Genomic DNA, 72,089 nt, shown 5'->3' on the forward strand with positions numbered 1-72,089 from the left:
CGTCACGTGTTGGCATATTTACTACATTTGCCTACAAACTCGTTTTAGCGGCGGCGCTAAAGCGACATGCGTACCAGGTCATCCGCTTGGGTTGAGGATCATAAACACATGTCGCCGATTCAAAAAGTCGTACGGGGATGATATGTGTTCGTTCAATATGTCATTTATGTAGACGATGTAGAAGAATGGCGAACATATTGTGTCCTGTCGGTGCTCTGTCCAAAAGGTTTCTCAACAAACCCTCTTGAGAGTTCGCGACTTGTGCAGTTTTATAGTCAATCAACGAAGTGTCAAAGTGTGATATCTTTACTAAAGTTTAGTGAAAACGTTTAAACTATTTGTGATTATTTTAAACCATGTTTAAATAATTTCACAATCACAAGGTCACTGTCGACCTATTAGATAATTCGAAATAAATTATAATTTAAATAAATACTATTTCCTACCTAAGCGCTGAGCGTTATGTTAGTGATCATGTAATGCTATATAAATGACGTCAACATGTACGAACTGCAATTACATTTAAGCAGACTTTGTTCATTATATAAATTCACAGTACATAAGGATATAATACATTTTGTTTTGTTTATTTCAGTATTATATGCCACTCGTTAAAATAATGTACAGACATATCAAACGTATAGGTAAAGATCGCGTCTTTATAATCAAGTATCAAGGATATCTATCGATATTTTGCCTTACATCTAAAAGCAGACCACGTGGAAAACATAGCGGTACGTATTATTTTGAATTGTTTGACTTTGTACTCACATTTTGTATGAAAAAAACATCAAATTCGTTAATGTATTAACTATTTGTATGCCACATTAATACCATTTATTTACTCTATTAAACGGTTTTTAACGATAAATCTATTTCAATCGTTACCTCATAACGCCGAGACCAATTTGCATGTTACCGTTTAGTTCTAATATTATGTACATTCTATTGACGATAGTTCTACTGCAAATGACTCAACTCGATTATTAAGACTAGAGACTTTACTATATGCTGACTGTATTATATAAGATCGCAATCTCAACTTGTACGGGATTTAAATGCTATATGTTACGCAAAATTCATGTATGCTGAGGAAACTTATATGAAGTTACAAACGAATATGCTTTCCTTTTTTTTAGATTTTACAAAATTAATATTATTTTTGCAAGAATATCATGTCGGTGTTTAAATATCTGTTCACTACGCACACTTTATAGTGAAAGCATGAACCCTCAACAATATATACACATCCTATTTACATCATCTGCATTAACCACGCGTTCATATGGCTACTTCGTGTTATCATGAGTGAAGATTCATCGTAAGCAGGGACAGGTGAGAAGACGTTAATTATTCCAGAAGGTCCAGGTTGTTCAGTGTTGCACAACTTGTGTGACTTTGCTGTTTTCCTGTTTCGTTCATCTTCATGTTCCTGTGTGCGCTGAACCATGACATCCTCCGTTATAGCCACTGACCACTGAACTGAGGTACTTTTTCGCTTGTTTGTTGGTTGTTTATTGGATGTAATGTTTTCTTCTTTGTTGGAGAAAAACTGAGAGACTTCCGTTTCTGAGGGTTGGATGTTTAGAGGCCTCGTTTCTTGTTGTAGGGTATAAAATGGTTTGAATATTGGTTAATCTATAGCATTTTGATCATACGGGTGTGTGTGCGCTGGCAGAACAAACAGTATGACTTGGTCAAATCAATCAACCCCAGATTAATTTGAGACTTATGACCATCATAAAAAATCTGGGGCCCGTCTTATCAAACATCGTACGACATTCTTACCTCACGATGCAATTTTCGAAGCGCCATATATACGTAGCCGTCACATCCATAATTACTTTTGTTGAACAATTCCATTCATTTCCAAAGAAGCTGTCAAATATACATTATATTTGAAACATACAGATCACAATCACGTTTATATTAAAATTACAAAATGCAATCGTAAATAAACAATGTCGTTCGATCTTTGATAAGACGGACCCCAGAACATGATAGTCCATACAACGTTCAGGTAAGTATTTAAGCAGGTGTTGCTCAAGGTACCTTTTGAACACAGCACTATTACCCTACCCGGACGCAGTGACTGTACCATCAACTCCATGACCACTACCATCTAATGATTGCGACTTTATTCGTAACTCTGGAAAAATAAAAAATGTCGGCACACTATTTCCCATGGCATTGCCACACCCAATGACTGTCACCAGGGTTCTTGAAGATAATGTTATTGCTTGTGGCTGAGATTCACAGCTTGCAACTACTGAAGGCGTTGTATGGGAAGTTGACAAACTTTTTCGTCAACATTTTATATTCGTTCCGTTCTGGTTTATTCTTTAGATCGTACTTGTCAAGGATATTGCCAAGTTCTGTGTAATTTGTTAATACTATTGCCGTGTTGGTGGCTTTAGTGCGTTGAATCTCAAGCCCACGAGGCTTCACCAATTTCAGCTCGGACCAGCGTTGCTTGAACAGCCTCATTGTCCCGTTTTCCGAGGAAAAGTGCTTACTCTGTAGCCATGTCAACGACTTCGAATCGACTGTATCAATAGCCACAGCTTGCCATTAATTCTAGATGGTCTGTTAAAAACGCCTGTTTCTCCTAAGAGAATGTAGGTGGTGGGCTAGAATGTGTTGTCTAAAAATTCACTCTCCCATTCAACCTGTGTCGTAGAGAGGCCTCTAGGATGCCATACTTTCTATCAGTGGTCTTGATAGGGGCATTGTCAGCAACACCATGCCATATGCAGAGTTTATAGAAGAAGGTGAATAGCACCTTTACATCTTTTGTGGAACCTACAAATAGTCATAAATAAATGAACATAAGTAATAAACATGGTATGCAATCACCAACATAAACACTTGCCAGTTACACTTTAATTTAACCTAATCCAAAAAAATCTGGACTTCGAATCTTACTTATCGCGTACACCTATTTCTTCGTCAAACTTAATCTATTTATACGATGTTTCATCACACGACAGTCACGTGACTTATAAATGAAATCAGTGAGCTTTTGCAGACGAAACCGATGCATTTTCCCACGGTCTTAGTTGCATAGAAAATTGCGTGTAAAGTGTTCAAAAGTTTTGCATTGAGCGAAACGCATTAAAAATATAAGCAAACCAATACACCATATCTTACCTTCGAACCAGCTTTTTTGTCACATGACAAACAACAGCGATAGCGATTTGTATGTAGCGTACAATCTGTTAATGTATGACGTCAACGGATGTCGCTTAAGTATCAAACAGAGGCATAACAAAAGTGCGCCATTTCGGGTCGCTCGACGATACATTATGTTGAATGAAGCTTTGTTTTACTGACCACAATAACTTAACTAATATGAATCAACAAATGGGTCTTTCGTGTTTACTTATTTTTATCTATTGTTTTTCCATTTAAGAAACGCTTAAATTTTATATCCGAAATATTCCGGAGCGGAGTTTTAAATCAATCTCCCTCGCCTTATAAAATATGTGTAATGAAAATTATAAACCTATATTGGTATTACTTACTGAATATATATGTTGCAGCATATTTAATATATGAGTAAGTAAAAATTAAATGTTCAACATGTATATATACAAACATACATATATAAATATAAATGTATAAATATAACCGATTTATACAAGCATATTAAGTCAGGTATGTATTTCTAAGACCATTTTATCATGCATGTTTTGGAGGTGCTATGTTTTAATTTTACCTCATTTACATGTAATGTAATCAAATGTGTTTGGTCGAAATTGAACATTAACGTTGGAGCGTCTGTTGTTTTGTTTGATTGTTTTACTGACCGCAATTCTTAAATGTAATGACATGCTTAACTTGACCTGTTTAAGGCATCCACTGTCTAACAATATTCATATAAAATATGCACACTATAGCAGATTTTAATAATATATAAACTGTTATTTTAATAAGTAAAATATTTATTACACATTTTGAGTTTGAATACATTTGTTATCTAATCCCGTGTTAAATGGTTGATAATTTACTTTGCCTGGATATGTCTTTCATAAAAATGTCAATCGATAAAGAACAACGAGGTATATTAGATTCTCTCGAATTAGTGTAACTGAAGTTTAATTTTATTATATTTTACAATTCCGTTCGTGAAGTGTTGCTTTCGGACGATGAGGGGAAGCCCAGTCAAAATAAGTATTAATCAATTCATATTGATGATGTCATTGATGCTTGAAAAGTAGTATTTGCAATTGCAATTTGCAATTGACAGAAGATTGTTGTGAAGAAAACACTTGCTTACATGAATACATATCTTACCGGAATGTATAAATTAATGAGTAGAAACAGAAATCTGTGATAACTGGTTTATGATGTTTTATTTGTAATCATTGGCCAACAGGGTTGTTTGATAAATGTGATTCACCTTGTGTTCATAGGTTTCGTTAAAAGGATATTGCAATTTGGAGTGTGAGCAACAAACGTGTAGCTTGAACTTTGCATATAACTATAATATGCACATATGGTGAACACAATAATCTGAAGAATAATATAAGTGTATAATATATGCAGGCATTAAGAAAACATTGATCTGCAACGTATACGTATTTATATATATATATATATAATTCAATATTACCTAAGTGTACATTTTTTGTATCAAATATGTGGTTCATGACATACCAAATTGTACACGAATTTCATTTTTGGTGCCCTAATTTTGTGTAGGAAACCGATATTGTTTCTGCCTTCCGAAAGGTAACACTGAAAAGGATAAAAGAATTTTGTTAAAACTAGATTGTTTTCTCATTTATTAATGCACTCTTATCAAGTCATCAATTACACAAAGTAGAATTGTACAAAAATTAGTAGTTTAACGTTTTCATAAAGTACCAACTCTTTTCACCACACGCATGCACACACATACTCAAACACACACATAAACATGCCCGCATATTCATACAAGAAAAAAGCCATATGAAAGTAAATAAACACAATATAAAACATAAAAAACATAGAAGAAAATGTTTGCATTTCTATTATGATAAATAAACTTCCTTTCTCACATATGTTTATAAACACACACAATTACACGCACACACACATCACGCACACTGTTACACACTCAACATATATTGTATTACATGTTTATAAGTATGTTTTATGGATAAATACAAGCAAATTCGTTGAATTGATATCCCCACCAATATGCTTCTTGACACTCATACCAAGTTTCAGTGAAATCCGCTAAAGCACTTCAAAGATATGGCTTCGGACACAAAAAAGGCATATGTTCATGATACAAAGGGTCATAACTATGTTATTAACAGACGTTGTACAATGCCATTTGGCGCACATCATCCTCTTATCCATATATATACTCTTACCAAGTTTCAATGAAATCCGCCAAAGCTTTTCTAAGATATGGCTCCGGACACAAAAGTGAGCATTTTTTCAAGATACAAAGGGCCATAACTCTGGGATTAACAGATGGGGTACAATGCCCTTTGGTATAATAGTAATTTCTTTCATTCTGTGTTACTGTACTTTACAACTACAAATACAGTTGATAAGAACAAACAAAAAGGCGAACACATACGACTAAGTTTTAGTAATTGTATGGGCATTATATGAACAATTGTACATGAATATTAAGTCTAACTTGAAAAATATTGATTGATGCGGATCCATTTTTGTTTCTGTGTTTCAATTTTGTTTTTAATTAGGGCAGTTTCTTTTTCTGTATGCATCCGTGACTTCAAATAATATAAGAATATGTTAAATTGTGGAATACATTACTTTATTCTCATATTGAATATGAATACTTTCATCAAAATGATATTACAATTGATAACTTCAATGCAAATTTAAATTCTGTATTTCCAAGGAAAGTAGTTGTTCTATTTATATCAATGTCAATTTTCATTTGTTTAAGTAACGTTTGTAGTTCTGTCCAAAGAATGTGGCTATACGAACATTCCCAAAACAACGTTTTCTTGACAAACATCACACAGACTGCTGTTTGTTAGTGTACATTTCGTAAGAAACTTATTTGGTGGAATGAGTCTGGATAAGAATATGAATTGAAAGTTACGAAAGTAAGTATCAATTGTTGACTTAAATGGAAGTGTATATATTGTTCTACAGTTTAGGTTTTCTTTTAAATTAAGCATGAATTCCATTTGTTCTATACTGTCATCGATTTTACTTAGTGATTGTAAAGGCATATTGTAGAGAGTGTTGTTTAGCTGTTTAGATTTTTATATTATATCAACAAAGGTTTTCTCTGATATAGTTTATGTATTGATTATTTGCGTATACACTATTGATAAATATTTATTTGGTATAGCAGAAAATAGTGAGTGGAAGTTTAAAAATTCATGAGAGTCAATGTTGTATAAATATTTTAACTCATCAAATGTATAATAAGTATATTTTCGATAGTTGCATAACTGACCGATTGTTTTTATACCATTGTTATACCAGTTTGTCAAAAGGATAGAATTGTTATTTATCTTTATGCATTTATTATTCCATATAACATGTTTACATATTGGAGAACTTTTTGAAACATTATATTGGTTCTTAATTCTTTGCCAGGATGTTAGTACATATTTTAAAAACACATTTTTTTTTCTTTTATTTTGTATTATAGAATCATCTAGATGGCTTTCACATATTAGACAGTTACCGTATTTGTTTTTTTTTTCTAATAGAGTTTTCCATTAACCTTTACTATTTTTATCCAGATATCGTTTTACCCAGCTCGCTTTAATGGCATGTAGAAAACAAAAAATATCCGTAAGTTGAATGCAACCATTTTCGTAATTTTGTGTTGGACGTTTACTTTTAATGATGTCTGGTTTATTGTCCCATATGAATTGAAATATTGTACATTTTAATCCTTCTGTAACTGTTTTAGATGGGTTAGGGAGATCAGAAAATGGGTAAATTAATTTTGGTAGCGCAAATATTTTCATTAATGTGACCTTCCCCATAAGAGTGAGTTTCCTATGTTGCCATTGCTTTAAACAGCATTCATCTTGTTGAAATTTCTGGCACTAAATTGTTGTCCATGTTTAATTTTATGTTGATTATAAAATTTTATATCTAACGTTTTTGCCCCATCAGTTGTCCAAATAAATGTGATTTCTGTGCTGCATTTGATGTTTGAGTTTGTAAGTGACCCGATTCTCGTGATTGCAGATTTTGATGCGTTGAGGTTTAAGCCTGATCGTTGTCTGAAATGTTTAAAAATTTGAAGTAATGTTTCAAATGAATTAGGCGAATCATCATTTTAAAAAGTTGCATTTATTGTTAGCCGTTTCTAATAATGAACACCCACACTCATTACCAATTAACTTTCCTTCACATTGACATTTATGTTCGTCACTGAGTTTAGTTATTAGCACATGAAAGAAATCAGAATTGTCGACTCGTTCATTTGTTTTTTATAAAGTGATTCATGATATGCTGCTTCTGCTTCTAGAATTTATCTTTTTTTCAATTTTTTTTCATTAACAATTAATTTATTAAACGTTTTTTCTCAGCCTTCCTTTTTTAAGTTGGCAAAATATCTAGAATGTTTTTCAATTACTTGTAGTTTTATTGCTTTCGATCATAAAATATATCCATTAACTGTTTTTTTCATAAAGTTGTTCTAATTCATCTTTGTTAGTTTTTATCAGTCAAGTCAGAGGAGTTATTTTTCATTAAAATTCTTCTATATGTTTGATTTATGAAATAAATATTTCTTCGTTGTTTTTGTTGTTTTATTTTTTGATGAACAATAGCTTATTGTTTCATTGCGAATATGACTTTTTATAAGCTCCCACATTGCATTTGGGTTGCAATTTTCGTTTAAGGATGTTATGTCATCTTTACATTATTTAATTCTGTTTTGATATTTAGTGTCTGACAGGATTAAATTGTTAATTCATTTTAAATAGGAAGAACCTTTTCCTGATAATAAGTTGTCTACACCCAATTGTACAAGAGAATGATCTGTTTTATACGCCGGTTTACTTTAGATTGTGATATTGTGTTACATAGGTTTTAAGGTATCAAGAAAACCATCAAGTCTACAAAAAATACGCGATTTACAATTAGAGTGCCAAGTGAACTCGTTTTTTATGGATGCTTTATTCTCCAGATGCCACATACATCATAAGTGTCAATCAAATCGTTTAAATATTTCCTGCATAATAAATTTGTTCTTAAATTGCCATTCTTTTTTCTAGTTCTGCATCTAAGGCAGTATTGAAATCCCTGCCTATGATACCGTTTTGTGTTCGCTGTTCGCAAACAGGAATTCGTTTATTGTTTTTTAATGTATATATCATCTTTTTTTGGCCCGTAATTATTTATCAGGTTGATTGTTATGTTTTGATTTTTGATTTCTGCAGTGATTAATCGTTCGATTATGATTTCATTGAAATTTGATAGTTCTGTATCACTATTTGGGTATAGAAATATTCATACACCTTTGCTGTTGGCTTTGCTGCCACTATAGACAAATCGACTAGGCCAGTCATGCTTACATAGCTAAATATGTTTTTTTGTTAAAGATTTCTCTTGTAACATAAAACAGAGTATTTTAGACCTCGAAGTCATTCGAATACTTTGTTATTTGTCTCTGTATTTCCTAAATCTCTACCATTTAATGTAAATATTGCCGTTTCAATTTGCTCCTCAAAAAGCCCAATTTAGTAAATAGTTTCATTTGATTTTGTTTGTGAGTGTTACTTGCTGCAATGCTACGCATACTCTAAACAAGGTAGGTAATGTAATATATATGTTTGTATAGTGTTATGTAAGTTGTATTTGAAAAACAATTCATGATTTTATTGTATATGTTGTTTGCAATTTGTAGGTTTTTTTTGGCTAGGGCAAAACTATTGACGAAATTTAGACAAAAATATAGCAGGTAATGCATCAACAGGAATATTCTATGTTTGAATACAATTTTTTCCTTCAATCTGTTTTATATTAAAGTATACCAAAATTGAAAACTCATTAAAGAAGAAGGATGAGTATCGATTTAATACACATTTTTTAATGTATTTAATATTTGCCCTGGTTAAGGTGTTTCGTTTCGTTTATCAGTACATGATGTAATAAAATATTTAGAACACTAGTGCTATCAACTTTCTGTATCAAGAATATTAAAAATCGGCAATACACAGAGTTTATATTTGTGGAAAAACAAAAGTGTGTCCATTGTAGTATGTTAAAGATCTTTGATTTTGATAAAGTTATAAAAATATATCTCAATTTGATAAGTGTTTGATATACACTTAAACAATCAATATTAATATTATCATTGGAGATTTTGATATGGTATGATTTGAAATAAAAAATAATACAAAGGTGAAAACAAAAGTATACAACAGGCATGCACTTATTTCGCATATTTCGCATATGAATACCTTTTCTATACGCTTTATTTTATGAAATGCCTAAAATACATGTACCTGTTTTGCAAGTGAAACAAATGCATACAAAAGGCATGCACTTATTTCCCATATAAAATACCAAAGAGTAATTATTAATACATATCTTGATATTTCTGTTTATATATTAATATATTTGTATAGATATAGTTTGTTTTAATGATGCCTATAAAAGTAGATAACAGCACTAAAAATCAGTTTATATATATTCGCACATACATAGTATGTATTATTATTGTTGTACATTAAAGTATACATGGTTTATTTTTATTTTTATTTGTACTGTTGTTTGAATTAGTAAATATTTACATATTTATATTGTCGTCAATGCAAACGATAAATCAAAGTTATTTGTTTTGGGTATAAAGTATCCCAATTAACACATACTATAAACATCTATTAAACAACAACTGTAAAAGGACGTATATGCACATAAACATGTTTCGGGTTATCCTTATGACACTCATAAAGTATCAAAATTAACACATAATATAATCATGTATTTAACTATAAATGTTCAGGATTTCCTTATGGACTCATACATACAACAAGTATAATTACTTTTAAAATACTATTTTAATATAATTTTAATTATATTATACAAAAATAATTGTAAGCAAAAGTAAACACACATCTATACATGTTTCATATAACTTGCCTAAATATATGCATATTTTATTAATATACACATGTATATACCTATCACTCTTAAAAGACGTAAATGCACATACACATGTTTGACGTTTTCCTCATGGACTCATACAGTCTCTAAATTAACACATACAATAAACAAGTATTTAACTATACAATTACGTATATGGTCATAAAACACTTTTCGGGTTTTCCTTATGGACTCATACATACAACAAGCGTTACTACTATAATACTATTATAATATAATATATTTATATTACACACAAATAATTGTTAACCAATGTATGCATACCTCTATACATGTTTCATTTAATTTATCTTAATATGTGCATATTTCATTAAAGGAATAGCCATTTTGATTCCCGAATATATACACTTATACAAGGACGCGCATATATATCTACATAAACACATATACATATATTCACACATACATATATATACATACATGTACACATATACATACATATATATATACACGTCAATACTTACTCATTCACATATACATATTTGCACATTATTGACATGCATGCACCTACATACACATCCAATCTTAAACATATTATGCAATATTTCGCACATGAAAACATGAAAAAAAATTATGCTATGTGTTTCAGTCATTAGTGTTTAAAAGCTGACATTTGTAATATATTGTGAACACGCAGCATATGTTCGCACGAATTACTTTGGTGTGTATTCGTATGGTAAATAAAATACCCGTATTGTCAATGAATTACACGTGCAGCGTTTTACATGTGCTAAAAAGCCAAATAGTTATCGCAAATACTCATTGAACACATTGAACCCACAAACAAACCATTTACAAATTAACTGCGGTTCGACAATATTAAGTACGTGATGAAACATTAATAAATTCTTTAAAATATGAAGCATTATTCCTGATATTGTTTATGAATTAAAAAAAAAGGAAGAAGCAAATTACCGTGTATTTCATAGTACACCCATTCCAGACATCGCTAACTAGATTGCGACACGCTTGTTGGGCCAAGAACTCCATGTTTCTTGATTCTATTGCCAAATCGAGGCATGATTTCTTATTCCAAAAAGGTATGACCATTGACAGAGTGGCGTATGCGGCATATTCCTGATTCTGGTAGCATTCGTTGAGAATTTCTTTAGCCACAGCAGACCACTCGCTTAATGAATAAGTGTATAAAAATACGAATGCATTACGTATAATTGATATACAATGTTTTACTTATTGCTACTCTTAACCATGAAAACAAAATTTTAATCTCTATTAATATAGAGTTGTTATTGCGCTCTTTGTTTTGAAAATGCTATCGTATAAAAATGTTCATTTAAACTTAGGTTTATGCAACACACATTCAGTTTAATATTATTTACAAGCGAAATAAGACAAATCGCATCCGTATACACTCGGAACGTAGAGTATGTATTGCTACATCATAAAGCTGTACACCTTTAATTCGTAAAACGCTACCTTGATGATGTTATCTAGTACTCAAAATTTAGATACTGCACATTTTGTCACTATAAATGAACAAAAACCAGCTTATGATTCCAACGCCGATGCATACTATCATCAGCCGTCGGACTAGACCTACAAATGTTGCCAGTGGAAATTCGTTGCCACAACGCTGCCCGACGGTTGACGATATGTTTCCATATGTTTGGATCGTTTTCATTCGTTAACATAACAGTACATGAAAAGCAAAAACTGCGTTCCAACTAGCAACAGAAGCGATTTATATTGTATTTATACATAAGTACGTATATAAAGACGGTAGACCAATAACGGATTTATGCCTTCAAATACATTTGCAAATGTATCGTGTTACAATCAACATACATATATTTAAATAAATTTAATAGTACAGCTGACATTGCTTAAAAGCATGTTACCTGTAATATTAAATAACATTTGATTTCGTAATATGTTCAGTACGACTCGTGTCGGAAAACTTCATCACGGCTGCGCCTTGGTATTTTCAGAGCGCATTTTCATCTATAACTTTAGCGATATAAATTGTTGTCCATAAAAACCTGAAAGAAACTAGATAGTATATTTTGTCTGAGAAATGACGTCACACTAGATACGTCATAAATTGCGTCATCAAGTAAATGAAACTGATAAATACGGAGAGCTGGTTCGGTAATATGTTTTAAAGAAGAAAAAAGGATGATATATAATATAACGATAACATTGACGATGCGTCCCAATAAATTTGAAAGGTCAAATATTAGAACACGTTAACATGTTAATCGGCGCGTAGGAAAACATACTTACGGTTATATCACGGTCACGTGATGTACTGCCGGAAATAAACTCGCTTATGCGACCCTGCTTTATTTGGTCAATGTTTGCAAATATATATATATATATATATATATATATATATATATATATATATATATATATATATATACGAAGCGAAGCGAAAAATATATATTTCCTCATTTAGTGAATACTCATTAAGTCCAATAGATGAAACAACATGAATGTCTTATTAAGATAAAGTTGAGCGTCCTCCCATTATTTTGACTGTCGGTAAAAAGTTGTTCTTTTAGTTTTGCGCTTAGAGTAGAACCCTCTCTGAATATTGCTAGCGAGATCATTTGTTTACAATATTAAACGTATTTGTAACCACACAAAATAGGAATGACGAGCACAATCAGATGTGCGACCAGATATAATAATGTCAACATTGTCTCAAGTTACAATACATACTGAACATTCCGACTGTTGAAATCGGTGCTGGATTGAATGTGTGTGTTGTTTCCCACGTAAATTTAAAGCCGCCCGAGTTGATATATCTAAAACAAAATCGGGTATCTTAACTGACCAGAATTGATCAGTATTCGTAAGATACATTATGCACGCTTCGGGTCAAGTGACTGCCAATTTCACGTGATTTCTACTGCATCGGATTTCAAAAGAAAGAAGAACTACTAAATAACACAAGCAATTTTCGAACGATTTAGGTCTACTAATAGCCCTAGCAAAGGGATTATAAAACATGTTTTTGTCTTAATGGAACGAAGGATCATTGTGTTATGAATATAATGTCGTAAAAAGTCAGAATGCAAGCTGATTGCATAAACACGATTTCCCAGATCAGAGCGAACGCAATAATTTGTTGATTGAAAACAAAAGGATTTTTTATCAAGCTTAATGAAAGTTTATTGACATTTGTCGAGTAATATGCATATATATTGACAAAAAATCAAGCTGCAAAAACATTACGCGGCTATGTCCTGTCTGTTTGCTTGTCACATTGTAAACGAGTAATGGCATGATTATTCATCATTTATGCAAATGGCGTTGTAAACAATGATGCAATGGTCACCTGGTTTTACATGTGACCCGCGTGTGTTGGAATTTAGATTTTTCTGTGCATTTACAAAAATTCAAAAGCCCGATCTTTGTACTTTGGGTATTTCTTGACCGATTTCGACCAAATTGTTTTCCCATCTGTTATAAATACAAACACATTTTGACTCATGATCACTTTTTTGCGACACAAAACCGAAATGGGCAAATATACCAACATCATGTCAGGCGGCTTTAAAAGATCATATATGTTTCCTCTGCATTATTTTTTCATTTGTCATACATAAAAGATATGTTGTAAACGTTTAGATCTGCTCTTTTAATGTTGTTTCATATACATGTGTGGAGAACCGTTTAACTGTGGAGAAACTAAGAAGAAATCCTACCTCATATTTTTCTTCATTTCAGAAATTAGAACTCTATCGTCGGTTTGCTGTTTCACCTCCTTGCAGAATTCATGTGCAATTAGGGCCATGCAGAGTGGATGCTGAACATAAGTGAAACAGAAATCATAAAATAAAAGTAACATAACAACCAAAATATCCATAAGCATTTCATTCGATAGAAAGTATCGATGTCCGGTGAATATATAACCATCTTGAAGCACTTTATTTTACAGACGGTTGATAGTGATATTAACGCACGCAGTATAAAATAATCACACATTGGAGAGTTTTTACCGATAAATGCTTATCGTTAGCTTCCTTTGTATAATGATATGGACTTGCAAATGTTGATATTTTGCTCAATAGTAGGAATATCAATTCGTTTCGAATATGCAATCGGTTTATAAACCTCACTTGAAAATCCGCTAAATAGTGTTGCTTATAACGATAGTTGCACAAAGATAATTACCGAATTTTAGGTTCCATAAACAAGAAGTATCGTTGAAAACGATGAATGCTCACCTTATCTTCATAATAAAGTAAACAGGTATTAATAATAATAAATGACAATGATAGTATACACTCTCTCTTCTTTAAAATGGAACTCCAACCCAAATAACACTATGGTCACTACAGTACACTGACTGAATATTAGTCATGACTTTATCCTGTCTGTTGTAAAATACCATATCCAAAACACTACCTGTCTTTAACGTTGGACTTTGAATCAGGTTTCGAAATGTAGAAAACTTCTGACCATTTAGGACTACCTTGTTGATGTCTCCCAGCATAAATATCCTATCATTATCCGGAATGACCCCAATAACCTCAAACCCCATCAAAAGGTAGAGGACCATGCAAGGTACCTACATTCCAAATATATATGAGATCGGTCAATTATGAAAGGCGCTATGAGAAACTGTAATCAAAGTTTGACCTTGAGAAAATCTATTATTAGCCTCGGTGACCTTGACACCAGTTACCTCAAACCTCATCAAAATGTAGAGGTCTATGCAAGGTACCTACATGCCAAATATGTAAGAGATCGGTAAAATATTGAAGGCGGTATGAGAGACTGTAACAAAAGTGTGACGGAAGAAAGGAAGTAAGGAAGGACACTAGCCTCGGTGACCTTGACCTTGACACCATTGATCTCAAACCTCATCAAACGGTAGAGGTCCATGCAAGGTACTTACATGTCAAATATGAAAAAGAGCGGTAAACTATTGAAGGCGCTATGAGAAACTGTAACAAAAAAGTGACGGAAGGAAGGAAGGACACACTGACAACTAAATGCTCTACACATAATTTTTGGGAAGCATTATAAGACACGTGTCATTAGAACACAGATGTCGCCATATTCAACATTTTTATGTACATACATGTCCAAAAAATAAAGCCAACTGCCAAAGTACCCTAGTGTCGATGCCAATAAAGCTTCACCACTATGGCGTCAAAGTTTTTTGAGTGTTTTGAGTTTTACTTCCAGTTTCGTAAGATCACATGATTAACAGCAAGTTTAAGCACATGTAGAAATAGTATTTTATGTTTCATATATTACTTCATATGCGAAACAATAAAACACATGTTTTTATTTTCCTCAACAAGACAATAAATCCTGTTTAATTTGTTCAAAGAATTATAAAAGTTATAATCAAATTATTTACTTGACCATATGAGCAGTTAAAAAAAAGAACACACATTATTTATAACTAACACAAAAAACCACAAGCATTGCTTAATCAAGACTTGGTTTTAAAACAAAACATGCTTTGCACGTAAACAAATAACTTCCAATGAATCACTTATATCACACGTATGAATTACAGCTCAATAATCAAACATGTGTATATGGCTCATGACCATTTGTTAAATTGGAATATACATTCGTAAGTTACATTTGTGATTTGTTTTCTTTAAAGTCTGGAGAAACAATGAGTTACGTTATAATAGGATAAACTCATTTCATGTCATATCTGTCTGTCAACCCGAATATTTCGATTTATAATAATATGAGTGTTCTCAATACAGGCAGAATAAATATTGATGGAACTTTGTATATTTATAAAGGGTAATATGAGCTTTTCCGTCACCTCTGTTTCAAATGGAGTTTCAATATATGGTTACCGCATACCAATAATACCATATCTTACGAGAATCTAGCTACACACAATATATATTATTTCGCCTATCAGTCTAATCCTATAGTTTTCTCTATAAACTATACAGCGTTGAAGAGCATGCTTTACGATTCACAGCATTGTTAAAGAATTTGTTTTGATTTTCATCCTACGTTCAAAACAAATTCCAGATATATATCGGAAAACATTCGATAGAAAAACAACGAATCCCATGGGGGAAAACTCCTATTTGAAAAGCTATTTGGAAGACAATAAAAATAATTAAGAAATTGAGATATTATATAAAAACCCTCAATAAGTCATAAAGAAGCATGGAATCATAAACTTTATCTAAACTATGAATCTCTTAAAGAAAAGGGTAATTAAGTTTGCGAAATGTCTGGTTAACAAAGTTTTTCCGGTGGTCGTTGATGGCTGGATTGTGCATTTCATTTTATATTTGCTGACAATACACAAACATAGTTATATATGAATTAAAAGTTCAAATATTCTCAGCTTGTTCTGACCTTCTTGAACTAAATTAACGAAAAAAGCTTACTTGAAGATATAAAATCTTCTTATTCGAATAATCCGTGCACATGCTTAATGCATTAAATATATAACATAAACTTTTATATTTATCATTAAAGTACTTTCAATGTAAAATGAACTTCTCGTGTACAATATTATTGCCGGCGAGCCTTACAGATAATGGGCAATATGAAGGCCATTCACATTTTTAATTTTATTGGGCATTGTACTTTAATTGCAATACTTTATTTGTTTCAATGCTGACCAAGTCGTGAAGTAATTCGATTGTGTTCAATAAAACATTGAATTAAAGAATTAAAGACTGATTTCTTTCCTCAACGTGAAAATTTATGGTATGCACTTTTTGCTAACACAATTACGTGAAATTGTTTGAAAAAGATTGTCTGTATATATTCATTTTCCCGCTTACATGCGTTGTAATGATGATTATCGTGCCCTCGACCCCCTCCCCCTAAAAAATCAAAACAAAACAACAACAACAAAAACACACAAATTAAATACAAGGAAAATATCAATTAAAAAAACAAGAACAACATTAAAATAAAAAAGCAACAAATGTTTAAACAATCAAAAATAGCGAATACTGTGAAACCATTATCAGTCGACAAACATTAATTTTCGTATATTTCGTCAGTAAACAGATTAACGAATTTAAGTTCCAAACGAACAATTACGACCAATGTTTAAACAACATTAAGACTAAATATACTACGTAATTCATGCATACTTGCTGCGTCTGTTTCGCAATCAAAATAAACAGTTGAAGGGGAGTTCATTATACTGTATACTGTACTGACACGCTACATTTCCTGCTCATCGTTCATGCTAATTTATTACCATGTTGTGTTGGCATTCGCACATACATTCATATTAAACTCTACCGAAAAGATACCTATATACATAACACTTGTGTTGTGTGCATTTATATCCGATGATCAAATATAATTACAACTTTAATTTAAAATAATAGTTATGACCATTTATGACGATACATGTGTGTATAAATTTCATAAACGTTCACTATATGAACATTCGGCGGTGCAATAATATGTTCAACACTTGGTTACATTGTCGGAATACGAAGTAATATATACTTCACACTGTAAGTATTAATGTATTAAACAAATGTTCTTGCTTAAAGTACTTGCTTTAATTGAATTGTTTGCATACATTTTTACACTCTACGTTTGAACATTTTCAATGCGTTTTTTTAACAAAGATCTATCAGTAATATTGTTTATTAATGGATTTATGGTTGTATTGCCCCTGTGTTCAGCACCAACCCATTATCTCGTTATAACCAGATACTGCACCGAAAAATACTAAATAACTACAAGGCGTGCTAAATAACAGATGGCAGATAACTGGTCATTAAACACAATGAATGTTACTTCCATGTCTTCAGGTGGTAGTTGTATTGTGTTGTCATTTCTAGGACTTATTTCGCTCAAAAACTTATTGAAAGTATTTTTTCCAAACAGATGGTCAGAAACTAAATACTGTTTCGATATTTGTAAGTTTAATCATAATGATAAAGTAAATGCAGGTCATTCGCCCCACGGACAATCGTTCCAACAGCAATGCTGACACAGGCTGACATTTGTTCGTACGTTGTTTCGACCACCCGAAAATTCCTTCCGACATTATTTTGACAATCCGAACAATGGTTCCGACATTATTTTGAAAGCCCGTACATTTTTTCCTACGTTATTTTGACAGCGGAGATTCGTTTCGTTGTATTATATTGACTGCTCGATTTTGGTTCCTACAATAATGCTATCCGTGTAATTATTATCACATTTTATCCAAATGAAAATGAAACCCTGGGCAAATGTTAAACCTGTATTTTAAATGTGTCATTATTAAAATAATGTGTTATTTTTCATTTTATATGTTATTTTTATACAGTTAAAAGAATTTTTCCCAAGCTTGAGCATGATAACGTTACCAATTATTCGAGTTATTCGACTTATACTGAGATTGGTAATTTGCGGAATTGCCATTGTAATGTAGACTTCGACGTGTGTTTATTGGCGTACTAGTTACCCTCAAAACATAGCACAGGCTGACCGTGTTTGTTCGTTTGTTTTTGTAAGTAAATTTTAAGGCGTGGTCTATTACTTTGTAGACATGTACGTACTGTTTAAACAGTTTTGGTATTGCCTTCAATTGTATGAAACAATCACCGTGTGTAAACATAATGTTGGAACGATTTTCCAAGGCGTAAACATAATGTTGAAACGAATATCCGATGATCAAAATAATTTTGAACGATTGTCTGAGATATCAACATAATGAATGAAACAGTGTAGTACACGTATATACGATTGTCAGCCTCGTCAAAATTAGCGTTGAAGCGATTGTCCATGGAAACGAAGGTCTGGATACCTCATAAAGTGCTTAACACCTATACATTTTTAATTTGTGAACGGAACAACATAATACAAACATGCCTTTTCGTTTACAAAGCGGGTTAAAATAATGTTTCCAAAAAACAAACACAAGAGATTTGGGATATAAAATATACAAATACCTTTGAGAATTAAAGTTAAATAATACTATGTATGGTATTATACGGCTAATGTGTATCTATGTGTTGTGCAATTATCTGTAATTAGTATTTAGACTACCTTTACTTTGATGTTGATGGGTAACTCGTATTTCTGTTGTATTTCTAAGATGAAATAAAAATATACATGTACACTTCACTAAACACATGACGGTATGCATATATTTGACGTTTTTGTAACCAGTGTAAGTGCTCACGAAAATCCCGAATGTAAACAATAATAATCAACGGGTATAATAATCAAATATATTCTCCGCCAAAGATGGTTACACGTTCAGCCTCGTTTTGAAATGCGACGTGTCCGCGTCAAGTGATATTTTAAAATAGGAACAGTGGTAGTATTATGAAACTGGTCTATCGGCAGCTGTATCACAAAGTTTAATAGAACATATTAATATGTTGTAATCGGATCCCGACTTGGAATACATTTTGCATTTAGCTTAATGCGTCGGGATTGAGAAACTGATGAAGTACGAATGTCTACGTTTAATGTCAGGAATATAGATATAATATATTTTTCGAATATCAAAAATTGTGTTCTCAAGAAATAAAAACGCATTTGTCTTTATCTTTATCTTTGTCAACGGTTTCCTACGTATAGAGATAAATGCGATGGATGTTTTTATGTGCCGATAATGTGAACTTGAAAACACAAAAAAATCTAAATTTTGCTTTTATATATACTATCAAATAAACCTTATGTTTACCTTCGTTTTAGTCAATAGTTTTTTCGCCATGTCGTGTTTCCGCAACAGTAAAGTCCATAAACACATGTACTCCCAGAACGGACACATGCGAAACACGTATGGATAATCATCGTCAGTATCTAGCTGTTGTATAGGGCACTTCCACCAACTATTAACTGCATAGCCTTAAAGTAAATTACAAAATCAATCTAAAATTGTAATTAATATTATTTAGAACAATCTTTATTTATTCTTAAACTAGTGATTATCGTTTGAAATCAGTATCGTTTGCGTTCGTTTTTAAAATGCATGAAAACTACATTTGTTTCAACCGTTTGTTTTCAACACGAGGTCAGTGCTAAACTTGACACCAAATAGTGGTTATAGAACATATTTCTGTGGGGGTTAATGATATGATGACGTAAAGTGTATTATGCAAATACACTTACACGAGATTTTACGTACAACGAATAAGTACCGATCAATAAAGACAAGTAATAATGGTTTGGTTTCAATAAATAACGTCATAGAAAAAATATAGGTTACTATTGTTTCCAGCGCGCATGGGCTTGGTTAGAACAAGTATTTTTAGAGACCACTAAACAATTTTAGACACCAAATATTAAACCTCTGACATCGACGTATCAGACAATTAGTGTTATAAATGGATATGCTATATAAATCACGTACCATTTTTGGATGGTAAGTTTTTTTAACAAACATTGTTCAAGACCTCTATTTTCTGTTCCCTACCAAATAGCAAATGTTTTGACTTACGTTTTCAGATATTGTTTAAGTTATTTACTATTCAGACATTTTAATATAAATCCTGTGATCTCTGACATTTTACTTTAAAGCAAACAAATTATCTTCAGAAACAATAGTAGGAACGCAAGTGTTATTGTTCTTATCCACCTTTATCTATAAACATAAAATGATCATAACATGCATCACCGCATTGGAATCTTCAGTGCCTTTGAATGCGTTTTAACACATTTTACAAAAGCGAATAATGTTTAAATCGTTTTGCATGTAAAACTTTATAGTGTAATTAATGTTCCTTTTAAAGCTCTTATTTTAAAGTCCATATTAATTCGTGAAAACAAAATCATAGCTTAAACAATTTAAATTTTGTTTTAACATTAGTAAGATATACCGGGCAAACCAACTAACATTCTTCTGGAAAATACCAATAAGTATGAGCTTATGAGATTAATGACATACCCGTAGCGAGAGGGGGCTCTGTTGGGTGCGTTTGCACCAAACATTCATAGACGAGTACAAAAATTGTGTTCTATAAGTTGCACCCAACTGTATTCGACGCAAAAACGGTACTTATCTTTTCCCGGAATCTAGTGAGTATTCGTTTTTAAGCGTTAAAATAATGTTGAATCCAATAGGCTACCGACAGGTTACCATATAGTTAATTTCTCAATGAAGTCATTATCAATATAGTGCGTGATTTTCATTTAGAATTTTTAACCGTAGAATTGTTGAAATCAACGGAAGTTTTGACCGCAAAATGTTAGAAGATGATAGATCCCGTTTCTGAAAAAGATCGAAGGTAGGTTAGCTGAAAAAGTTAACTAAGAATTAATGTTGTTTTAATTCATAGATTTAAAGTTCAGTGACGATTTTCATTTCAGTTTTTTTAAGTGTTTTCTAGTTTAATGAAATGTACCATGTTCAATAGTATTTGTTTCATTTAATTAGAAAACATTATACCGTATATCCACTGAGTCAACTTTAAACTGTCTCACAGCTATGACAACTATAACTGTTAATAAAAGTTATCTGATTGTGGATGCTAACATGTTCATGAGTTACTCCCACTTGATATACATTTGCCATATAAATAAAGTATGCAGACACCCAGATCAATCTTTTTTTTTCATATATATATTTTCACCACCATATACATCTGAGTTGGGTAAGTATTTAACTTGTTTATTCTTTGTTTGTTAAATATTAAAGTTTACGTTTAGAAATGATAAGATATTTTCTCAAAGATCATGACAAGAAATAATCATAAGACATACAGTAGACTGTATTCATCACAGAAATTACCTGCAATTCAAATAAAGCAAAAATATTGTGTGTGATAATTTCAAACCATTATCTGAAACCTTAATTGAATTTAATATTCGAAGAAAGGACTGCTTATTAATTTTTTCAAGACTTGAGTAGTTTTCGAATGGTAGTAGTAAGCGGACAGTTTTCTTTACTTTCATTAACTTTTGAATTAACTAGTTTGAAACAATTAAACAAATGAAGCTTGTTTTCTGCTAATGAATTGCTTTGTCTGTCTTAAAGATCATATTTGATGCTTATTCTAAACGTTTTGTTTGGTATATTTTTATAGGTATTGTAAAACTACAGAACTACATCAGTACAGAATATTGAATGACACACAGTCTTGGAAACGTTAGGGCTACATCTGAAATAGTGCATTAACTATGATTGCATAGTAAGATGTATTATTATTTAAAGCGTAACTATGATGATTCATTGTCAGTTATTATAGAGACGGTCAACAATAAATGTATCAAACATAGTTATATCAAACTATTATACTTATTAATGAGAATATAAGCCGTCTCTGAATTTATTTTGCGAATTATTTATGAATTATGCACAATAAATCTTATAATAACATATAAGCTTAAAATACATTTTCACTCATTTATAAGTTGACTGTTAAATATGCACCTATGGTGCATATATAATTATCGATGACTGCTATTCCCTACTTGTTTTGTCCTGGTTTGTATTTGTGTAATGAGTTCAGTAAATAAAATAAAATGAAATTATTATTATTACGTTTGTAATATTTATAATACTTGACATGAAGTTTGCATTTACTAATACAGTTACAAGTAAAATAGTTATTTTATATAAAAATGCAAAAATATTATTCACGGACACACCTTTCAAATGATTTTTGTTAACGTGTGTTAAGGTCATGTAGTGTAACAAAATGACATTGTTTTGGACCGGTATTAGGTAAAAATGAGCAGCATTTCCAAAATCGATTTTATCATACATACTAAGATATTGACTATGTCGGTTTATAAGTATTTGAGATCGAATTTGATATGACCAGCAATAGAATACTCGAGTCTGAGTAACTCGTCGGCAGACACAACGGCTCCCGAAGCGCATGCCACAGCAAGTACTGCGTGCGAATTCCCATTTAATTCAGAGCCATAGCGAGAAGCGCGTCCATCCGCTCCCATTGCCCATGTGGTATGTGTTTACCCGCATAATTATAGTCACTGAAATTGCTTTTGTATACCACATAAAACACTGATTTTTTTTTAGTTTACCAATGCTTAATGACATCTATTCTGCTCCGCATACAGAACTTTCCACAATGTTATAATTAAGTCAAACTTGACACTAGGAAATGTGGCCTACTCTTAGACAGTCGTGATAATGTTTGATGTTAATTAACTGTGACGGATCTTGAGCATAATGGGCGAATAAGTCAATCTTTTTTCTTCAACGTCCTGGTAAATATTGTTTAGGACTTTACGACCAAAGGGCTAGTATTTTGTGGTTTTATGGTCTCCATGAAACCTTAATTGCTATATTTTTCTGAAAAAAAAATAACTTATTGGTTAAAAATAGTTTTAAAACAGTAACATTTATACAATTTTGATTTCTGTTTAGAATTGATGAAGATAAGAAAAGACCCAGTTTTGTTAATCTGTGTTTGTTGTACAATACACTATTAGCACGTTTAGAGCATTGCTTGGCTTCTGGTAATATAATTGTAGCACACAAACAATTGTTTTGAAAAAAATGCAAATATTTATTTTAATTTGCTTGATTTATGAATGGTGGAGGTTTGGAATGGTAAAATACACCAATTTTAGTAAGATTCTAAGATTCCAAAAAATAATGATATATCATACCGTTCATATTGTTGATTTTGCATTCTATGAAGTTGCTGTTGCATATGTAAACCAAGTGTGTGCACGCATACTAATTTCGGGTTAAACACCGAAAACAATAATGTATTTCCGTGATTGATCGAACAAGGTGATTATTAAAAACGGTAGGGGGAATACATGTATGTTATACCATATTCACGTCGATCAGTCACTGCGTATGGTCAATGAAAGTGAAATTTCATATAAAAACACCCTAAAACTTCAGTCTCAAATAATCACACTCGTACGAAGTAAATCTAAAAATGGTACACGTAAAAACAGCAACCAATATGAACACATTAACGTAGTGTTATTATTTTTCAATATTTTCTACAAAACATATTCATATTATAATATTCGTCTTCTAATTACTTTCTGCTTTCTGTCATTCAACTATGATTAACTAGATCTTATCAGAGTCAATTGGTGAAGATACGTTAATACATTCATCCATAAATTTGAACGATGAGAATTTGCACACTTTTATACACTATGAAAGCCGGCTTCTTCTTATCTACTGGTACCAAATTTTCTCAGTTCATTAGCATAACTTTTAACATGCGTTATATTACTCCGAAATTTTCTTTTATACCTTATGATAAACTATGACATTTCTGCAGTGAAATAACAGCAGTAAAAATAAACAAATTGTTCTTTTCACCGATGAAAAGAACACATTTTCGGAACTCCTTTTTCTATGTTTAGATTATCATAAATAATTGTATGTATATTTTCAATGATCACGAGTGAATTAAAATCGACATTCCATCGAATCCAACACATTTTGTTTTTATTTTATGCTTTTTCATCGTTTATTTACATTGTAACAAAGTTTAACTGGAGATTTTCGGTGGTATAATGACATCATTTCGTCAGCCTAATGACGTCATTTTGTGTTTCGAAATGTATTGAGGCACGCCACGGGAGAAACTCCGAGAAAGGGTTATTTTTCAGCGAAAGGGAAACAGCTGTTAATCATTTTCTTGAAAAAAGGGCATACAAAAAGAAATTGTGTTCATGTCAGTGTAAGACCGTTTGTTATTTCACTCGTTATCATAGAACACACAATATTTTCTATGATCACTGGTGAAATAACAAACGATCTTACACTGACACGAACACATATCCTCTATATCTTCTTTTGCTAAATTACACTCTATGTATATTTGACAATCTGCCTAGTGCCCAGCCCATATCTACCTCTCTTCGTTGGTAACTGCCGATGACCAGACGATAATTGATAGTCAAGCATGTTCAGTCTTTCATCCAAGACACTCATTGAATGTAACTTTTCTACACCTCACGAACAGACCCTATTTAACTAACGAAGCTACGTCCCGCAACAGCTTCTAGTCTTATTGCAACTTCCTTAAGTCTTAAACTTACCACCTGCTTATTTTTCTTACTACGTAACAAACAACTGCTGATGGATGTAAACTAACCGTTTTATGCCGAATACCTACATTATTCCTTTACAATTTCGCGTATTATCAATACAGTAGTGTTGCAAGCTGAGTATTTAATTGAATTTTAGCAGAACGTCCAACCGATAGAAGATAGAAAAAACACACCGCAATAGCCTCCAGCGTTTTTCAAATTTTTCTCAAAGTGTTGTTTGAAGTTCTTATTTTAAGCAGTTGTTTAAAATTAGTAGGTTTGTTTGTATTGTAAAGCTTAAATGTGTAACCTAGTCAATACAAAAATATTGTCTTAACTAAACGATTCTAAACGTTTAGGAAATGTTTGCTTAGAGTCGTCATTTTGCGTGTTTTAATGCGATGTGGCAAATAATACTATTGAAGTATTCTCCATTTGTGTGTGCAATCGACGTGATACATTAATTGATAATTCAGACTATTACTAATGTTACACGATATGAATCACATTATTATAACTTGCCCGGCAAGAAGTTTAATTCAGACTCAAAAAAAAGCGCATAGCTAAACGTGTTTGTTTGTTTTTGTGTTTTAATTGGTCGATTACAATGAGGTGTGCCGTATTGGTAGCTTTGAAAGATTCCTCTTTTAAACACGTCCTTGTGGCATTTTATACAAATAAACATACACAATACTTATTTTACGCTAAAGTTTTACCTAATTTCCTTCCTACAAGTGGGCGCCCTGCCATTTTCTCAATAACCTGGATAACTGTTTTCAAGTCCTGCAAACATATTTAATTGAATCATAACATCATTTTTTACTTAACTCTGGACATTTTTCATGAAGTTTACGATAGCTTAACACAATTTAATACATTTACATACATTTTAAATTGTACGATTCACATAGTCCTTGAGGTTAGATTATGATTTCAGAAATGGTACACGACGGCATTGAAATGAGTGTAAACTAATTAATGGGTAACTACAAAACATTACGTGTCGTGATAACATTCAATAAATCCGTAAACATGCAACCAAAAGACATAATATATAAAGTAATGAAAAAGTTAGTATCTAAAATACTAATGCCGCTTTTCAAAGTACACTTGAATGATGAATGAAGAAGTTTGCTATTAAGAAGTCGCATCTGGTGTGCATACCGTTATTTATATTTACAACTTAATATATCCTTACTGAACCAATATTATAATTCCATTTCAGAGTACACGTTACTTGAAAAGAAGTCGATTTGGAATTTACTTATTCCCAGAAGTAATTTTATATTTGTATACAAAGGTAAGGAACACAGACAATTTTATATAGCTATGTATGATGTGTATCGTAAATATCCTAACCGAGCGACATTGTAGAAAACAAGCTCTATATATTTGACTAAGCACAAACAACTTTTAGTGTACGTCATTCGAAATATTCATGAACATCTTTTCACAATATGTTAAAATGGCCCTATTTCACCACGAAAACAAGCCAACGATTCGCTAATATTTATCACATTTATTGAATCGGGAAGACTCGTGATAGTCTACGATTCAGTTACAACACTGGTACGATTGAGTTACGACGAATCGTGGGGTTCGGTTGAACTCTTGCGAATAGGGTCGCGACTTCACTACGATGTGTAAGAATCTGCTGCGACTGTACTACGAACGATGCAGATCGGTCACGACTAAGCTAGTACCTCACCGAACGCACCCATGAATAAGGCGCCAATATCTATCATATATACCGAAAATCGTCACGGTTTCGTTACGTTACTAAATCGCGAGAATCTAAGCGGTCTCGCAACTCACTCGGGGTGAACCCGTGAGAGTCTTGACAAAGTCGTAGCTTATATATAGACAAATAATGTGATCACCCATTTCCCGATCGAGTCTAGAATTACCTACGATTCCATTACGACGCACAAGAACGCACTACGACGCTGTTGCGAGTCAATTAAATTAAGTCTTAGAGGTCCTGGCAAAATTTTCAACACGTTTAAATTCTGGCCACAATTTTTCGTGAGCTCACGAGTTGCAGGAATCAGTTACGACCGACCACGGCTAGCTACAAATAATTTTGGACCTTCGCCGATTGAGAAACGAATGTTCTCGACCTCAAAATATTGGAAATCGGGACAAATCGTGGGGAATCGGGTCGTTTTGGAATTCCCATATTACGTGTCGACTGATAATGTGTGTGTGTGTGTAAGTGGATCGAATCAAACTTCAATGGATAGTTATAGAGAATTTTTTATTTATGCTTTCATTAGGAGGTATACCAATATAATAAGACAGTACTGTGGTGTTCTGGAAAGTACCTGTGAGCGCTATGGACAGATACAATACACAAATGCAAACTTCAATCGTACGATACAAGTCAGTAGAACACCATAGTGATTTCATATTCAATATCAATACTAAATCGGATCAGTAATTATACATCGATTCGTTCTATAATAAAACGCATCCCCATAAACGAACCAGTACCATCACCAAGAACGTCATCAATGTTTTTAAAAGAATGTTTAAGATAAATTATGTTTTAGTTGGCCAGTAGATAAATTTACACAAAAAACTTAGAATGTTTTTAATATTAGCCACTCGAGCATGGTCGTGGGCACTGATGCATTATAATTTGGCGCATTTGTTGTCTTAATCGTACGATGTTAAATCAGTGTTTACGGGAACATTTATCCCTAAAGATCATCTATATTGTTTTCGAATATACGGTCGACTTTCTGGTAGGATGAATACTAGTATATACATGAAATATGACATTTTGACCGTATAGATTTTCAATTAATGCGATAGTTTTATATTTACAACAAGGAACCATATCCCTTTTTATCAACTATAGTTGCTTTTTGGTATTGATGGTCAACAATGGGAAAACACTTAAACAGTACTAAACATCAAATAAGTGCACTAAGACAGTACTTAACTACAAGTAAGTTCAACATGGCTGAAGGTATTATTATATATCATACTTCTTTAACGTTATCATCATTTACCAACCCTACATGTATATTTATATAATTATTTACAAAGAATAAAAATAACATACAGCCATAATGTTTATACAAGTGTAGTCTTGGCTCAACAATTATATATTTTCCTATTAAACACTCTTCAAGTTTTAAGTATATAAAAAAAAATTCCCTAACATATGTAGTGTGTACTAAATACATTTTTACATAAGAAATTAGGTACAGATTAATGTAATTATTATTTCAATTATGAAATTATGCCTGACAGTATGTGGTAACTATGTACTCACATCCTCAAGAAACACGAATACATATGTATTTATTGTTTATATAAATTGACCTTTGTTCGGAATGATGTATGTGTTTGTAGTTACATGTATGTAAATGACGACGAGCTTTACCTGTTTAAGTCTGATTGAACTATTATGTTTATTCAGACACATGAGAACGATCTTAAAAGACGTTTAATATTGAAATGTACATTGACCACAGTCGTATGAAGAAGAGTTTTACAAGATAATTTGAATATAAGTAGTTCAACAAGGTTTCGACAAGAGTCATACTTAAGGTTTTAGAGTAGAAATAAGTTTTTTTTCGTAAGATGTGAACATATGACCTAGTTTTTGGATCCGAATGACCCAGTTTCATAAGCATTATGTTTCAATCTTGACGTATCCACACATGTGGCTTCTAAAGTGGCAACAAGTTTCACGACATTTTTTACCTGGTGATCTAGTTTTCCCGACATAGACAATAAACATTATGTTTCGTTATGATTGGACGATGAATACAACGTCGCACACCTCACACCGTAAACTTGATACCAGATTCCGCACCACAAAGAATGCTCGACAAAGGCTGATCACCATTGCTATTAACGAGCACTTTAATTTCCGATGAGCCAGGTTTATTTTATGGCGATTGCATCAAATGTCCGAGGCTTATATAAACGCTCTCGAATCAGTTTTCTAGGTTAAATTAGTTATTAACGTCTTTGGGTGAGATTCCCTTGCGGGAATCAAAACCCTGATCCTCGGCTGAATGGCGGTCAAAACCACTGCGTTACGGGGTAGGGGAGCTAAATAAGTCAACAATTTATTCCGGTCAATAACCTTTAATGAACAAACTGATCGTGTTCGAGATCTTGCTTTGTGTTTATTTAATTTTTTGACAAATGTATGATTTTGGTCAAAGTCACAGTTACTACAACTTTGTTCATTACATCTTGCGTTGGGAAGAGGGTATCACACAGATTTTTGGTATTAAGCGAACTAACATGAAAAGATTGGGCTAACAATAAGTGCCATTCGGATCAATGAACCTTAGCGTACATATATATGGTAGTCGGATAATTATTTAGGTAAGAAAATAAGTGGTTAAAGCAATGAACATTGTTTGCAGTGTCAAGTTAAAATACATTTTTGTCAGGGCTTAAGCTATTACATGTATTTAATACATAATTTCCTCTCGCCGCAGAGAAATGTTGTTTTTTGTCATTATGTTGGTCTGTTTTATTTTAAAACATTTGGGGTAAATCTGTTTGTATTTGTTTTATTAATTATTTTCTAAATTTAAAGTTCGTTGCGCACTTACAAGGGGTTTAGCCCCCAAACTTCCCATTATTTGATATGTCGATTGTAGTCAGGTTGAGTTGCCTTTGTTTGGGGTCACCCTATTAAAACCGCGCATTTTTGGAATGGTTAAGCGTTCAACGCAAGAACATAGGTTCGAGACAACTTCGTAATATTTTGAGGATCAATCGCAATGTATGCACTGAATGTAAACTGTGTATTTAACGCTTTTAAAGGTACATGTAAAAGTATTTATCAATTAATGTTTAGTTTCTTTTGGTGAGGCATAGCATTTGAGAAGAGTGTCGCGTAAACTTCAGATCGCAAACCATGAAGCCAGCCCTATGTAATTCGCGCATGCTTTGAACCGGAATTGCATTGGTTATCACATAGGCGAATATTTACATGCGTTATCGGCTTCGGAAGTAGCGGTTTCACCATTTAAAATGACGAATATTTATGTTTGATTGTTTGAGAGCAATTTACTCATATATTTTAAATAGGTTGCTGTACTGTTACAAGTAGAACCAGACCTTTAAATTTGACACCTGTCCAGAAAGCTTTGGTCACTGATGAGTGCACCTTTGTTAAGTTTTTAGAATGCTTAAAAATAAATAATCATTAGTTAAAACAATTATTTTACATATACATTAAATATTAAACCTTTAACAGTGGCATGTTTTTTTCTATTATATGAGTGGTTGCATTATTTGTAGAAAACTAATATCTGAAGTCATATATTTGACCACCAACAATTATCAGTAAAAACAACCAACCAAACAACATTTGTGCTTACCTTTTTTCCAATAGAAGCTCTTAACTGAAATGAAGACAAATTCAACGGTTTATATTGAATGTGATTACAATGAACAATACGTTTGCAACCATATTGCACTAAAACTAAACCAAAAAAACATGTGTCCATGGCAAAAAGCCATGTGACATGAATATATGAAAACATATAGGTAACGTTAAAAATATTTTATATTATCACTCACTCAAAAATAAACAAAATACCTTTTCATGCAAACTTTTCAGCAATCCTTCTGTATCTACCTTGAAAAACCAAATACATCCGAACTAACAAAACATGTCTTTAAATAATGATACAAATATATATATATATGTATGTATATATATTGAATATCATTAATAAAAAAACTTATATCAATGGAAAACAATTGTAAATACAAAGTGATTGTTTAAGAAACAGTCTCTATACAAACACTACGTACTTTTGTACATAGATCACAATACGTCCAAACATCTATATACGTATCTATGTTCTTCCGTTGAAATAATGTTTCAAGAACGTTATTATCGTTGCACACAATACAATAATACATGGCATAGTGTACTGGAACTATCTGTAATATAACAAATACGATTTAGTTTAGTTTATTTCATATAAAACAAAACATTATAATTCAAATTTTAAAGGTCATATTATGGAAGTTATGGAACTTTGTCAGGGACCCTTCATAATGACCCTAGATACTTTAACATATTTAATATAACATTGATGCAAGCACTATAACCAAAACATAATACAGACGATGACGCCAACAAATAGTAAAGTACCCACTAGCTCATGAGTTTAACGTTTATCTTTTGATACTATTAAATTATTAAACCTGTTAGGCAGGATATTATACATATCACGTTTGAATGGCGTTAACGTCTAAATAAGCTGAAATGTTCTCATATTGTCAGCTTTGAACCGTACATTTGGAGCAATGGATACAGACCATAAACGCAAACAAATCAACACATACGATTACTATTGAAGACAATTTCATTTATTATTGTCTGAAAAACGAAAAAGTTGCAGTCCAGACCTGTTGCATTAAGACTATTTTTGACGTTAAACTCTTAAGTGGAACTGATACATTAGAGCTTAAGAAAGGTAGTTATTATAAGAGAAACGTTTGTGTTATCTTATTTCTTTAAAATGATAACAGTGGTAATAATTACATTTAGGGCATGCTTTATTATAACCAAATGTGACCTTTTTATTTTTGCACAAGTGGAATTTTTATTAAAGCGACGCACTGTATTAAAAAGGTGAATATATATTCAAAGTGTTTTAGGTCACCCTGGTAAATGATTGAGATACAAACCGGTCATATCACACGGGTTTACTCACGCGTTAATATGCATTAAAAAATGCGGCTTCATGTTTAATCTTCCCGTAATCGGGCTTAATAAGCAATCACTTGTACGCATGGGTAGTTAAATTTATTGCTTTATGGAATAATTAATTCACAAGGCTAAAACAAAAATAATTTGTTTTTCAAGCACGTTTCAAAACAATATGGATGGGTGGTTTATCTTTTATTTGTACTTATTAAAAATGCATACATTAATATTAATAATTATAAAACAATCGACGTATTTATAATTCCATGTGGGAACATTCTTGTTAATATATGTACTGAAAATTTAGTATGTTTTGATGTGTCACATAATAAATAACATCGAAATTGTATAATATATATATATATATATATATATATATGTATATAATTTTAGTGTTCATTGTGATAATGTGACTCTAGAGCTTTACAAAAGTGGCATCATCTAACAACGACCTTAAAGTATGCTACGCAACTGGACAGTATACACATATGCATATTGAAACTGTTCTAACTGTTCTCTTAATACTAACAGAAAATGCTTATGTACCTATGAAATTGAGATCGTGCCATCAACTCATTTGATGTCTTACTTTATATCCAAATAAGCATCTTTCCAGCTCAATATATTTATCGTTTAAGCATTTTAAAGCAATTGTTTATAAACTGACCGAACGAGAGACGCAAAGTTAAACTGAGGGATACAATTTAAAATATACAAACTTATTTGCAATTTGTCGCTTAAAAATATGAGTTGCTAGCTGTTACAAACGTATGCGATGTTATGCCTATTGTATGCCGATTGTTATATTAAATGGAACACAATCCATGAATAATGTGTTCGTATGTGTTCCACGAGAAAGAATTCACTTATTGTGCAGAACATTTCAATTAGTATATATCTTATTGTTGACAGACGGGAAAATGCTTCGATTTGAACAATTTAAGTGGGTACCAACGATAATCCACCATGACGCGTCAATTCAAATATTTCTTATTCATACACTTATTTAAATTGTCAGATCAAGGATGTCAGCAAAGAGATTATTTAAAAATAGTATTTTAAGACATCTAGACATGGTATGTTCACCTTTTCCAATGATACCATAGTGATTATTATTTTGTTCTATATATGTGTTTTCGATTTCAATATGTAAACACCCTGTCAATATAAAGAAGTTAAAGAATGCAACCTTTATTTAAAAGCTAGATTCACTCAATTTAATCACGAGCTTGTCCGAAGATCTAACCATTTATTTATTTGTGAGTGGGAACTCGATTTTGACTGCGCTGACTTCATTTCCGTGAAAAAAAGACCTTAAATTGTGACTACCAATTTGCGTATTTTGCAAACCATGTTTTTTCGCCATAAACAATAGTTTGATTTTCAAGCAGAACCTACAGCCAGATTTTTAAGAGCGGGGACTTAAGATTTAACCGTTTTCTTTTGATTCTTTATGGTTTAAATTAACCACAGCTTATGTCACAATGAATGCTGTTTGGCAGAGTTGGCCATTTTTAATTTTCGGATGGAATTCCTGCTTTTTGTCAAGGAAGTTTATCTCTGTTTTTCTTTTTTTTCAACCAATATAAAAGTTTGGCTGTGTGGATATAATTTACTGTAAAACAAATGTATTGAACCAATCACGGTGTATGTATGAGTCGTTTTGGCTATCAAAATGAAAACTTAAAACGATATTTTTTGTCTGTTTTACCTGAAAGTTGTCAAATATAACAAACTTCTTATTTGATCTTTGGTTGTTGAACTTTCCTGTTATTACAGTAATTACATTTTGTTGAGAATATTTTGTCACACATTGTGCATGCATTCTTCTTTCCGTTACATTTTCACCTTATGTAATGTAAGATGATTGTTGGACAGTTGATCATTTCGCAGCAGATACACTGAACTGAATAGTGTTGTCTAATACAATTTCTTTTGCAAATTTCCAAGCAATCCCTCGATGGCATGTACGAAATTTCATTGTCATTCGTAGTGACAACACAATGAAAGTGTCCGCAATGTGATTAATTCTATTTGATGATGTTTATGAGTATACATTTTAAACATAACGTTTCTATTCCTGTCAGAATTTATGTTGTGGATGTCCATTTTAATGGTTGTGCTCATGATTAACTAGAAAATATATTACCTGTTTTCTTAAGCTGCATCATATTGGTCATGTGTATCAGCCAAAATACAGATTAAGCAAAATAGCAAAGTCCGAACACCAAAACAAGTGCTCATTATTATCAGGTATCATATAACTGACTCCCTGCATTGTTTACCTCAGAGTAACGATCACGCTCAAAGATATCGAATATTTCGTAAAGTAAAGCTAAGCCATACAAAAATCATTGTTCCTTTTGGCAACGTGCAAAATTTCAACGTAAGATGTTGTCTGGTAATATTGATTTAACGAAATGCAAAATACTCGTTTTTTTGTGTGTCACAAATAATTCCATTTATTTTTTCCGTGAACTATCCGAACATTTACGGGCGAACGCGAGATTGGATTCGGTGAGAGTCGGAAGCATGACTTAGCTCTCATGAATATTCATTATTCAAGTCGAAAAAAATTCTGGGTAACTGGAATATAGCGAATGCGAATATGGTAGATTTCTGGGATAGCTTGTATGTATAGCTTGTATAAATTATGCAAATGAACGCAATCCGAATGAATCCGATCCTGACTCGATATCATCCACAAAACGAAAGTAGATGACATCGCGTAACGATATTTAGATACTTAACAGTTCCCGAATATGTGTATTTGACGTCTGTACACTAATATTACTTGTTTTTAGGGTCAACCTATTGTAAATAGACATCGTATAGTACTGTTTGTTGTTGAAAATTTTTATATAGCATAATACAGTACGTATTTAGTATTGTTGAGCGTGATAGTGGCTTTAAATGTGTTAAGCATCCTGTACTTTAATTAAAAAAGATTATCATATGCAAAGTTAATGGGATGTTAGCTTAGTTAATCCTTGTTTTCAAGACTATGGTGATGACAATTAACGCATGTTTGATCAATTTATTAAAAAGCATTACACTTTATATTAATATTTCAATTTAGGACATTAACTATGCTCTGTTCTCTGTGAATATCTGAAGGGTTCAAAATGAATTCTGAATGAAACACGAATATTTTCATTTGGATTATGTAAATTGAGTGTGCTATTTTCACAAATATCAAGTTTGAAAAGAAAAATAATAATGAAAGAAAACATTTGCATATCATATTGATTGTAATTGCAATAAATTTTGGAAAAGTAGGTGATCTTCAGTGTGTTATGTATTTTGTATGTGTTTGTAGAAGGTTGCTTATTAGGATTCAGTCATTTATATATTCTTTAATATTTCAAATCGTCAAATATGACTTTGGCCAATTAGATTTAACATATTTATTTATCTCGATTGCATCGAAAGTTTCAGGCTTATTGAAACGCTCTTGAGTCCGTTTCCTGGGCCTAGAACCAGTACTTGGTGTCTTCGGGGGAAAACTAAAGAACGCTCCCACATTGAGGATCGAACCCGTGACTCCCGGTCGCCAGGCAGACACCTTTTGTCGTTTCTGGTGCAACCTCAGTTTACTCAGTTAACATATAACTGTCAGTTATGACATTGTTCGCATGATAATACGGACAATATATTATGTTCATAGTGTGTTGTGATTTTTTTAACACGTATTTTTTATTACAGACGTAACAAGTCATTTATCATCAAGGTTTAACATAAAAACATTTTGCTTGATATGCATTTATTTGTAGTACATACGATCAAATCTGCGTATCGTGTTGAATAACTCTGTAACCCTTAAGAAAACATAGTAAGCATTTTAAAGTATATTTATCATAATTGAATATAATGACATAATATTGAATATACAAACATGTATACAATGTACATGAAACATTACATTGTATACATTTTATGAAAAAACACCATTTGTGTTTATTCTGCACACTAAGTCGAATACATTCAAGCTATTTTATGATTAATGATAATTACCGATAATTAATAATGATAATCTCATAGTGATATTCACTTTAATATATTCTCTACATCATAATAAAAACACTGTTTTGCATGCCTGGTATGTGTTCTCAAAATAGCAGTAATACTGTGGTTGTTCATATAAACATCACGATATGTGATGTAAATGTATGTGTTAATGTTATGTGTATTATTTTTATTGGAAAATAATCATTTAGTTGTGCTAAGTTAAATCTATAGTGACGTGTGTCATTAAATATGTAATATTTATTGCTTTAATTTTGTTTTGCAAAGCATATTTTTGAAACCCTTCGTATGCAATGAGTGAATTTTGTTTTCTATCTACACTTATGCTAAGTTCGATAAAATATTGACTAAAAATACATTGTTTATAACAAATATCATGTATGCGATCGACAATTTACTATTACCATAGCAAATGTTAAATTAATTAATGCTGTCTTACTTGATCTATTGTTGAACACAAAAACAAAATAAAATTGTTAAATAAATATAAAAAAACATGGCATCATGAGCAGTTATTATTGTGTGTGTCAAGTTGGAAGCTATACAAAATATTCAATTTTTGAATACACACCTATTTGCAGAAAATGTGCATACATATGTTTAAATATTATGAATATGTTTGCAGTGTTCCATATTTGTCCATGACTTATTTTTTTTTATTTTGCTGTTATTTTTGTCTTAATTATTTTAACATGGTAATAAATATGAAAAAATAGCTTTTTTTCATGTCAACCATTATTATTTAATGATTTATTATACTGCAATAAATTCTGTAATTTGTAATCAATTATGTTTATCGAAATACGCGAACGATGGAGCTAGTTTCAACACAAACTGATCAGCATTACATGTTATTATACTCATTGAATTGCAACGTCATTTCATGCAGAATTGCGCTATTCGGCGTTTGTGACATGATGCACAAAAATGACATAATTTCGTCATTTTTCGGAATTAGATGCTCAAATTTCGGAATTTATTCCTAAGATGTAGCACTTCCATTATATATGCTTAACTGAACAAGTCATTGTTTGACCAGATGGGTCAAAATCCCTTTCCCAGCCACATTTGTAGATTTCTTTGGCTTGACATGTTAGTGAAGAATCCCTCGAACGCCGCAAGTCGCACTAATAGTCAAAATAGATTAACCGTGTTATTATGTCAAACTTCTACGGAGCTTAAAGGTTATATTTTCAGAAAATTTTAACTTTTGGTGAAACTCTTCACATACACAACTTCATTTAAAAATGTAAAAACATATATATTAAAATATTGTACGTTTAAGCGTATGGGAAATTCATTGGTCAAGTTTGTGTTTACAGACAAACGGTAAATAAGATGGTCATAAATACATGGTTTATCTATGACATACCATCTTTTTTCTTACGGAACATGAATAGGATGAAATAAACAAGATTTTTTTAATATGAATAATTAAACATATACATGCGGGCTAGTGTACCGATATAAGGAATTGCGTATTTTTACGAGTTCAATGGTGCAATTAACTAATTTATGTATATAATCGACAATTATATAGATTCTAAATATAATGATAATTCATTAATCACACAACTATAAAGACAACACAACTTTAAGACATCAGTAATCTGAACAAGTCAAACACAAATTTATATTATTCGGTGATTTAAATACTTTCGGCAAATTTTAACTTGATTCAATTTCATTATCTGTTCACATACAGTGTGAACAATTATGTTCGCGATATTTCCTACGATGTTGCATTATGTCATGTTAGATTCAAGTGTCACGTTGAACATCGTGCGTCTTACTCCATGGAAATATTTCGACAGCAGATAATGATGCGCGGAATTATATCATTAGTAACGCGTGTAGTAGCTGATTGAATAAATCTGTTTCGGTGGACACACTATATTCAATGCGAAACAAGAAATGTAATGCCACTCAAGTTGCGATGCAACTGTCCATATAAAATACTTGCATTAGTGATTTGCATATTAAGACTGTGTGTGTTTCTTTGATTGCCATGTGTCTACCGCAAAAGGCGACCCGTGACAAAAATAAGGTATTTCTGGATTCCGTTTCATAAACACTTCATAATTTAGCTCTCATATAGATTGTAACTTTTCAATTATAAGTTTTATTTCGTGCAATCGGAGTTTTGAATAAAAAAATATTGTCTGTAAAAGATCAATTCAAAAGAACTTGGTAGTATCCAATACATATTCAAGACCGAAATAGTATTTATAATGTACCTAACATATGGTATTATTACACTCTATAGGTTTCAACTACTAAAACACATTGTTTAATCTTTAACTGCGTATCTACTCTTGATTAACAATCATGCACTATTTATAACTGCTTTTAATCAATCAGCGGTATGTATTATCACCTTGAACAATGTATATTTTTCATGGCGTACGAAGCATACATAACGTTTAACTTACTGACATGCGTGTTATATCCATTGCAACGAGTTGTTTTAAGGCGACCGCTTGATCATGGTCACCAAGTGCCCATCTCAAAAGACATGCCTCGTCTAATCCAGCTGTAAATTAATAGTCGGATTAGATACTGAGCAAATGGCAAATGAAAGGTTTACAAACATGTATGCGTTCTTCTGCGCATTAGCGTCGGAATTATTAAACAGATTAACCATTTATGATCGCCCTATGTCGTTAGGCACTCTAGTATACCATACGTTTCTGTTATACGTTAGTTGAAACACGAAATAGCCGTTCTCGTATAGCAACCACTCAACATTTCGTTAGAACTGCAAATATTATTTACAACATGTGGTATGCCTCTTGTAATTCTACTTAATTTAAATCGCGATAATATGATGTTATTTTGCAATTAATTCTTGACGATTTATGAATTAATCGGGGCCATGTGCATGGCTTCCCAATGAACATGATAATAGTTAAGTCCCCAGCAATATGGTCGATTGGGTACTAACACCGACATTGTTAACTTGATGTTAATTGAAAAACATACTATTCCGCAAGTTGAATGTTATGGACTCACATTAGTTGTCATCATTCACAGTAACGTTTGTTTTTTCAATAAATATGAATACAACATGCGTGTAGTCTCTGTGATCTCTAAAACTGTATACAGGTTACCCTCATAGAGCTTAGACATCTCAAATAACATGACACTTTTACATTTACATTGCAGTCCCTTGATACTTTCAATTACATGTATATAACTACAAACTATACATATCGTACATAGAGAATACAACGTTCGTGTTGAATATACATTTTTCTGAGCAAGAAAAAAACAACACAAACAACGAGCCGTTGCGTACCTTTCCAACAGATGACTAATATTGTCTCTACAAGCTTATCTGGCATGTCGCAAACATAAATTACCGACATCATGTGTGGCTGTTTCTGGACTGTATGTTGAACAGATGTGAATGATTCGTTTGGCATATTTCTTTGGCGTAGCAAACTTGTTTTGTTTTCATTCTTGATGTCCGAACTGTGATTGGTTTGTCTAGAAGGAACCAAAGAACTGTATAAATGAGAGTGTTTCGAGCAAAGTTATATATGTACGTTCTATTATTTTCAATTTCACATAATGCAAGTCTTACCTTTTGGGGGTATCGTGTTTACTCGTGTTTTCGAATGCATATGCACTAATATCTGCCCCACCAGTTGATCCTTTTACCACCACGGAAGGTGTACCTTTATTTATTGCACATATCACAGTTTCCAATAAGCGGTTGCCGTTGAGAACGAGATTTACGACTGGGACTTGTTCCTCTGAAAATGATAAAAGTCAATGGTGATCTTTATAAAAAAAATATATCATTGTACATTTTGAAACACGTTTTAACAATGTCCATGTTTGATGTGATTACTTGCCAATATGTATCATTGCTAATTATGAAGCTATACTATTTGAATATAAATATTTTATTTGAAACTTTCCAGCGACGGATAATTTTATGAAACAGACTTACAGAAAAAGTTATGTCTCCTAATTGATGTGACTTCAAACCATAACATACGCGATTAACATGTATATAACATGAATATGCCCAAACGATCATTTATGATAATCAATAAATTGATTCCATTAAAAAAAAATCATAAATGAAAATACTCATGCTTGTTATCCAAGTTAGTTTTTTGGATGACTTCAACACACTTTCTAGTAATAGTAGTAGTAGTAGTAGTAGTATTACTAGCAGCAGTAGTAGTAGTAGAAGTAGAAGTACAAGTAGTAGTAGTACTAGTAGTAGTAGTAATAGTAGTAGTAGTAGCAGTAGTAGTAGTAGCAATAGTAGAAGTTGTAGTAGTAGTAGTAGTAGTGGCGGTGGTGGTGGTGGTGATGGTGGTGGTGGTGTTGGTGGTGGTGGTCGTCGTGCTGGTGATGCTGATGGTGGTGGTGGTGCTGGTGCTGGTGGTGGTTGTGGTGGTGGCGGCGGCGGTGGTGTTGGTGGTGGTGGTGGTGGTAGAGGTAGTGGTGGTGGTGGTGGAGGTGGTGGTGGTGGTGGTGGTGGTGGTGGTGGTGGTGGTGGTGGTGGTGGTGGTGGTGGTGGTGGTGGTGGTGGTGGTGGTGGTGGTGGTGGTGGTGTCGGTGGTGGTGGTGGTGGTGGTGGTGGTGGTGGTGGTGGTGGTGGTGGTGGTGGTGGTGGTGGTGGTGGTGGTGGTGGTGGTGGTGGTGGTGGTGGTGGTGGTGGTGGTGGTGGTGGCGGCGGTGGTAGTAGTGGTAGTAGTAGAAGAATAAGAAGTAGTAGTAGTAGTGGGATCAAAATGAAAACTTAAAACGATATTTTTTGTCTGTTTTACCTGAAAGTTGTCAAATATAACAAACTTCTTATTTGATCTTTGGTTGTTGAACTTTCCTGTTATTACAGTAATTACATTTTGTTGAGAATATTTTGTCACACATTGTGCATGCATTCTTCTTTCCGTTACATTTTCACCTTATGTAATGTAAGATGATTGTTGGACAGTTGATCATTTCGCAGCAGATACACTGAACTGAATAGTGTTGTCTAATACAATTTCTTTTGCAAATTTCCAAGCAATCCCTCGATGGCATGTACGAAATTTCATTGTCATTCGTAGTGACAACACAATGAAAGTGTCCGCAATGTGATTAATTCTATTTGATGATGTTTATGAGTATACATTTTAAACATAACGTTTCTATTCCTGTCAGAATTTATGTTGTGGATGTCCATTTTAATGGTTGTGCTCATGATTAACTAGAAAATATATTACCTGTTTTCTTAAGCTGCATCATATTGGTCATGTGTATCAGCCAAAATACAGATTAAGCAAAATAGCAAAGTCCGAACACCAAAACAAGTGCTCATTATTATCAGGTATCATATAACTGACTCCCTGCATTGTTTACCTCAGAGTAACGATCACGCTCAAAGATATCGAATATTTCGTAAAGTAAAGCTAAGCCATACAAAAATCATTGTTCCTTTTGGCAACGTGCAAAATTTCAACGTAAGATGTTGTCTGGTAATATTGATTTAACGAAATGCAAAATACTCGTTTTTTTGTGTGTCACAAATAATTCCATTTATTTTTTCCGTGAACTATCCGAACATTTACGGGCGAACGCGAGATTGGATTCGGTGAGAGTCGGAAGCATGACTTAGCTCTCATGAATATTCATTATTCAAGTCGAAAAAAATTCTGGGTAACTGGAATATAGCGAATGCGAATATGGTAGATTTCTGGGATAGCTTGTATGTATAGCTTGTATAAATTATGCAAATGAACGCAATCCGAATGAATCCGATCCTGACTCGATATCATCCACAAAACGAAAGTAGATGACATCGCGTAACGATATTTAGATACTTAACAGTTCCCGAATATGTGTATTTGACGTCTGTACACTAATATTACTTGTTTTTAGGGTCAACCTATTGTAAATAGACATCGTATAGTACTGTTTGTTGTTGAAAATTTTTATATAGCATAATACAGTACGTATTTAGTATTGTTGAGCGTGATAGTGGCTTTAAATGTGTTAAGCATCCTGTACTTTAATTAAAAAAGATTATCATATGCAAAGTTAATGGGATGTTAGCTTAGTTAATCCTTGTTTTCAAGACTATGGTGATGACAATTAACGCATGTTTGATCAATTTATTAAAAAGCATTACACTTTATATTAATATTTCAATTTAGGACATTAACTATGCTCTGTTCTCTGTGAATATCTGAAGGGTTCAAAATGAATTCTGAATGAAACACGAATATTTTCATTTGGATTATGTAAATTGAGTGTGCTATTTTCACAAATATCAAGTTTGAAAAGAAAAATAATAATGAAAGAAAACATTTGCATATCATATTGATTGTAATTGCAATAAATTTTGGAAAAGTAGGTGATCTTCAGTGTGTTATGTATTTTGTATGTGTTTGTAGAAGGTTGCTTATTAGGATTCAGTCATTTATATATTCTTTAATATTTCAAATCGTCAAATATGACTTTGGCCAATTAGATTTAACATATTTATTTATCTCGATTGCATCGAAAGTTTCAGGCTTATTGAAACGCTCTTGAGTCCGTTTCCTGGGCCTAGAACCAGTACTTGGTGTCTTCGGGGGAAAACTAAAGAACGCTCCCACATTGAGGATCGAACCCGTGACTCCCGGTCGCCAGGCAGACACCTTTTGTCGTTTCTGGTGCAACCTCAGTTTACTCAGTTAACATATAACTGTCAGTTATGACATTGTTCGCATGATAATACGGACAATATATTATGTTCATAGTGTGTTGTGATTTTTTTAACACGTATTTTTTATTACAGACGTAACAAGTCATTTATCATCAAGGTTTAACATAAAAACATTTTGCTTGATATGCATTTATTTGTAGTACATACGATCAAATCTGCGTATCGTGTTGAATAACTCTGTAACCCTTAAGAAAACATAGTAAGCATTTTAAAGTATATTTATCATAATTGAATATAATGACATAATATTGAATATACAAACATGTATACAATGTACATGAAACATTACATTGTATACATTTTATGAAAAAACACCATTTGTGTTTATTCTGCACACTAAGTCGAATACATTCAAGCTATTTTATGATTAATGATAATTACCGATAATTAATAATGATAATCTCATAGTGATATTCACTTTAATATATTCTCTACATCATAATAAAAACACTGTTTTGCATGCCTGGTATGTGTTCTCAAAATAGCAGTAATACTGTGGTTGTTCATATAAACATCACGATATGTGATGTAAATGTATGTGTTAATGTTATGTGTATTATTTTTATTGGAAAATAATCATTTAGTTGTGCTAAGTTAAATCTATAGTGACGTGTGTCATTAAATATGTAATATTTATTGCTTTAATTTTGTTTTGCAAAGCATATTTTTGAAACCCTTCGTATGCAATGAGTGAATTTTGTTTTCTATCTACACTTATGCTAAGTTCGATAAAATATTGACTAAAAATACATTGTTTATAACAAATATCATGTATGCGATCGACAATTTACTATTACCATAGCAAATGTTAAATTAATTAATGCTGTCTTACTTGATCTATTGTTGAACACAAAAACAAAATAAAATTGTTAAATAAATATAAAAAAACATGGCATCATGAGCAGTTATTATTGTGTGTGTCAAGTTGGAAGCTATACAAAATATTCAATTTTTGAATACACACCTATTTGCAGAAAATGTGCATACATATGTTTAAATATTATGAATATGTTTGCAGTGTTCCATATTTGTCCATGACTTATTTTTTTTTATTTTGCTGTTATTTTTGTCTTAATTATTTTAACATGGTAATAAATATGAAAAAATAGCTTTTTTTCATGTCAACCATTATTATTTAATGATTTATTATACTGCAATAAATTCTGTAATTTGTAATCAATTATGTTTATCGAAATACGCGAACGATGGAGCTAGTTTCAACACAAACTGATCAGCATTACATGTTATTATACTCATTGAATTGCAACGTCATTTCATGCAGAATTGCGCTATTCGGCGTTTGTGACATGATGCACAAAAATGACATAATTTCGTCATTTTTCAGAATTAGATGCTCAAATTTCGGAATTTATTCCTAAGATGTAGCACTTCCATTATATATGCTTAACTGAACAAGTCATTGTTTGACCAGATGGGTCAAAATCCCTTTCCCAGCCACATTTGTAGATTTCTTTGGCTTGACATGTTAGTGAAGAATCCCTCGAACGCCGCAAGTCGCACTAATAGTCAAAATAGATTAACCGTGTTATTATGTCAAACTTCTACGGAGCTTAAAGGTTATATTTTCAGAAAATTTTAACTTTTGGTGAAACTCTTCACATACACAACTTCATTTAAAAATGTAAAAACATATATATTAAAATATTGTACGTTTAAGCGTATGGGAAATTCATTGGTCAAGTTTGTGTTTACAGACAAACGGTAAATAAGATGGTCATAAATACATGGTTTATCTATGACATACCATCTTTTTTCTTACGGAACATGAATAGGATGAAATAAACAAGATTTTTTTAATATGAATAATTAAACATATACATGCGGGCTAGTGTACCGATATAAGGAATTGCGTATTTTTACGAGTTCAATGGTGCAATTAACTAATTTATGTATATAATCGACAATTATATAGATTCTAAATATAATGATAATTCATTAATCACACAACTATAAAGACAACACAACTTTAAGACATCAGTAATCTGAACAAGTCAAACACAAATTTATATTATTCGGTGATTTAAATACTTTCGGCAAATTTTAACTTGATTCAATTTCATTATCTGTTCACATACAGTGTGAACAATTATGTTCGCGATATTTCCTACGATGTTGCATTATGTCATGTTAGATTCAAGTGTCACGTTGAACATCGTGCGTCTTACTCCATGGAAATATTTCGACAGCAGATAATGATGCGCGGAATTATATCATTAGTAACGCGTGTAGTAGCTGATTGAATAAATCTGTTTCGGTGGACACACTATATTCAATGCGAAACAAGAAATGTAATGCCACTCAAGTTGCGATGCAACTGTCCATATAAAATACTTGCATTAGTGATTTGCATATTAAGACTGTGTGTGTTTCTTTGATTGCCATGTGTCTACCGCAAAAGGCGACCCGTGACAAAAATAAGGTATTTCTGGATTCCGTTTCATAAACACTTCATAATTTAGCTCTCATATAGATTGTAACTTTTCAATTATAAGTTTTATTTCGTGCAATCGGAGTTTTGAATAAAAAAATATTGTCTGTAAAAGATCAATTCAAAAGAACTTGGTAGTATCCAATACATATTCAAGACCGAAATAGTATTTATAATGTACCTAACATATGGTATTATTACACTCTATAGGTTTCAACTACTAAAACACATTGTTTAATCTTTAACTGCGTATCTACTCTTGATTAACAATCATGCACTATTTATAACTGCTTTTAATCAATCAGCGGTATGTATTATCACCTTGAACAATGTATATTTTTCATGGCGTACGAAGCATACATAACGTTTAACTTACTGACATGCGTGTTATATCCATTGCAACGAGTTGTTTTAAGGCGACCGCTTGATCATGGTCACCAAGTGCCCATCTCAAAAGACATGCCTCGTCTAATCCAGCTGTAAATTAATAGTCGGATTAGATACTGAGCAAATGGCAAATGAAAGGTTTACAAACATGTATGCGTTCTTCTGCGCATTAGCGTCGGAATTATTAAACAGATTAACCATTTATGATCGCCCTATGTCGTTAGGCACTCTAGTATACCATACGTTTCTGTTATACGTTAGTTGAAACACGAAATAGCCGTTCTCGTATAGCAACCACTCAACATTTCGTTAGAACTGCAAATATTATTTACAACATGTGGTATGCCTCTTGTAATTCTACTTAATTTAAATCGCGATAATATGATGTTATTTTGCAATTAATTCTTGACGATTTATGAATTAATCGGGGCCATGTGCATGGCTTCCCAATGAACATGATAATAGTTAAGTCCCCAGCAATATGGTCGATTGGGTACTAACACCGACATTGTTAACTTGATGTTAATTGAAAAACATACTATTCCGCAAGTTGAATGTTATGGACTCACATTAGTTGTCATCATTCACAGTAACGTTTGTTTTTTCAATAAATATGAATACAACATGCGTGTAGTCTCTGTGATCTCTAAAACTGTATACAGGTTACCCTCATAGAGCTTAGACATCTCAAATAACATGACACTTTTACATTTACATTGCAGTCCCTTGATACTTTCAATTACATGTATATAACTACAAACTATACATATCGTACATAGAGAATACAACGTTCGTGTTGAATATACATTTTTCTGAGCAAGAAAAAAACAACACAAACAACGAGCCGTTGCGTACCTTTCCAACAGATGACTAATATTGTCTCTACAAGCTTATCTGGCATGTCGCAAACATAAATTACCGACATCATGTGTGGCTGTTTCTGGACTGTATGTTGAACAGATGTGAATGATTCGTTTGGCATATTTCTTTGGCGTAGCAAACTTGTTTTGTTTTCATTCTTGATGTCCGAACTGTGATTGGTTTGTCTAGAAGGAACCAAAGAACTGTATAAATGAGAGTGTTTCGAGCAAAGTTATATATGTACGTTCTATTATTTTCAATTTCACATAATGCAAGTCTTACCTTTTGGGGGTATCGTGTTTACTCGTGTTTTCGAATGCATATGCACTAATATCTGCCCCACCAGTTGATCCTTTTACCACCACGGAAGGTGTACCTTTATTTATTGCACATATCACAGTTTCCAATAAGCGGTTGCCGTTGAGAACGAGATTTACGACTGGGACTTGTTCCTCTGAAAATGATAAAAGTCAATGGTGATCTTTATAAAAAAAATATATCATTGTACATTTTGAAACACGTTTTAACAATGTCCATGTTTGATGTGATTACTTGCCAATATGTATCATTGCTAATTATGAAGCTATACTATTTGAATATAAATATTTTATTTGAAACTTTCCAGCGACGGATAATTTTATGAAACAGACTTACAGAAAAAGTTATGTCTCCTAATTGATGTGACTTCAAACCATAACATACGCGATTAACATGTATATAACATGAATATGCCCAAACGATCATTTATGATAATCAATAAATTGATTCCATTAAAAAAAAATCATAAATGAAAATACTCATGCTTGTTATCCAAGTTAGTTTTTTGGATGACTTCAACACACTTTCTAGTAATAGTAGTAGTAGTAGTAGTAGTATTACTAGCAGCAGTAGTAGTAGTAGAAGTAGAAGTACAAGTAGTAGTAGTACTAGTAGTAGTAGTAATAGTAGTAGTAGTAGCAGTAGTAGTAGTAGCAATAGTAGAAGTTGTAGTAGTAGTAGTAGTAGTGGCGGTGGTGGTGGTGGTGATGGTGGTGGTGGTGTTGGTGGTGGTGGTCGTCGTGCTGGTGATGCTGATGGTGGTGGTGGTGCTGGTGCTGGTGGTGGTTGTGGTGGTGGCGGCGGCGGTGGTGTTGGTGGTGGTGGTGGTGGTAGAGGTAGTGGTGGTGGTGGTGGAGGTGGTGGTGGTGGTGGTGGTGGTGGTGGTGGTGGTGGTGGTGGTGGTGGTGGTGGTGGTGGTGGTGGTGGTGGTGGTGGTGTCGGTGGTGGTGGTGGTGGTGGTGGTGGTGGTGGTGGTGTGGTGGTGGTGGTGGTGGTGGTGGTGGTGGTGGTGGTGGTGGTGGTGGTGGTGGTGGTGGTGGTGGTGGTGGCGGCGGTGGTAGTAGTGGTAGTAGTAGAAGAATAAGAAGTAGTAGTAGTAGTGGGATGGTAGAAATAGTAGTAGTAGTAGTCGTAGTAGTAGTAGTAGTAGTAGTTGTAGTAGTAGTAGCAGTAGTAGTAGTAGTTGTTGTTGTTGTTTTTGTTGTTGTCTAAGAAGAAATGATATTTATAGATTTGAATAATAGATCCATTATCTATCCGACGTATAGCATATTTCAGGTGAACAATAAAAAGAACATACATTTGTTATGTTATAATATAATATTAAATGAATCTATAGATGTACAAGCATTTCCTCAATTTATGTACTTGAAAGCGACGCTACCTTTCTTTATTACACATTCCACAGTGTCCGATGTGCGGTCGCCGTCGGGAGAAAGATAAGAGACTTGATCAAAAAACAATTGACAATTGTCGTAGGGCATCATTGTTCGCATTAAATCCAGACTATTCATTTATTTTCTTCTAAGGTACCCTATATCAATTTTAATAAATGTTATTGGTCAAAAGGAAGCAACCCAACCAGTGAAACCTTATGCATGAATTACTAACATTAGATTCATCTACCCATGGATCGTTATTAACGTCACGAAAATTTAAGACCCAATACGTTGACGCTTTTCTTATTTTTCAAGAAAACATATATTGTTTCAGGTAAACTGTACTTTTATTTGATTTTTTACTAAATTACATATTATTTCGACATGTATGCTATATTTTGTTTTTTTCACAGTCGAAATATATAATGCGTTAATTGTATGTTATTTTTCATAGACGACTCGCCGTTCAAACTCAATATTTGTGTATTTTTCTTAAGCTTTCTGAAGATAAATATTGGTGTTTTTATATTTTATTTAATTAGTTCAATTAGTCGACATTGCAATGGAATACTATCTGTCATTGCATATGGTTACTAAGTGTTAACACATACTTACAATGCTGATCAATCGATTTACTCTTGTAATTGAGATCACACTTTGGTAGCGTTACACATCATTGTATACATTCACATCAAAATAAAACCCGTGCTGCTCACTGTTTACAAATTAGGTATTAAATTGAACAGTTGTCAATACAGATTTTGTACTTCAAACAGTGTGTGCTTGGTTGAGTTATAAAACAATACGTAGAAAGATAAACGGGAAAAGAGACGCTGCTAACAATATTTAACATATAATCTTTGAGCTTTATTTATACCATTTTAACGTGTATTCAAACAGTATTTTAAATTATACGGAATAATGTAAAAGTTGAAGACTTAAATCTGTATATTTTATTGTATTTCGCAAAGTAGAAGCGCCGCATGCGTAATCGGCATTAGTGTGAAATAGTAGTTTTCTAGTTTCAGGCGTTTGTGAGAATAAGCCATTGAATACAACAATTGCGCTGTTTATTTGGAAATGTATTTGTTGTTTCTTGTTTGTTTTGTGGATATGTACTCTGCTGTATAGAATGTATAGATTTTGTGGATATTGTGTAATTTAGATATTTTTGTTTAGAAGGAAATGTGTATGTTTTTGTGTTTGTATTGTAGTGTGGCATTTACAAAATAGAGATTTGTAGTTGAGGGGTTTGAAGAAGGAATTTTTCTAATAACACATTACTCGATAGTATTGCGAACTTTTTATCAGAGAACGATTTGCGTATAAGGAAAGGAAAGAGCGAACAATGAAGTCTAATACTGCGGATGTTGAAAAAGATATATAAGACATATAAGAGATCAACGTGCTCGTTTGGTTGAGGAAATACGAAAGAAAAAAATCACAAACAACTGATACGCTTACCATCGCAGAAAAAGAGAAGGAAAAGAAGGAAGTGCTGGAGGAGATACGGCGATAACAGGACATTTTGAGCTGCGCTGCAAAGAATTGTCACCCTAAACACGAACGTTCCAGAATAGACATGCACTAAGAACCTTGAAATGTCTTGAGAAGAAATATGAAGAAGCAATGGAGAAAATGCGCATTACTGCACCACCCAAATGCATTAAAGAGGTGAAAATAGAGACAGGTTGCATATATGAAGATGATGCTGAATTAGAAGCTATTAGAAAAAGGGTTTAAGAGTTGAAAGTAGGCGAAAATAGAATAAAGAAGGACATTGAGCTGGCTCATGCAAGACGAAAGTAAGAACAATATGACAAGCTACAGATCAGAAAGGAAGAGATGAGGTCATTAAGAGAAAAAGAACAGCAATTGACACAGAGTATTCATCAACTTTAGGTAACGTTGAGCTCGCCAGAAGAAGCCAAAGCTAATGCAGATATATAAAGATTGCAAGATACATGCGATGCTAAGCTCTATTAGCAACAACCCAACAAACATGACGCGTATTGTACCTACCATTGACGCAACAGCTACGGCTAAGCCAATTCTGGAGACGATATTGAACCGTTATAACGATAAAAGACCGGGATAATCTTACACAGCAGGGCTAAGCATGGACCATACGGACACGTTGCTGATTGGGGAGGAAAAATTGAAAATATAATTCAGATGGCTGTAACGAATGGACAGATAGATGCCTACCAGATGGATGCAATGTTGTGTAACCGATGCAAATGCTTTAACAACGAGAAACTGAAGTTAAATACTCGGTTATTTTATATAAGTCTTTTTGAAGCTTTCAAGAGATGCTAAAACAAATTCGCGTAGAAGAGAATGAAATGAGTACCGACACCAATATAAAATATCACAAACTTAGAGTCAGCAGCTAATGTGAATCAAAAATCAACAGTTGACGAACAGCTGAACATTTTGAAAAATCTGGTTAAACGTATGGATCGAATAGAACTAGATATAGCTTAGATTAGAAATCAGCAAAGAGTTCGTAAAAAGTCAAGCGATGATTAAAGAAAAAAAGCGATAACTGGAAAGGCCGATGGCGAAAATTAGGAAGTCAATAATTACATGCGATATTATCAATTTATAAGAATGCAACAATAGGGCAATGGCACAGATAAAGAGGAGTAACAGAAGAAACAGAAGTAACTTCACAGACCAATTGTGACAGAAGTCAGACACAGAGGCCTCAGCAGCAAAACGGGCTTACATTTAAACCGTCAAACAGAGACCAGAAAATTAACAGAGATGTAAACCAAAATGATAACGGGTAGATATGCAAAAGTTGGAACGGATCTGAACACCGAAATTTAAACCAAATGACGTATCCGTTACTTGGCGAACAAGATACAGTTTCAGTAGTGAATGCTAATCGTATGATTTTTTGACGATGCTGCGAAGCAGCTCGTCTAAGTTATCATACCATCAAAAAATTATTCACATGCATGAGACCCTATACGACCGCGACACCTCCATTTCCATCAGTGTCATACAAATATATATCTTGAGATTTACTGATGAAATTGACATCGTGTGTTTGCACCAGTATTTAACACTGACACATATTCAATGACTGCTGTGGAAAGTTGGCCTTGTACAAATATGTCTTCAACAGTATTGTCACCATAATAGAATTATATATATTCTAATCATAACTTTGGAAAATGATTATAGAAAACGACCGTATCGATTTTACAGTTGTATATGTATTGCACATACACACTTCTATGACGGTTTTGCTTTCACTTTTTTCGTTATGTATTATTATTTATTTTTCCATATGTAAGATTTAATATTTAATACCATTATTTTGCCGAATAGGCATAACGCCCTCAACAATTGACAATTCCCTTCATTGTGACCTATGCGAAATCGAAAAAAGGGGATAGATGGTTGCGAGGAATACATCTGTTATTACATTCACAATATCCTGAGGTAAATATGTCGCCGACTACTTGTTGAACCCCTTTGTTATGACCATCTATTTGAAATCGAAAAAAGTATAGATGGTCCACATGGTTAAATTGCGCGGTAATGTATGTAGCAATTTTGCAGTTGATAAAAGTAAATATAAGCTATATCGTTACAAACATACATATGTATTCACAGACTGCATATTACATAAGCAACTTGATAGAAATATTTACAAACAATATCATGTAAACATGCAAAACCTCAATTAATGTAGTATATTATCATGAGCTACATAGATACTGAACATTTATTTAATGCTAACACAAGACAACAGCAAGTTAAAGAAATAATTAAAAAAACAAAATATTTCAATACGAGAATGATGGTTATAATTATTTATACAAATTAAAAATGTCTGAAAGTTAAATTTATATAACTATTATAAATAATTAATAGCTTTGCCATTATGGTAAATATTTACGGTTTACATTGAATAATTATTGAAATTGTGTTTTTAAAAGAAAGAAAAATGCAAAATGAAACAACAAGTGGATGGAAACAAACTAGCAACGATTATAATGCTATTCACATTTATAAGGAGGGATGAATTGAATTTGAGTAAAGATATGTTGTGCGTGAAATAGAGATGGAATATTGGTAAACGGTTGTTACGTTCTAAAAGACTAATTACGTATGTAGTATGCATCGTAAATTTGCAGCTTCGTATATAAACTTTGATAGGCTAATAAGTAAAGTTTTATTTTCACTGGACATCAGTCTTTGAAACTTTTAAATTGTTGGTCATCTGCAGTACTGAGAATTAAAAAAATGTCTTCTCCAGTGCAAGTATAAAGGGCAAACTAGTAAGAAATTATACTCAGTTTCTACAGTATTCATATTACATAATTTGAAATTACGGTTTTCTCTTTCACTATAATTGTATCGCCCCCGTTCTATTTCTAGGTTATGCGATATTAAACTGCATCTGCTTATGGCAATTTTATATTTTGGTTCATTAATTTTGTCAAAATATCTTTCTAACGATAAACTATGTGTGAATAAACAGTACGTAGAGAGACGGGTAGAGCTGTTAATCTCGCTATGCCATATTTTAGTATAATTGTCTGATATTCGTTGTTATCATTATATAAATTGAGATTCGGTTATGTTTTTGTTTATCTATAAATCGGACATGCCGATGCTGTCGAGAATGGATTTTACGTATGCCCAGTTTGGCTTGTTTTATGTATGTTTGTTGTCCGTATCGTGTTTTAGCATATTGTCATTTTGATCAAGCTACTCTCATTTGATGATAGAAGTTTGAACCAGTATTTAATGATGTTTATTTTCCGTATTTCATTAGATGGTATTCTTCCTAATTCTCCATACAACGCGCTGAGGTTGGTTGATTTATTTACACACAGTAATTTCCTTAACAATTTCGTGTGACGGCTTCAATATCTTCTGCCTGTGTAGTACCCCATATTTCAGACGAGTTATTCAAAATTGATGCTACTAAGATATCAAAAAGTTTGAGTTTGTTTTTCGTGATACATTCTTACATGTTGAGCACTGAGAAAAGTCGGTGCTTGATTTTGACGCATGGTCTGCTATGCATTTTTGCGTTTAAATAAATATAACCCCAAATATTTAAAGAAAGTAACGACTTCTAGTCTGTCGCCATACAGAAAGATATCGATGTTTGTGTAATGTATTCCTTTTTCAAAAATTAAAACGTTTGTTATAGCTGTATTTATTTTTAATTTCAATGCAATACAGTATGCTTCTATGTCTGTTAACATGTGTTTATGTTGGTTTGTATTGTGCTGTATTGTGCTGTTTTGTACTGTTTGGGCAATCGGTCACTTGCCTTAAATAAAGGACCAACTAATTGTTTTTAATGAAAATTCAATACTGCTCCAGCAGCTGGAGTTTCACTTCTTTATATTGTAGTGAGTTTGGTGACGTTGCAAATACAATTTGGTCATCAGCATACAAAATAAAAAATAATGTCAACAAGTTCATAGTGAATAAACCATCTAAATCTGTATTTATGTTCTCTTACATGTTATTGACGAACATCATGAAGAGCAGCGATGAACTGGAATCGCCTTGTTTTACCCCTTGGCGAATCGGAATTGGGTAGGACAAGTTATGATTGAATTTAATTACTGATTTTACGATACTAAACATCGCTCTTAGAGCGTTTATCATTTTTGAACTCACATTTTACGATATCAATTTTTGCCGAATTAGTGAGTGATTGATTTTATCATAGCATTGTTGATAGTCGATAAACATGGTGTACATGTTGGCCTGAGTTGATTAATTTTGATATAATTGCGTTTAGTATAAATATGCATTCTGTTTTGCTTTTGCCCTTTTGATAACCAAAATGGCAGTTAATTGTTGTTGTTTTTTTGGTGTTTGTTTGTCCAGTTTGTTAAACGGTTGAGTAACAATGGTGAGTATATGTTTGCTAGGATATTATTTAAGATAATACCCCTATAGTTTTTTTGTTTTATTTGATTTCCCGCTCGTATATATAGGGACGATATATCCAAGGCACCAGTCTTCCGGGTATTTGGCATGGTTGAAAAGTTTGCTGTTTATTGCTAGGAGGTGTGGTCCTAATCACTAAGCGATGCTTTAATTAGTTCTGCAGATATATTCATGGAAGACAGCTGCTTTGAGCTCATCCAATGTGAATTATTTTTCTAAATCAATATCTGTAAATTCGGTAGTGGAAACATTTTTATTTATTTGTTCGGGTGGTTCGACAAATAAGTTTTTAAAGTGCGTATAAAAGTCCTTTACTGTTATACTGTCCTCCTTGTTTGGTACTTGTTTTTAGCATTTTTATAAGGATTTCCAAAAATGTTTTGGATTTGATTTTGCTTTATCTGCAAGTTGTTTACCTTCTAATTTTTTGTGTTTTGCTTTAGATTTATTTTGTATTTTGTAGTACTTTGTTGTCACATTTACCAAGTGCGTTTTGTTTGCATCTGTTTTTAATTTGTTGAATGTGTTTCGTGCGCGTTTGAATTCTTTTTTAGCTGTGTTGCAGTAATAATTTAACCTTTTCTGGGTATCTACTTCGTTTCGAAATGTTGTTATGGTTAATATTAACTTTTTTTTTATAAATTGTTACTGCATTGCCATAAATATAGCTAGTTAAATGTTTTATTTTTTACAATTAATGTTTTCTTTGTTTTCATTTAACACATTGATATTCTCTTTCAATGAGTCTTGATATTTTTTAACAAAACTTGTGTTATAAACACGTTTAGTTTCCTCTTTGTATTCACCGGTTGTAATATGTCTAGTTTTGGTATTACATTCTATAGAAAAGGAAACACCTGTGTGATCGAAAAAGCTTTTCCAACTAAGTATTTGAAATTCGTTTATATTATAAACATCGTTTGCATGTATAATAAGGTAATCTCTTATACTCAAGCCTCTATTTAAAACGAAAGTAAACTAATGGTCTTGCTCTCTGTTGAAACGACCACTAACAATAATATGATTAGTAGCGCTGCATAGATTAATTAGCCTTTACCGTTACTATTACTTGGAAATGTTTACTTGTATTCTCTGTATCTAATTCTTCAAAACAGTCAAGGTACTTTTCATACTCTAGTATATCTGATAAGTTGCCTGTTAAGGAATTGTGGTCCCCCAAGTTACCGCATTTATTGGTTATAGCAGTAATACTAACTCTTATAAATGACATGTATCGATACGTTTTTATTAAAATAGTAACATAAAATGGTTTCCACTTGTTTCTGACACACACAAAAACTCTATTTTTAACGGGATTTTCGTTAAATAACACGAAGTGGGTACCAATATTCTCTATTATTTTACATGCACACGTGACATAATTCATACTTTATAATGCTTAGTTATTGCTTATATGACATTTCCAGTTTTTGAAATAAATGTATGTTCTATAAGGGGGGTGTCGGTAATTGAAGCTTCCACTCGCTCTTGTCAAGACGCATGTCCGCGTTGGAAATGGTATAAATTAAATTCATCTAACTTATCTTTCTGGATACCATGCAAATGTCAGAGTTACATAAACCCTATTAACACCGTTTTTGCCATATTTCATTTCCGTTTTTTATCCGAACAAAATAAATGAAACTCGTTGAAAAATTGAGAACTTGGCATTCGAGCTCCAAGTGTTGACTAAAAGCGTTTATTGCTGACACCACATGTCTGCACATGTGCAGATACCGTTAATAAGATAAGATATCACGTGTCACCTTCTAATAACATGTATGATAACAATTAAGTGCGTTACTATCAGAGTAATAAAACACAGCATGAATTAGGCTTATGCTGGGTTTTATTTCTCGTAAAGTAATGCAGATGAGTCTACTAACTGATAAAACTTTTAAACAAAACATGAACTATTATGTGATGATCAGATCGATAACATAAACTATTTAAATCTGCTAGTATATTCGATTAAAAGATATTATAATTGTCTTTGACAGTGTTGACGTTTAGTTTTTTGTGGGGACGACAGCATGCATTTATCCATCTCTAACACTTCTATCTTTTCGGCTTTGGAAACGATATAAATTCAATGCCACCAACTAATCTTTCAGGATATCGATTCTCCGAGTTACATTATCCTCATTGACTTTGTTTAACCATTTTAATCTACGTTTTTTAAAGAGGAAAACAAAAGAAACTCGTTGAAATAACAGTGAACCTAGACAAAGCTAATGTAGGAAAATGGCGGACAGTTGAATTCATGAACTGAAGATGTGGTGGGTAATATTGCCCTCCGTACGCAGCTTGTGTTGGTGGCCCGACATCAGTCAGCTGTGCAGTGGCTGATGTTTCCGGTGACTGGTTTAACATTATCGCGAACTTTTCTGGCTGGTCGTTTGTATAATTAAGAGAGGCGTCGTCCTTGGTACGTTTCTGTCTCCTTTTCGTTTTTTTACTCTGTTTGGACATATGACGTATATGTTACCGGTCTCATCGAATATCATTTAATCCAAATCGACTTCGAGGTTCGGGGACGATTGTATATATTGCATTGGTGTGGGTTACCTGGTTCGTGATATAGCCAGCATGAATAAGTCCAATTATCGGATAAGGTCACCGGTGGGCAACACAGCTCACGATGTTTGCAAGAAATTGATGTCTTGATTGTGCTTAAATTGCAAAGTGTAGAATGTTTATCAGAATTATGTTTAAAAATTACCTTTTAATACCACGCTTCACATTTGATATATATTCAAAACGTGTTTGTATGCGCGCTCGTGCGTGCGTGCGAGCTTGCGTGCGTGCGTGTATGTGAATTTATTACGATTGATTACGCAACAGTAAGGTGTTCCAAAATGTGTAAGGCGAATTTATTTTTAAACATATTAGACTATTATATTGTGTTTATTAACGCACTTTTATTGTCTTTAACGTATCATTACTACATCTATTATGTACAAATACGTTGTAATACTGACGAATAAATTACAATTGCTTTTAAATTAAAAATATTATTGATATGTTAAACCGTTATTTAGTTCACTTGAACCGTTTTATTTTGATACTTCTCAATAGTAAGGAATGGAAGAAACATAAATTACAATCCACTTGCGACCAAGCCGCAGGATTGCGACTTCAACCACGGGTCACCATGATATTACACGCAGTGTGAGACACAATCGCGCTTCTTAACGAATACATAAATTACTTGACATAGTATTAAAGTTAACTTGGAGATAATGCGGCATTACATATTCACATTTGATAACACTATAGAGACGTTATCAAGACGTCTTAAATTCATGTTAAGCTCACTTTTAATGGGAATAATACAACAATCAGACACAGATAAACACAGGATCATCCTGCATTGTTCAAAATAGTGTTGGGAGCTTAGCAACAATGTTAACTGTGCTGCTTATAAAACAAACCTGGTCATGTAAAATCTGCAAAATGTGTTTCATAAATATTAAATATTTGCTATAACACTAACTAAATTGGTTTACTAAGCCGGAATAAGCAAAGACGATATTTTAGAGTTCGTTGAAAACAAGTGGATGTGCGAGTATCGCATTATGTCTGTTGTTAACAGATAGTGAGCTCAAAGACTATAATTAATGGAATCCGTTTTTATATTTTATTATTGCATATCAAATATCCCGTTTCGAGATAATTACCTTTCGAAATCGATGAGGGGCAAATTGAGTATCGTGATTGTGATGGTTCGAGCTATTTTAATTAATTATTTAATATGTTAATCGTCGTGTTTGTTCATGATTAAACATGTTTGTATCGCTTATCTGAATATTATATTAACAAATACAACGATATATATCTGTGTAGTTCTACATGACGAATTTAGATACATGTTATTGACATACTGTATAATAAAGTTTTAGTAGAAATAGGACAGAAGCGTCGATGATGATGATCTATATATACATATATATATGTGTGTATTTTGTACTTTTATTTGTTTGGAATCGGTGTTGAAACGTTTTAAAAGTGTTTATTTTAAGCCCTTTACCTGAAACAGTATAAAGTCTTACCGTTATTCCGTGATATGTTCATTTCGGACGCAATCTGTTTTTCTAGTTTAGCTCGAAACTCAACCTCTCCGCCGAATGCGTTAAGTGTAGAGTCTTCCACAAAGACGAATAAATGGTGGTCGGGATTCAAACAACATTCTGTATTAGCCTTGTTTTGTAAATCGTCGACATCCGCTGCTATGTCGTATTTACAGAATTCCTTTCAATCAAACATGGTAAAATTAGGCATATACCTATACTAATATATTCCTAACTTAAGATCCTCTTTTAGAACACAAACATTCGTAACGTTTATTTATTTGTTTATGTCATATTCAAGTTATATTAAGTATATATAAGTTGAATACTTACAATCGCATAGTATGCCCATAATTACAATCAACTGTATTGCATTATAATAGGCTTTATATGTGAATTTGGGCAAATTTGGCTTAGATTGAAATTAACATTTTATATTCATCAACACATGTGATGGACATGTTTTACAATTTCTAGTTTTCCTGATGTAAATTGAATCACTTATTTTCAAATGCCATCGTTACAGTGAATACTTAACTGAGTGAATACTGTTATCGAATCAACAATTTGATTATTCTGCTTAATTACTAGATGGGTACAAACATGCGCGCTTTAAAATCGTTCAGCATTTACATCCCGGTTGATAGTTTGAAATCATAAGTGTGCGAATGTTTTGACTCTTACTCTCTTATTAAAATAGAAATTCAATAATATTATTCAAAAATACTAAATTATTAGTTTGCTCAGTTATGTATGTATGTTTACTTAACCGAAGCTTCAGCAATTTCTGGTTAATTGAAGTTACTACCAATCCGACGTTTATTTTGACAATAATGTATGCGTAAATGTTTAGATGTATCTTACCACGGTGAAATCCTCATACGCCTTGCGGATGATTGCGTTGACAACTTTGACGTTGCCTCTCATTACAGCCTGTACAAGCTTGTCATTCTTGTCTGAAGGTTCGTATGTCTCGAAGTGTGTCTTTAATGCGCAAATGAAACAGTCTGAAAAAGTTAAACATTATTGTTTAGGTCATAAATATTACTGCTGCTGAAATACCAACACTTTAATTGCATCCACAATACCGACCGCCATTAATGATTTATGTTAAAACATTAATGTAAGAGTACACTTTTCAATTCAATTAATCGTCAGTGAAGTTCATAAAGAGAAAAAAACAACAAGAAACGATCTAGTTAAATGCTCCTAAACCACTTTAATTGTTTTAAGCTGCACTGTCTTCCGATTTATTAACTAAACCTAATCGAGTCGTCTCGAATGTACAGTGCGACTTACATGTGCCCTATGCCTCATATTAGCTTAAGGCTTCACTAATACCAATTTACATCTCATAATTTGGTTTAGTTTATAAAATGGTGTAATAATCGATCGGTTTGTTCGATTAAATCGGCTTACTTTTTTCACATGTAATTAACTGATGCAAATGACGTGATCAGATATTTCGTTGCCTGTAATTTGATTGATTTAGCACTTAAGTATGTATACTTATGTTATATAGTCAAGATATATATGGTTCGTTAACTTTTCAAAATAGAAGAAGGTGTTTGCACACATTCTTTGTTTTCTTTTCAGATTTGCACAACTATTACGACTCAATACATGGATGTTACACCGATCCTTTGTTGCAGTTGGCACTAAAGTCCTTTTGTTCATTCTCTCCCTTATGTGCCAACAACAATACATCTTTTATCACAAAATCCATTAAATGAGGTAACAGCCAGTTTTGGTCATGAGTAGTTTTGATTTCTTCATAAACATTAGTGTACATATATGCCATGAACACTGTATTATTCACTTAAATATTAATACGGTATTCATCTTTGAATGGAACATCTAAGTAACAAGTGGTCTAAAAAAGCGAAAAACGTAATGTTTAATGACTCATGTCTAATGCAAAGCGTAATGATTGTGTGTAATAATCAAAACGTAAATGGCGTCTACAATTTATGGAGCGGATATAAATTGAATTATTATCTTGACATTTCGATACAATCACTCGACACTATGCATGGTGATAGAGAACACTTATCTGAATGCTAGTAAAACCTCTTCTGTTAAAAAACATTTTTTTCAAATGTGGATCTGACTAGTTCGACAATATGTCGCAACTTACCATTCGTCAAAAATCTAACAACTGTGGGTTCATAGCTCAATGTTTTGCCGTGCACTGTGATCTTCACCCTATTATACTCGTCAAAACCCTGTAGTACACCAATTTTACCGGCCTGCAAAAGAACATCAGTGTATTAAAAAAGGTCACCGAAACAGGTCTAATTTTACCACCGAGCATATCGTCAAAAACATACATATACAATTAAACCATGCGTTTGAAGTAAAGACAAAATAAATCATTTCAAACAAAGTCTTAAGTCTCTGTTAAATTGTATGGGTTTTTATTTTATCAGTTAGTCAGTCAGTCAGTCAGTCAGTCAGTCAGTCAGTCAGTCAGTCAGTCAGTCAGTCAGTCATCAGTCAGTCAGTCAGTCAGTCAGTAGTCAGTCAGTCAGTCAGTCAGTCAGTCAGTCAGTCAGTCAGTAAGTCAGTCAGTCAGTCAGTCAGTCAGTCAGTCAGTCAGTCAGTCAGTCATTCAGTCACTCAGTCAGTCAGTCAGTCAGTCAGTCAGTCAGTCAGTCAGTCAGTCAGTCAGTCAGTCAGTCAGTCAGTCAGTCAGCCAGCCTGCCAGCCTGCCTGCCTGCCTGTCTGTATATATAAAAATAAATAAATATATATATATGTATATATATATATATATATATATAGAGAGAGAGAGAGAGAGGAGAGAGAGAGAGGAGAGAGAGAGAGAGAGAGAGAGAGAAGAGAGAGAGAGAGAGAGCGAGAGAGAGAGGGGAGAGAGAGGGACGAGAGAGGGAGAGGAGAGAGAGAGGGAGGGAGAGAAAAAGAGATTTAGACAAAAAAATGTGCCTTAGTTACTGGGGCTACAAATAAAAAAGAGATCACTATTTTGAACACAATAAGACTAGGATATAGACAACCAATGCAACTTAATAACTAAAGCAACAATACAAAAAATGCCATAAACATGCCGAGGACCATAACTATCAACAAGACTATGTAATGTAAACAATTTGAGTAATATCGAAGCAACCAAATGTATAATTTAAACTGTGTACATTAATGTGCCAGTTAATTGGAAGGCTTTATGACAGTATATATATATATATATAATATATATTTGTTCCCTTCTTTATTGAATATCCTTATAAGGTCCTTTCCCAATTGAAGAAAAACTACGAAATTCTCAATTGCAGTCTAAACAAATCCTGAAAGGAAGGAAAATGTCGCCAAATTTGTTCCAAAAGTGCAATATCTGAAAGTTAACAATTAAAATGAGCACTGAGACTGAACATTGCAAGCCAAAATGAATGTAAATTAATACTTAAGGCGATGTGTGCTATTGATACTAAGCAATTAAATAACCCATGATTTACAATTGGGAGATTTCACAATGCGAATTTTCACAATTTCAGGGTTTTTGACGCTATTTTTCCCAATTGGTATGGTACAGGTACTTTTCCCAATTGGGGACGAAATATCACGATAGTATGTGCCATCTTTGTTTAAGTTGTTTTATTTTCGACTTGCATTTAAAGCGGGTATATACGATTTTTATATGTGCTGAATTGTAAAATATTGATACAAATATGTTATAATAACACACAATATGCAAGAAAAATGATACATTTAAGACGAATTTCATAAAATGCAGCAAATACAAATTAGCGCCCCGAGCCGATTGTGACGAAGATAATTCGTAATTATTTTCCTACAATAACCGATGCATTCGTCTTTTTAGTAAGTGTTCGTGTGTCGTATGAATCGATATCGCTGCAGGAATTTCAAATGAACCGTTAAACTAAATTTAGATTCACATCGTACATGCATGATATACATGCTGGCGAATTCGGCTGTACAGCCTTTTTCGATTTCAGAATTAAATATCTGGCTTATTCAGCATTTTTCGACACATGTTCTTCTTAACTTTTATTTTAGTTTATATTGAAATATATGTATAATAAGTTTTTTACACATTTTATATTAATTAATAAATATTTGACAAGATCGTATATACCCGCTTTAACGAATATATTATTAATTATTTTTGTGTTGGTATTTAACCATTTTGGAATATATTCCTTTTGAATATGGATATATATATAGGACACTTCAAAACAAAACGAAATTCGTCTTCAATATCATTTATATTACCGACCTATTTTAATATTGGAATTGTGGGACGATAAATGTAATTTGGCCAATATTGTTTTTGATTATCCAAATGGCATGCCGATTTTAATAATTTTGTTTTTTATTTATCTATGCACATAAAGCGACGTCGAGTCGTCTAGTCCTTATCGCCATTTACAGATTAGCATTGGGATAATGGTTCTATCTTTACAGAGTCCGGTTAAAACCATATTTCATATAAACCAGATGATTGAAGTAAAGAGCGTACCTGTGAGACCCAGTTTGCACGGGGATTTTTATCATTTTTTCAATTTTGTTATTTAATTGATCTTTTAACATTGTATTTAAAATACAATTTTCTTGCTTAAACGAGTGAATATTTAAAAATTATTTAATAATTCTGATATACATTTCGATATACAATGGAATTCTACCCAATTCACTATACAATGCGAGAGTATTTGTGGATGTTTTTACATTAAGAACCAATTTACAAAACCGGTTGTGCACTTTTTTACGGTATCTGCTTGATCATAACCCCAAAATTCAGAGCAGTTATTTAAGACTGATAGTACATTGTGTCAACTAGGTTAAACCTGATAGTTAACGGTACTTTGTTATTCTTAGGCAGTCGGATTATTTGTGGTGCACATACCTTAACATATTCGCATAGAAATTGTCGATTGAAGGTGATTTATTCATACCAAGCTTCTTAATAGCTTTTATAATTGTGTGTTTCAGATTAGAATATCTAGAGATTCAAATACCGAACTAAAGTCATAGCCATTATCCAACTGATTAATAAAGTAAAATAAATTATCATTTATTTGTGTATCGCCACCTAACATGAGAGTACTCAAATAATTTTTAAATTCTTCATTTGCAAATATCATCTCAAGCGGTAGATTTTTGTCGCGACTTAAATAGTTTCCAAAATTCTTTCGGTGACTTTTGTCTAAGATCATTCATCTTTCGACAGCGGGAATTGTAATACTATTTTTTCGACTTTCGACGTTGATATTTTCTATTATATAGTTTTTCTCTCTGACCGTCCGATAGGGTATTGTTAAATTGTTAAACTGCTTGTTTATATACGCTTTATTTAAGTTTACATTCGCCGTCAAACCACTGTTTTTAGTTAGTTACATCTAATAAGTATGATTTTCGATTACAACAGTTTTTTTCAAAATATGCATTACCGTATTTATATCAAAAGTGTTTAAATATCGACGTAAGACAAGCAACATCTCCGTTTCCATGGATTTTATTGTTTACATTATTTCGTAAGGTCGGAAGATCGGGAGAATGGAGCAGTGATGTTTGGCTGATCACCGCTCTTGGTTAAATTGCTCCTAAATATGGGAAATAGTGACAAAAAATAGTGATTTTTGGTACCAGTAAATGTGTATTTAATATGTGGGATATATTTTTATCTTCACAAAATGTATGTAAATAGTGATATTCAGTGGAATTGTGTTTTTTCTTAGCTGAAAAATTTGACTTTTTTTATTTTAGTGCATTTAGAAAGTCCCTGGACATATTGGGCATATTTAGAATACAAAATAACAATAGGATTAAAATCTCCTCGTCATTTGATTATACATCTGCAATACAGTGATAATATAACAATACCCCATTCGGAGTGGTAACGGTAAATCTGAATAACCCTAATTAAATTTCAAAGGACAAAAGCCTCAAACTTAACTAGCTAACAAGAAGCAACGTGCTGATTCAAATAACAGTACAAATACCAGCATGGATGAACTGTTCAATATCAGCACGCAGTTAGAAGCTATGACTGAGGGGCTTAGGGAATTGAGGGGGAGGGGGGGGGCTAAGGGAATTGATGGAGGATCTCAAGAGTATGTTAAAGCGAGAAGAAATAGAATATCTAATACAGAAAACAGTATCAGCGATAATGAGCAAAATAGAAGAAACAATGTCCAAAAAAATCGAAACTAAAGTTGCTAATAAACCTCAAACATTATATGAAAAACTTGCAGGCCTAGAATTTGAAAATAAACAGTTGAAGCAAACGGTTTGTGATCTAAAGAACAATAACACAAAGACAGTTAATGAACTAGATATACTTATTGAGAAAAATTATGAAACAAGCAGAGAAGCTCTTAAACTGGCAAACTACAACGAACAATACTCGCTAAGAATAACGTAAAAATTATGAACATTGAAGAAACATCTCATGAATCAGAAGCCAGTCTCATTCAAACAGTGTCAAATATCATGAAGACAGCAGCAGATGTCAACCTAAAGCCAGAGGACATAGTTGTCATACATCGACTTCCATCCATGAAGGGGACCATTAGACCGATTATCATCAAATCGAGAAACAACAATGCGAAGTCCGCAATTATGAAGAAACGTACCCCGATGAAAACGAAAGGATACAGGCTTGTGGACGATGTGACCAAGCGTAATCACGATCTTATACGCAGGCTACTTTTACACCCCGATATAAAGAACGCCTGGTTCTTTAATGGTGCCGTCTTCGGGCAAACCATCTCTGAGGAAATAGTCAAATTCGATATTTTTGACAATATAAACGACACAATCCGTGATTTCCGGAGTCGAAGCAGGAAGTTTCAAAGGGGGGAGAGTGTTTAGACGTTGCCAAGAAATGTCCTACAGACTGTGGATTTTTGTAATTTTGTATACCTTTTTATCGGTATGTAATTTACGTTTTAGCCCGCCGAATGCTACAATGACTATCACAATGATATTGAAAACTTGTTTGTTCTTAACGTAAAATAATATTTGTTCACCCTTCTATTGTATACATGTAACGAACTCAACTGTTGTAATACTATATAAATTGTAACGTATTGTACCATTTATAAAATGGTTCACTGTACCTATCAATATATTGCCTATATAATTTTTTTCAATATAAAACATGAAAAATACAAAAGAAAATCATTAAATTGTTCGCAGCGGTGTTTTGCAGCGGGTATGCGCTTTAAATGTTAATCCCCATTGCTGTAAACTAATGGATTTGTTACTCTTGTATAAACATACTGTTAAATTCCTAAAGTTTATCGTGGCTCCCGTGAATAACTGTGTTCATAGTAGTAACAGTAAATCCATGCCATTCTTAAAGGTGTGTTACTGAACCGGCTACTTCCATCAATACTACCATCACTTTCAGGACTTAAAAATATCTATTAAAAAAAATAATTCTTTTTTTTTTAACTTTAATATATCTAAGTATCAAACATCAAATAAAATAAATATATTTAGAATAAACAAAATCAAGAAACAAAAATATGTACTTGTTAAACATTATCTTGTCAGTTCGTCATAATTGTTCATACGAGAAACATATCAGTGTATGTTTTGTTGATGACCCGTGAAATGATAACGCCCAAATAATACCAATTTACAATAACGGTTAAAATAGAATGCGGAGGATAAGCAGTCTGTGCTTGTTCAATTATTTATCTTTGTCGTCCTAGTTTTGAATCAGAATACCGTTATGATTATATTTGTTCTCCTTTTTGGTTTAATTTGTCTGCACGATGTTCTCACTAAATATTTATGATTGTACAGATGCTAGATATAGTCTTCTTACACAAAATGCTTTACTTACTCAAACTTTCGGTATTAGATAGATGGGAAATAGCGAACTGACTGGGTTGTTTTTATGATAATGTATATTAAATCTAAAACACCAGTCTTGAGATCTGTGTGACGTATACTCAATGTCCTTATTCCAGGTCATAACATACATGCTTACGCGGAGAGTATAGTCTGTTCCAACTAGTTAACAGTCATTTACACATACTCTATGTTTTAATATATTGCTGATCTTGTATACATGTTTCGTTGTATGTATAGCTTAGTTTTTTATGTATAACTTTAAATTGATGTTGTGTTTTATAAAAACTCTTTAAACACAATCCGGTAGTTATTAAATGTAATTTAATGTTTAAGCTCCTTGAATGTTAAAATTATGGTTTAATACAGGTATTTTTGTCGCTAGTCTTTTGCATACCTAGGAATTCACTTTATCAGTGTTACTGTGTATGTCTGATGTAAGCCAAAAAGCTGAATATGACTAAAAAGCTATTTTAAGGATTAATGTTTGCCATAAAAGCGCGATATTATTGACCTTTAAATAATTGTAATGATATTTTAAACTTCTTTAAGCAAATTAAACAAATTAATTCATGCTGACAGTCTATGATATATAAACATAGTTTATTTTGACATTGTGTTGAACTATACTTGTTAAACAGAATCTGGCATATCATAGCATGCGATTGTATTGCTTTATTGTCTAACGTTTCTGTTGTTTTTACACTTAAATTGATATGATGTTTTGACAAATACTTGTTTAAACATATTCTGGTATATCAACAGCTGTATTTGTATTGTTTTCATGTTTTTAACTCGTTTATTTATTCAATCTAACATTGATATTGTGTTTATAAATATGTGTTAATCAGAAGCTGGTTTATAACTTAATGCATTGTATATTTTTCTTTTTAAATTTGTATAAAACGGATATAGCATAAATATGAATAGTCAATTTATGTATAATCTCTTAAATATGCTATATATATATATGTATATATATATATGTATGTATATATATATATATATATATAATTTATACAAAGTTAAAGCGGGTATATACGATTTTTATATGTGCTGAATTGTAAAATATTGATACAAATATGTTATAATAACACACAATATGCAAGAAAAATGATACATTTAAGACGAATTTCATAAAATACAGCAAATACAAATTAGCGCCCCGAGCCGATTGTGACGAAGATAATTCGTAATTATTTTCCTACAATAACCGATGCATTCGTCTTTTTAGTAAGTGTTCGTGTGTCGTATGAATCGATATCGCTGCAGGAATTTCAAATGAACCGTTAAACTAAATTTAGATTCACATCGTACATGCATGATATACATGCTGGCGAATTCGGCTGTACAGCCTTTTTCGATTTCAGAATTAAATATCTGGCTTATTCAGCATTTTTCGACACATGTTCTTCTTAACTTTTATTTTAGTTTATATTAAAATATATGTATAATAAGTTTTTTACACATTTTATATTAATTAATAAATATTTGACAAGATCGTATATACCCGCTTTAACATTGATATTGAGTTTATCAATATTTGTTTATTGAAACCCGGCGTATCACCAAATGTACGGGTACATGTATTGTGTTTTTTGTTTGAACTTTTCTATAATAGATATAGTACAAATATGTATATACAATTTATGTAAAAACCCTTAAGTATGCTCCTTTGTTAAAACATATCATATACATTTAACAGTGTCACCTTTATTATGAATATACATAAAGTCGAAAAACATTGTGCTTTTTTTATATGTACATACCGAAAAGAAACATATTATATTTTTGAGTGACTTAATCACTCAAACTTATACAATACATACTTCAGTGAAATCATTATTAAAACTCATATCCACATTTTCTGTTTAAAATTCCATTTTGAGAACATTAGATACTGATAATTTATGTCTTATATTTAGGGCAATTTACCTTGCACAAGCACACTCGGTTGTTGTTGTTTTTTCCCATGTTGTATTTTATATTATCTCTGTTTTTATGTTTGTCTGTGTGTTTGTATGAAGATAGAATGTATTTTGTACATCTTTTGTGTAAATGTATATATCTTAACAGTAGAGAAACCAACTGGACATGTTTTCAGATAGAAACTAACTGGACAAGCACACACAAATTAGCATTTACATCACGCTTGACCTCTTTAAATGATTAAATTATGCACTTTGAATGTCAAAGGGCTAAGCAATAAAGACAAACGCATAAAAATCTTCAAATGGTTAGACGAAAAAAAAGTATATGCCTATTACAAGAAAGTCACTTGACACATACTTTAGCACAAACCTTAAAAGATGAATGGGACAGAGACATCTTTCTCAGTGGACAACATACTAATAAACAAGGCATTGCCTTTCTGAAAAAAATAATATAGGGATCACAGTCGAAAACGTTAACGAAATAATAATTGGCAGACAAGCAAGTATAGATATCAAAATACACGAAACACAATTAACATTAATCAACGTGTACGGCCCTAACATAGATGACTCCACATTTTACGAAACATTACAATCCTTTATAATTAACAACCAAGATAAAAACATTATAGTCGGTGGTGATTTCAATACTGTCCTTAACCCATTACTAGATAAAAAGAAGGGAAACCTTTATACTCATCCTAAAAATAGAAACGTTTTAAATAACATAATTGAAAACTACAATATGATAGACATCTGGCGTACAGTAAATCCAAACGAAAGCAAATTCACCTGGCACTCAAACACAATACCAACACTATTCTGCAGATTAGACTATTTTTTAATATCTGAATCACTCTGCAACATTATTGAAACATGTAGCCTAAAACGAGGATTCATGACTGACCAGTCTCTAGTTGAACATAAACTACACAAAATACAACCTGAAAGAGGCCCAGGATACTTTAAAATTAATAACAGCATCTTATTAGATACACAATACCAAACGCAAATTAAACAAGAAATACTCAATACAGTTCAAAATAATAAAGATGCGAACCCAAACACCTAATGGGAAGTAATTAACGGAAATATACGTAAAACAACAACTAGATACACATCATTTAAACAAAAAGAAACACGCAAACTTGAAACTGAAACCATCAAAATCATTGAAACACTTGAAAAACAATTACATGAACAAACACAAACGATACCAAAGACATTGAGAATGAAATAACATAAAAAAAAAAACAAGTATTAGAAGGAATTTATCATACACAACTCAATGGAATTATATTACGAGCACGTACACAGCATGTTGAACACAATGACAAAAATACAAAATACTTCGCCAACATCGAAAAACGTAGAAGTGAACAAAAAACTGTACACAAATAAGTAGTTAATGGCGAAGATATAACAAACAGAACTCAAATACTAGAAGAACATCTTTTATTTTTTCGAAACCCTCTATAAACGAAAACATGTTGAAAATAACACCCTCTTTAAAAATAAACATCATGCTATAAATAAAGAAGAAAAACAACTGTGAGACGGATTACTTAATGAATATGAAAATGGATAAGCACTTAAAGAAATGCAAAATAACGAAAGTCCAGGATCTGATGGCATCACAGTCGAATTTTATAAAATATTCTGGATATCGCTAGAACCTGACGAAGAAATCAAACAGTCCCTATTTGCTGACGACGCAACTTATTTTTTAAATGACAGTATTGACTCATTTAATAATCTTATACAATCGCTTAATTTTTTGGAATGGCATCGGGTTTTAAACTAAACAAAAGTAAATGCACTGTGCTACAAGTAGGTTAATTTAAACAAAGCAATATTCATGTTAAAAAAGAAATGAAATTCAACTGGACATCAGATGAAGCAACTATGTTAGGAATAACCTTTACAAACAATGAAAATGAAACAATTCTAAAAAAAACATATTACCAAAGCTACACAAATTTAAAAATTGTTTAACATCATGGCAGCATTGTAAACTCACATAAACCGGAAAAGGACCGTGTTGAAAACGTTTGCACTCCCTAAATTAATTTATACACTAACAGTCCACCCAAACCCACCAAATGATATTAGTGAAGATATTTAATTTCATATGGGACGGTAAACCTGATAAAATTAAGCGTACTCAATTAATTCAACCAGTAGAACTTGAAGGTATCAGACTAACGGACATAGATTCATTCCTGAATGCAATCAAATGTAGTTGGGTTAAAAGATATTTAGATAATACGAAAACGAGTAAATGGAAATTATTCTACCAGAAAATTCTAAAAAAAAAATATGGCAACTCCTTACTGTTTGAATGTAATATCGACAATAATATCTTAGAAGAAATTTCACCCAAAAACCCATTTTTATCGAATGTTTTATCGGCATGGTGTTAAGTTACTCATAAACAAACAGAAAACCATTGTATGGAACAATAAAGATATAACTTCTAACAATAAAACATTTTTCTATAAACATTGGTTTGAAAAAAAAATTAAATATGTAGATCAATTGTACGACGACAGAATAAACGACGTCTATTCTTTTGAAAACGTATGCTACATTTACGGAATACCTACAAGTAATTTCCTGATGTACTACACATTGATCAAAAGAATACCCATACATATTAAAGCTGCTACCAATACAAATAACACACCATGTACTCAAAAAAACATTCGTAGAAATCATAACTGCAAAACAAAACAAAACGAACAAAATATGTTACACACTTCAAATTAAAAACCCTGCCGAAATCTCCAAAGCTCAAACTAAATGGCAAAACCTTCTTGGAGAAAAAGAATTGAATTGAAAACAAATATTTATCATGCCGTATAAAACAACTATAGACAGCACACTGAGAAGTTTTCAATATAAATATGTCCATAGAATCATAGCTACATATAAATATCTTGTTAAGTGCAACCTATCCAACACTAATCTATGTGATATGTGTAGTGAACATATTGAAAAAACAGAACACCTTTTCTGGGAGTGTAAACATATTCGATCTCTATGGAATCAATTGACAACTTTTCTAGAGAAACAACAATTAAGAATAAAATTATCTCTCTTAAATATTACTTTCGGTGTAAATACTTTTAAAATACCAGAAAGTAATAACACTGTTAACCACATTATTATATTAATAAAAAATTTCATATTCAGCATGAAAAATAAAAAACAAAAACCTACTTTGAACTGTTTTATAAATTATTTAAAACTAAAGATCCAAATTGAAAAAGAAATAGCCCTCAACAACGATACACTTAACATTTTTGAACAAAATTGGAAACACATTAAATTTTCATAATCTAGTCCATTTGTTTATCTACCTCACTTTATGCAACTCATATATAGTTTAATTATTATATATTTAAAAAAAAACATTTATCACAAACATACAAAGCAAAAAACCCACAAAACAACTACCTTTAAATTTAAAGAAAAACACAAGGTCAAAAACTATATAAATATTAGCATATATTGTATAATATGTTTAACATTATCATTGCTGCAAGTTATAACTTTGTTCTTGCTTATGCACATGTTTACATTATATGTTTTATATTGAATTAACAAAAATTATTTCGGCAGGTATCTAAATTATTCGTTAAATCGCTTTTAAAGGATAAATTATATTTGTTATCAAATTTATAACACCTCGATTTACCATTTCAAATGGTGTTCCGAAACACAGTGTTCTTTTTCAACGAGAATGCTAGCGACGCATAATTTAAGAATGTTGAAAAAAAAGTTGAATGTTCACCAATGGCAAATTTGTCAAGCAAACAAAAAAAATTACGGTGTGTAAGCAAATAATCTACAACGCTTGTACGTTTTGGGTCATGCATGTGAAATTTTCTCCATCACCGGGCCATCGACCGTTAACTATCAGCTGATTTGTCGCTTTACACGTGTCAAGTTAATAATCTCCGAAACGATTTGAAGTAGAATCACGAGAAATCCAAGACTTGGGCGTATCAATAGCAATTACGTCACCATCACCTATTGTTCGATAAAATTGGATATAATCTCGTTTATTACCTGTTCTTCAATTTAGGTCACCAGCTATAAATATTTTCCCACAAGCATTTTACAATATAATAGCTTGCTCTAGTTGGGTAAAAATATCTACATTTTACATGTTATGAACAGAAGATGATTCTGGGACAATATATGTAAAACAAATAAATACATTATCATCCCAATTAAAACAATCGTATCGAATTTAACCCGGATAATATAAACGAATGCAATTTGAGCTAGATTTACACCCATTCTTATACTATTTTAATATAATAATGAGGCCACCTTGGTCGTTTTGCGCGGCGATTTTTATATTTTCGAAAAGAATGAATCGGGTTTGAGTATCCCTCAATATCAATGTTAGAATTTATGTTTGTCCATGATACGCTTAG

The sequence above is a fragment of the Dreissena polymorpha genome, chromosome 5, assembly GCF_020536995.1.
Source record: "Dreissena polymorpha isolate Duluth1 chromosome 5, UMN_Dpol_1.0, whole genome shotgun sequence".
Classification (NCBI taxonomy): Eukaryota; Metazoa; Mollusca; class Bivalvia; order Myida; family Dreissenidae; genus Dreissena; species Dreissena polymorpha.